This window comes from Stegostoma tigrinum, chromosome 29, assembly GCF_030684315.1.
Source record: "Stegostoma tigrinum isolate sSteTig4 chromosome 29, sSteTig4.hap1, whole genome shotgun sequence".
NCBI classification, from domain to species: Eukaryota; Metazoa; Chordata; class Chondrichthyes; order Orectolobiformes; family Stegostomatidae; genus Stegostoma; species Stegostoma tigrinum.
The window spans coordinates 16,482,679-16,553,000 of record NC_081382.1 but is presented as its reverse complement, the minus strand read 5'-3'; the positions used below and the strand labels follow the sequence as shown (position 1 = coordinate 16,553,000).

At 39.4% G+C, this 70,322-nt stretch overlaps 1 long non-coding RNA gene across 1 annotated transcript; it reads right to left on the bottom strand.

The window, feature by feature from the left end:
- Window positions 1-13,894: 13,894 nt before the first annotated feature.
- LOC132206041 (uncharacterized) lies at window positions 13,895-36,436 on the bottom strand. Its single transcript, XR_009442772.1, has 3 exons — window positions 35,878-36,436; window positions 35,702-35,768; window positions 13,895-14,029 (listed from the first exon to the last, which is right to left on the bottom strand). It is a non-coding gene; the product is annotated as an uncharacterized LOC132206041 (long non-coding RNA).
- Window positions 36,437-70,322: the final 33,886 nt, after the last annotated feature.

Genomic DNA, 70,322 nt, shown 5'->3' with positions numbered 1-70,322 from the left:
GGACTTTAGAACATACAGCAAAACAAATGACTCCGATATATGAGGCACTAATTAAACCCCTTCAAACTACAATACTGATGCACAAATTGGTCAGATGATGCTCTGTAATGTAAACTGGAGCTTACAGCAAAGTACACGCAGCTTTAGGAGCAATGCAAAATAGAACAAGGAAGTCATAAAACCTACAACACATGTTAGTGACTTCTGGGTATTCATATAGACAAGACTTTCATGGAATACCTAATGTGTGGAAGCAGGCTATTCAGCCCGGTGAGTCCACACCCACCCTCCAAAGAGCATCCCACACAGACCCATCCCTCTTACCCTATTGCTGTAACCTGGCTAATCCACCTCGCCCACACATCCTTGGGCACAATGGGCAATTTAGCATGGCCAATCCACCAAACCTGCACATCTTTGGCCCATGGGAGGAAACTGGAGCATCCAGAGGAAACCCACGCTAACACGGTGAGAATGTGCAAATTCCCCACACACAGTCTGCTGCCCAAGGGTGGGAACAAATGCAGGTCCTTGGCACTGTGAGGGAACAGTGCTAACCACTAAGCCACTGTGCTGCCCAGATATTGTTTTCCAGAAAGAACTGTGACAAAGTGGACAAAATGCGAAACCTTTATAGCATATGCAAATGCAGTAAAAATTAATGACAAAACAATTCAGCCCATCTTTCATATAGAAACGTACAGTCTTGAATGAAATGATAGACACTCTGGTTCTGTGCAAATAGGTGCTGTCTATTAGTAATTCTGGCTTGGCCTTTTACTCGTGTCTCATTGTGAATTGAGAGTTTAGAGGAAAACTGCCCTGCTTTTATTGGTAGCTAGAAATGAAGGCCAACATAACCATGAAATGATACACCATGTGTGCATGCACAGAGCTAAAGCGTTGTAGGTTTATTTTACCACATCGCAGCAGCTGCCTTAACACACAATATCTGATGATGGGAGGGGAGGGGTTTGGTTGTGTTCAGAGTGCTTCACAGTTAGGGTCAAAGAGCAAAATTAACCTCTTGGAATTCAGAGTAAAGGCCAAACAGAGGGGGACAAAATAAGTTTGGCCTGTGAATGTGCAGATGTGTTTTTGTACAAGAAAGGGTATGAAAGGGGCTTAAAGTTTCATCCAAGACAAGAGTCATTGCATCCACCCTTATCCTGAGGTTTGAGCCCCTTACGAACAGAGTGGGACACCAAGCCAAGCAGGGAGGTGATGGTATTGCAAGTAAAATAATGGAGTAAATGGCACCATATATGCACCCAGTGAAGTGGGTACAAACTTCCTGTACCAGGCATACATCAACAAGGACAGTGTCACTGGCTTTCTGCACCAGTGTTGTGGCAAGAGATACTTCATTTATCTGCAGAGTAAGACTGCCTGTTCAAAATGAATCACAAGATCCAGTCTGAACAGACATGATCTGACAAAGTCTGCCCTTGCTACGGAATTCTCTCCCTACAACTGCAGCTCTATGAATAGCCTTCCGCCATTTCTCATTTGTGACCAAGGCTGGTGCAATGCTACAGGGTCTTGGTTCGGTGCAAGCATGGCCATTCAATTGGACTTCCAATTGGCAGGCAGTTATTGGCGATTATGGCTTCTATTTCTGCCAACATTGATCATAGGGAACGTTTGCTGTGGCTCAGTTCAGTACCTGAATTGCTCTCAATCCAGTGAATGTTCCCTAAAAGAGGTGTCTCATGTTTTACAGGGCTCTTCAGTCAGGAGGCGAGGCCCGTGAGACTTCCATTAAGCATCACACACTGCGTGCACATTGGCTCCCATGATCCTTACATGGTCATATGTCATAACGTTTTCAAATATGGAAGTACTACTTTTGAATTTTACAACCAATGAATGTACTGAAAGACACAATATAATATATATAATACAATGCAAGTGCTTCTTTTAAGATTTTCTGGTTATTAATCATTGATTTTGATAAATTATGCATAGTATTCAACCCAAGCATTTGTATCCTTGGTGGAGATGGTGCTGCCATGGTTAACTCCTGAAATAGTCATAAATAAATTTTCCCTTAGAGTCGTAGAGTCATACAGCATGGAAATAGGCCTTTTGGCCCACCCAGTCTGTGCCAAACATAATCCCAAACTAAACTAGTCCCGCCTACCTTCTCGTGGCCCATATGCCTCCAATCCTTTCCTGTTTGTATATCTATCCAAATGTCTTTTAAACATTGTAATTGTATCTGCATCCACGACATCTTCAGGAAATTCATTCCAATAGGAAGCACTTTTTGTATGAAAATATTGCCTCATGTCTTTTTTAAAATCTCTCTCCTCGCACCTTAAAAATGTGCCCCCTAGACTTGAACTTCCCCACCTTAGGGAAAGGCAACTACCATCAACTCTATCCATACCTCTCATTATTTTATAAACTTCTATCAGGTCACCTCCCAACCTCCTAAACACCAGTGATAAAACTGCTGGCCTATCCAGCCTTTCTTTATATCTTAAACCTTCCATAGCAGAAAGCATCCTGGAAAATGGCTTCTGAACTCTCTCCATTTTGATGATATCTTTCCTGTAAGTGGGCAACCAGAAGTGGACACAGTATTCCAAAGGAGGCCTCACCAATGTCCTGTACAACCTCAACATAACGTCCCAATTCCTACATTCAAAAGGACTGAGCAATGAAAGTAAGTGTGTCAAACACCTTTTTAACCACCCTGTTTTTATGTGATGCAAATTTTGAAGAATAATGTATCTGCACCCCTAGGTGCCTTTGTTCTACAACACTACCCAAGGCCCTACCTTTAACTGTTTAGGCCCTACCCTTATTTGTTGTACCAAAATGCAATACCTCACATTTATCCAGATTGAACTTCTTCTGCCATTTTTCGACCTATTGACCCATTTGATCAAGATCCCTTCATAGTTTTAGAAAACGTTCTTCATTGAATACAATGGCACCAATTTTGTTGTCATCTGTAAGCTTACTAACTACTACTCTCTTTGGAGTTGAAATTGATATGGGGAGGGAGGTAGAGGTAATGACCTATGGGTGTTGTGGCATCAGCAATGAGTCAGGTACTTTTCTTTCTGCGGATGAAAGATTTCTCGTTATCCTAGTGATTCTTAAAATCAAGCAATTCACTCAAAAGTGTCCAATCATTCTCCTTTCCAATCACTAACTGTTGTTATTCCTGCTCTGCATTCATTGACTTGGCACAGAGAGTAGGTGCACGTCAGCTTGCTCCTAAAAATGTAACTAGTCATAATAACAACAGAAAAACAGACACTGATTGTTAGAATGCCTACCCGAAACATGCCATTGTTCTCAATAGAAACCAGCCTGGTCTTACACACAGTGACAAAGGCCTTTGAGGAAGAATTGATGAGAAAAACTGGAAATAGCCTCACTAATCTTGGTAAATGAGGTGAACATAGGCCTTCTGGAAACGACTTACAGAGACCAAATCCCAAGGCTGTAAAGATTTAGTCAAATTATATCTATTACTTCACTATTCAACTCATCCATATGTAGCCATGCTTCAAATAGTTTAGATGACTGGACACACAATTACTTAGCTTACATGATTAACAATTATGGTTTCCATTGTGATTCAAGCAAACAGATCAATTTATTTTAACTTATTATAAATGTCAGGGCAGCTACAAATGATTACAAAGCTTGAATGTTTTGGTTTGCAGGGCTTATTGGCAGATTTATTGCAGAAACAAGTGCTTACTCTGCATTCAAACAAGTCTCCAATGCTACTACTGATAGAACCTCAAAAAGAAAACTACCAACCATTTAAAATGAAAAGATATGACATAACTCCAATGATAAAATCTCCTTTCCCCTTAACAGTTCTTCGTCTAGCACAGTAGTTCTACATCACATTTCAAGCAAACTGCAGCATATGTTTGTGTGTAGCTAACATCATGTTAATAAGTTAGCTAGCCAAGTGCAATGCTTTCAATCTTGTTTCAATTATAAAAAGCATAATTTAAAATTAGCGGAATGAGCCCAGTTCAAATATCACACCACAACTGCATACTTAAAAGGACAAATCTTTTTCTTATGACTAATGCAAAGCTTAAATTTTTCCTACCATATGTGATTTTCCATTTCTGTAGACTAGTAATTGTTGTACTTTTAAAGGGCATTGAGGAACCATGTTTTCCTCGCCTGCCACTAACTTCAGAAAAAAATAAGGTGGAAGTGAATAAGAAGTTTTTTCTTGTTTGTAGGAAGTGCTGATAATAGAATAGAATGGATGATCCCTGCTGGCACAGAAAACGTTTTGGAAAAAATGTTATTTCGTCAATGTGATGTTGTCCTCTCACTCTGCTCACAAATATTGGATTGAGTTAATTTAAATAGACAGCGCTAATGCTATCCCCTTCTAAAGCTTGTTTCAGGGAACAAAGGTTTGGGCAGTGGAGGAAATGATGATTCCAGCATAGCAACTGTATTTCTATTGCTGGCCTTTTTCAGTTGTTACCAGTGAGTGAGAAACCGCATAGAAGAGCAAGGATCTGATAGCTGCTAAACTAACAACTCTTCAAGTGGCTTGCCTCATTTAAGAACATATTGTCTCTAAAGTAAGGCAAAATGGGCAACAACATTGGCTTCCCTGCCTCCATATTAGCAAAGATATAGTCTAGGCCCAGTGGATGTTGATGATCTGGCCAATGAGCATAAGCCAACTCCATGCTGGAAGAAAAACATTGACCTTACTAAGTTTGTAGATAGAATCTGAAGAGCCAATCACAACTTGAACCAACAGAAAATTGTAAGTATGGCTCACTTTTCTATCCATCTCCAACTTCTGTGTTAACTACTGTATATTAATTACTATCAGAATGAGCCATGAGGTAATAAGAGATCTTTACTTTACTATCATCCTATTCAAAAGTTATTTCTCTCATAGCCTAACATCAAGAATAGTTGCTAGGTCAACTGTGAATTTTGGATATGACTTTTCAAATGGGAGCATAAATAGATAGGACGAGGACATTGGCTATGCTGTCAAATTTGCATGGACACCCTACATAGCTCCTCACACTCCTCCTTACCACAGTGAAAGAGATATGTCTAAGTGGTTTCTTCTTCAATTAGAATACAAGCAGAAAATGCTGGAGAAAGTCAACAGGTCTGTCAGCCCCTGTGGCAAGAGATACAAAGACAGCATTTCAAGTCCAACAAGGGACTCTTTGGAAGCAAAGACAATCATATTGGACTGAAAATGTGAACACTGGTTCTCTGTCGTCAGAGGTTACCAGACCCATTGAAATTCTACAGTGCTGTTTTTATTTCAGGTCTCCAGCATCTGTAATAATTTGCTTGTCAATCTTTTCCTCCAGATTTCAATACCCAAAAATGCACTGTAAGCAACAGCAAGGCCAGACGTGAGAAACAGAGATTGATAAACCCAGAGCAAAATTTTACATCAAACAACTTCTAATAGGGAATTCTGAGGAGGGGTCTCTGGACCTGAAATGTTAACTGACTTTTTCTTCACAAATCATGCCAGACCTGCTCAGCTTTTCCAGCAACTTCTATTTTTATTCCTAATAGTGGCCCTAAATACCACTCCTGATACCAGCAACAAACTTCACTAGGTTGTGGGATTAAGACCCAGCCAATTGACTCAAATCATGGCCTAAGCAAGTTTTTCTATACATTACTGAGGGAGTGCTGCACTGTATAACATACTGTCTTTTGAACAAGGTATTAAACTAATTCTATCTGCACACCAGATATAAAACACCAAATTGTATCACTCAGAGAATGTATCAAGCCTCAACATTGAAACATCAGTCTGCTTCTTCTGCCATACCCTGTCACACTCAATGGGGGCTGGATACATGATTTGACCCAAACATCATGCTTAGCAATCACGCTTTCAATGTGTCATCCATTTTGATGCCTTTTTCGGGTAAGGTGATGGCCTACTGGTATTATTGCTGGATTGTTATTCCAAGACTCAGATAATGTTCTGGGGACCTGGGTTTGAATGCTGCCACAGCAGATGGTAGAATTTGAATTCAATTATTATCTGGAATTAAGAGTCTAATGATGACCGTCAATCCATTGTCAATTCTTGGAAAAACCTATCTGGTTCACTGATGTCCTTTAAGGAAGGAAACTGCCATCCTTAACTGGTCTGGCCTACATGTGGCTCCAGACCCACAGCACTTTGGTTGACTCCTAGGCAATTAGGGATGGGCAACAAATGCTGTATAGCCAGCAAACACAGTCATCTCATGAATGAAAAAAAAAGTAAATTCACCCTTCTGTTTGACTTCACTTTGAGGAATATGTTACATCAGCCCAAAGTGCAGCGCATGGAGGATGATGTAGGGACCGTTAATATTAGTGTTAATGTTGTTAAGCAGTGTGGGTGAATGAACTCTTTTGCTGTTTGGGTCATCTGATACTTTCCATTGATATTTTGTGCTATTCACATGAGCATCCAAACTGTGTTGTGCCAAATTTTACATCATTGGCACTTTTAAAAACAAGATCTTATCCTTTCTGGCCCCCATCAGTTAGCTGATTTCATTTAACTATCAGCATTTTTCTTGCAGACGTATATATCAGTAACAGGCATATTGAGGTTTGTTCAAGTGTGGGGGGTCTCCAGTTTTCAAGACTAGTACGGAGCATCATATTTGGCATATGTTCAGACGGTAACTGGATATTTTCCCAATTACCTTGCCATTTTAATTTCAACTCATCTTGGATCTTTTATAAATAAATGTATATATAAAGACTACCAGATTACCACAATAATTTTGTGCAAACTATTAAACTTGCAGGCCTCTTCTAGATCTTGGAAGTCACAGAAGCAACATACTTTCACTTGGCAACTTCATTTCCAGCAACTGACTTTTTACAAGTGATTCCTGTCAGGTTTCTCTACTTACCAGAAACACACGTCCAAACTCATCACTTGCGCTTTAAGCCTCTCCAGGGTGTGGCTTAGACAAAACAGGGCAGAAGTGCACTCTTTGCAGCTGGCTTACCATTAGATGATTCACTCCCAGATAAGTGATTCTTAAGTCATTTGAGAGGTTTGAAACAGGCAAGTCAAAATTGGCTAGGTAATCAAATCAAATGAAAAAGCAATGAAAGATTATTTTCAGTGGAAACCCCACATTCATGTGGGTTTTCTTTCATAAAAGTTTGAAAATAAATAATTCAATTTGCAATAGTTTGAATATGTAGGAAACAGGCCAATTGACTCACCTTTGTTCGTCGGACTCTGGAGTCCAGAGTAACCTACATTTTTGGAATCCAATTGTTTTCTAAGTTATTCTAGGTCTTATTTCTAAGTTTCTTTGTGAAAGCACATTCCATATACCAACAGTTATTTACATGAAAATTATCATCATATGTTTTCACTTGTCCTTAAGTGATGTGGCGTAAAGTCCCATAGTTTTATTCATAAAATTTAGTTGGAGGTACTTTTAAAACGACATCACTTTTCCATGCCGTTTAATATTTTACAGAAATCTCTCAATTACTTGCTTGGCCCCCAACCACTAAGTCAAAATGTGCTAAATTTTCAAATCTGGGGGAATTTAAAATTGGAATTCCACTATGTGGCTTCCCACTTTATTTAATTAAGAAACTGCCCCATTCACCTCACTGGACACGACAAACTGTTTCAATATCATTGAATATACTGAAACCTTTGCAAGAGAATATTGTTTTACAGATGACGCTTAAAGTTTAAAATAGTTCTTACTCATGAAAATCCTTCAATTTGGACTGGCCACATGATCATAATGGTTAAATGAGCAGGTCAGGGGCTGGGAATACTGCAGCGAGTAACTCACCTTCTGAAACTCCAAAGCTTATCCACCATCTGCAAGACCCAATTCAGCAGTGTGATCTCCACTTGCCAGGATGAGTACAACTCTCACAACATTCAAGAAGCTTGATACCATTCAGCCAGCTTAATTGGCACTGTATCAACCAGCATCCACTCCCTCTACCACCAATGGTCAGTAGCAGCAGGATGTATTATTTACAAGGTGCATTGCAGAAATTCATCAAAGATCCTCAGACAGCACCTTCCAAGCCCACAACCACTTGCATTTAGGAAGACAAGGGTAGCAAGTATATGGGAACACCACCACCTTCAACTTTCCCTCCAAGACACCCATTATCCTGACTTGGAAATATATCACCAGCGGTCCCCAGCATTACAGTTACCAGTCTCCATTCAATCAATAAATTGCTGAAAATTTACATTTTTGTACTGCTAAAGCTTTGAAAATGTTGCATACTGTAGATTGAAAAGCATGAGTGAATAGTGTGTAGAATTTATAATTAACAATAAAACAACATCACTATCCCTGACAAACCAAACATGGAAAATCAATTTTCTCCATGATAAAATGCCAATATTAAAAATATGTTCTAAAATATTTTTGCTTCTAGTTTAATCCAAACATTAACTTTTCGAATAGCATAATCAACCTTAAACTTTGATAATTGTAATCCTAACAGTCCAAAGGTGATAATGAGTGTTTTTAACTTCCTGATTTTCTGTGGGTTGGAATACTTGCATGTGATTGGCTGCTAACCCTTGCTTACTGACATGGCTTCTGCTGCATACCCAATGCTTAAATTTGCATCAGATTCGCACTGGTACCTGGAAAGGGGAATTACACCAGAGTAATTATATCTCTGAGATTTTTGTGACATCAGTGGCATGAGTATTTAAACCTTTGACAAAATCAAATATAATGGGATTCACAGGTCTCAACGCAGTTTGAGTGGAAAGGACTGGACTCTTATTTTCCATGTTATTTGTAGCAGTTTATCAGCCTCCAGTGTTTTGCGGTTAACCATTTTATTTCTACATTTGGAATATGGCTCTGCTTTATAAATAAGTATTTTAGAAAATGAATAAATCTCAAATTACACAATTTCTCAATACTTCCCATATCTTATTTTTTCATTTTTTTTGCATACAGTGAATATATTTCCCATCCACTTCCAGTTTGAAAATGTTAACCAATGTTATACTCTTAAAGCAAGTTGGAATTGAGGGATAGAATTGGTCCTTTGCGACAGTATAGGGGGTAGGATTGCTTCAGCCAAACGTTATTTGCTAGTTCCTGATAATCAGTTATGTTGCAGTCAATGCAATGGATTTTCAGGCACAGGGCATGCTGGGTGGCTGATCTAATACAGATCTTTACGCAATAACTTGAGACTGATTTCTACCCCTGGAATGTTGTTTTCTTTTGCTGTTAGTGATTATAAATTAGATGTTAAGAGAAATGTCATTTGGTTATTTGTAATGGAAACCATGTTTTTAAAGCTAATTGGAAACTTCAGGGTTCTGAGGAAACCGTCACTGGATGAAACCATATAAAATACACAGAGCCATCTGAGCTCAGGTCATCCAATGATGCAATGCAAACATTTAAAAATATAGAACGGGAAGTCTGGTTAATAGATAAAGAAAGTTTATGGCCACTGCTTTATATATTTTCTTAAATGAATCGATTGACCTGAACCAGCAATTTAGTGTATGGGATATTTATTGAGACTTCAAATAATGACATTGTTGGCAAATCCACACCATCAAAACTGTCATGAATGAAGCTTGAGGTGCTCTACAGATGACCATTTTGGTGAAAACCATATCTATAAAATGAAGTTGGTTGGTTTTTGCTACTAGCCAAGAAACTAATTTGTGAGGCTTTGAAGAAAAGGAGTTAGAAATTTTTTGATTCAGAGTTTTGAAGAACTTGGCACTATTTTTATGAATGGTCAATGTGTGGCCTATCATTTATACTGACCACACTTTGCCTGTTTATTCATATTTAATTTATGTCGATATCAGTTTGATTGTTCAAGTAAAACTCCTGAAAAAATGTCCATTAGTTTTCTTAGATGGAAAATCAAGCTATTTTGGTGTTTTTGATTTCCTTGGGCATCTTAAATTCAATAGTAACATGTTGAATAACATTGAAATTTTGCAAATTGGGATCCCAGAAGAAGCTTAAAATGAGAGCCGACAGCTAATAATGAGCAGTGTGTTCAGGTGTCTGCAATTAGATTTTTTGACAGACACTGCTATTATTACAATTAAATGCATTTTCCAGCAATTGCCCATGTAATGTCAAGCTGCAGTATTTCCATTAAATAGGTTAAATACTAAAAAGAGAACAGGAGGGAATAATATACAAATAAAATGTCCGCTCAGATACAATGGACTTTGTGTAGTGCTTTTGTGTGCCTATGGCTTATACCTTTCTATCTCAAATGGCAAATGGAGTAAAGACTATCCTGAACTGAATAATCAGAATGCACATTTTCTGAGTCTTTAAAACCTAAAGTAACCCTCCGTAATAAAGGAATCTATTAATAACAATTTACATTTATTAAACAATTCAGACTGTTCAGCAGTAGCAGTATTAAATAAAAGCAGTTTTTGACCTGAATCATAGAAGGAGAAATCAGGAAAGATGACAGACAGGAAGAGTTTTAGGAGTCTTCTGAGACAGAAGAGAGGCAGACAGGTTTAAATGGGAAATACCGAGTTAAGGCAGCAGAGAGCAAACTGATTATAATCAGGTATGCATAGCGGACCAGTCTGGGAAGAGTGCAGAGATCTTGCAGGCTCGTGGGCTGGAGGAGTGTACAGAGAGAAAGACAAGGCAATACAGGGATTTGAAAGTGAGTTTCTAAAATTGAGGTGTCGCCAGAAGTGCCTGAGAAATTAAATAAACATGTGAATGGTGTGTAGATGTGGCCTGGAGAGAGTTAAAATGGGGCATGAGAGCTAAAATTCATATTTTGTGAAAAAGCTGTGTAATATGTTGGAATTTAGATTTTTCTTGATGACATCAGGTAGAGCTGGAGCAAAATTCAGTTGTGGGAAATGGCTTGTTTTTGAAAGGTCAGAAATTCACTTGGATCAGTGAAGTTAATACATAAGTTGATGAAAGCATATGACTTCAATTAACTGCTTAGCAGAATACCTGTGGTGTTAATCAGCAAATCCTTTACCATGTGGAATTTATGACATATGGAGGAAATAGACCATGGCCATCTATGGTTTGAGCTCAGTTCAGAAGAAAAAGTAATCGTCCTAGCTGAAGAACAGTGTTTTGTTTGGTGATATTCCAGGCTGAAAGAGTTTGTGAATTATCCAAACTATGAAATTTGGTTTTGAAGACTTGAACTTTCAAGACAGAGAGGTTTTAGCTATCAGAACCGCAAAGAAGCCTAAGGAACACAAAGTCGGGCAGCAGAGGAGCAGGAAAGTTAAGGTTTCAGGTCAGGACCCTTCATCAGAATTGGGAAAGGGAAAGGAGAGCTGAGAAATAAATAGAGGGGAGGGGTGAGGCTGGAGGAAGGTAGATGGGCTGGTGATCAGTTGGTGCAGGGAGAGGGCGGTAGGGATTGGTCAGTGGGAAGGGTAGGGTGGATAGATGGGGAATAAGATGGGCAGATTGTGTAAGGTCAATAAGGTGGAGATGAAAGAAACTAGATGAAAAAAGATGAGGAAAAAATGAGCTAGGTGTCAGGATTGAGCCAGGGAATGGACACATTCGGCTGACAGTGATAATATTAGATCACATCCACCTTTGGATTTGGCCCAATGGGACTGCAATCCAGTCTGATGTATTGAAATGCCAAGTGATCTAACAGTAGACTGTAAAAGGCACAAAAATAACAAGACCAACATCTGCAGTGCAAAGATTGTAAAAACTACTGATGGTGGAGTCTGAGATAACATGCCTGATGCTGCCTGGCCTGTCGTCTTCCTCCAGCTCCACACTGTGTTAACATCTGCAGTGCCATGTCCATTTCCCCCCAATAGCCACAGCTCTGATCACTGTTTGCTGTTCAATTAAAATTTAGCAAAATGTAAACTTATCGGAAGCATTCTAAAGTCCCACACACTTGCAACTGTTCTCATTGCTGAACTTCAAGTGATAACAGGTCTAATTTTAATTCTTACCAGGTTACCGCTGTTTGAAAATGGAAGTCATATAATTTACTATGCTGCTCAGAGATGTTGCCTGTTTGAGGGCCATAACAGTAGGAGTTTTTGTAATGTTCTCCACACCATACCTGTGAACTCTTTCTTGCTATTTTTCTTTTTCCATCTTACTCAGTGCTCTCACTTCTTTTTCAAAGGAATGGCTGTTGTCCTGTGTTGTCCAACTGGATATCAGCTCCATTACATCTTAGTTTAGGGTATTGTAATCTTTGAACCCGCTATATTGCCTCATACTAATTTCATATTTAAATATGGTATTTCCAAAAATAGGAATATGTTAGCACCTTTCTAAAAAAAAAACACATGCCTTATTAAGGCTCTAATGGCAACTTCAAAGTATGAATAGGTGGGGCTGTGTGCTGTATGTGCTCCACTTACTTGTTTTTGTTACCTAGCAACTTAACTTGCAAGCTCAGAGTAAAGGGAAGCCTTACAGGGGACCAGGAGGAGCAGGCTGCAGTTGTCACTCAGCTCGGCATGGAACCCAAGTAATTTCCTTTCTTCCTAGAAATGTTGAGCTGCAAGTGAGGTCCCGGGAGCCCCCAGATGATTCAGTTTTACATTGGCATCAACATTCACCACCATTCAGTGCTTTACATCTGTTTTCAGTAGGCAGGCCCAAACTCATTAAAAGCACTTATACCACACCCTTTTCATAATCAGTTCACAAGGTCAGTTACACCTCTTCATCTTTCTTCAGGTGAAACACTTCCAAGTGCCCTAGAACCCGCTAAAAACAAGATGATGTATTTGTCGTGTGTGAAAAGGTATGAAAGATAATTTTTGTAATAGTGGAGCAATTGGGAAAAATATCAAAGAAAGGGACCAAGCAGCAAAGCTAAATAAAAAAGTGAAATGTTAAAATGATTTAGAACTTTTGGTCGAGGTGTGAAAGATATTCTAAATGCTGAGCTATACAATGATCATGGCTAAACTCAAGCAGCAAAGATAAGAAAATTATTGATTAAAATCAATCTACAACAAAACAGAAGAACTAATGGAAAGACAAGCAAGCAGAACACATGTATCAAAGGGAGGCAAGGTACATACATTCATTCCCATTCAGAGAGACTGTGGGCCCAGAATTACTTCAGGAATTACAAAGCATTGGAAATGACTACATTTCAGATTACTTTCCCCAAGTGACTGTACCCTCATTAAATTAAACTGCAAAAGCAAAATATACTGGGAAGGAATCTTGAGAAGAAAGCACAAACATCTGTATATAGTCAGCAAATTAGGAAGCAGCTGGAGAGAGAAGCTATTAATATTTCAAGGTGATGGCTTTTCAAAGGTCATTGAACTGTGGCGTTAAGTTTGCTTCAGCTCCATAGTTGCTATCTGATGTGCAGTCTTTTCAACATTTTCTACTTTAAGTTAGCCTGATGGCAGCTTCAAAGCTGAAGCTGAAATGCTTCTATTCCACTGAGATTTGTACTTTCCCTTCAGTAATGGGACACGTGCCCAGTTTGCTTTTTGTTTTCTATTTAAGCAGATGGTGTTCCAGTAGTTTGAGGGCTTGCTACTGGAACAGTTATTGTTGAGAAAGGAGATTGTGATAAACATATAGAGCTCAGTAGAGAAAATTTAGCCAGTGCAAATCAAAACATGCCAATAGCTGAAATGGAGCCCAAGCCCCATTTCTGGAGAAGGGAAGGGACAGGTGGAATGATTGATTTGATTTATTGTCACATCTACATAGTACAGTGAAAAGGTTTTTTTGCAAGCATCACAGGCAGACCATAGTAATCAACGATACACAAATCATAGAGTGAAAAAGACTTGGATATAGCGATGTTTACAGGTTACACCACACAAGACATGCACGAGACTGGAACAACATTATTCGAAGTTAGAGTCCATTCATCAGTCTATTAATGGCTGGAGATGAAGCTGTTTTTGAACCTACTGGTGCACATGTTTAAGCTTCTGTATCTTCTGCTTGATGGAAGAGGTTGTAGAAGAGCATTACCAGGGTGGGATTGGTCATTGATGATGTTGGTAGCCTTTCTGCAGAAACGAGATGTATAAATGGAGTTATGGATGGGAGGTTAGCTCCTGTGATGATCTGGGCTGTGCACATTACTTTCTGTAGTTTCTTACTGTCCTGGGAATGATTTGCAATCCCATTTCCTCACTTCACACTGAGTCACCGTAAAGTGCAGCTTTTAGGTAAACCTGCAACCCACAATCTTCTTTTGAAGCATTAAATAATACAAAAGCTCATTATATATAGAGCGCCTTGTTTTCAAATAAGAAACAATGTGGTTTTCCCTGAATTGCTAGACCAGCCTACAGTCATGCGAAGATGACATCCCATGTCTGGACCTGTCTCGTTTCAAAATAATACATCCAAACACTTTCTTTCCAGCCATTTTCTATATGCCAGCACAGTTTTCCCTGCAGATTTAAACCAATAATTGCAGGAGTTTTAAACACTGAACTTTCACAATAACCAGTGGCTATTGTCTTGCAGGCACCGAATCTCAACTGCAGAGATGGAACATTCTGTTACTTAAAAGGAAGAATGTCAGACACCATAAAAGCTTCTGAACTGCTAATAAAAAACACCTTTTACTCGGTGGGAAAAGTATTTGGAAGAGCCTCAGAATTCACCACAGATTAAATGGAAAATAGGAATATTTCTGGCCACATAAATCACTAGAGATGAGATTGTGCAAAATGAAGTTATTATTTATCAATTTCAAATCATTACAAAAAGAACTGTTAGCTGTTATATTGCTTAGTTTTTGTATAAATTGCATCATGTTCGAGACTGACTACTGCCTGAAGAGTGTGATGAAATCATTACAGTGCATTAATCTTTTGTTAGAATTGTAATTTCATTCCAGCCTGTTGGAGAATTAAAAAGTAACTTTAAAATAAATTATTTTATTTAAGAGTATGTACATTTATAAGCAGTTGTTAGCTTACCCTAGCTGCAGGTTAAGCCAATTACATCTGGATTACATTACCACTGGTAGGAACAGAATAAACAGTTCTTTTTAATATTCAGGCACTTCGATCAAATTTCATTGAATTAAACTGACTTTTTGGTCTTTGGAGTTACACAAAATCACTGAGCAGAATTTAATACTGAAGTGAACATGAAGATGCCTGATGTACCTGAAACAGATTCCTGGCAGCAGGAGAAACTGAGTTAACTTTGAATCTAATATGATTATTCTTCAGAACACTGCTTCTCTTTCACCACAGATGCTTCCAGACCTGCTGAGATTCTTTATCACTTTCTGGTTTTTATTTCAAATTTCTAACCTCTGCAGCATTTTGCTTTTATTTAATTGGGTGATGAGAAGCAGTCACCTTGGGAATCCTGATCATTGGTGGTGTAGTGATTGTAAAGAGGTCAGGCAAGTTGATGTTATAGGGCATGAGTTCCCTGATTGTACCAGATTAACAGCCCAATCAGGGAGCCCTGGCTGACAGATAGCGACAGGAGAGTCAGACATCATCTTCATTCTGAAAGCTGGCTCTGAGGGAACTGGATCAATGTCAAGGACTGTCCATGTTTCAGTTAACATATGATGGGATGCCAGGGTCTGTGGAATTATTTCAGTGGTGATGAGAGTAATGTATGTTCCTGAAGAAACAGTTGTCGTTGAGCAGTGATAAGCATTTCTAGCATCATGCCATTATTTGGGAAACTTGATTTTTCCAGGCAAATGACATTGGGGCAGATGAAAAGCAATAAGTAATGCTCCTGACAGCTTGAGGACCTGCAGCTTTCTCAGTTAAGAACCTAACTTAAGGCGCCAGATACTAAAACCTTTCAAGAGTTGGCAGATTTACTTAAGGAATATTATGATCCCAAGCTGCCTCCTAAATCGGAGAAACTGATGGGTTTTGACTAGGTTCAGATGACTGACAGAGGCATGTGACTTTGGTTTAAACCTTAACAAGATGCTGAAAGTCCGATTGATCCGTGGGATTAATGATGTGACCATGCAAAAGCATCTACTAGCTGAAGCCCAACTGGATTTCAAGCAGGCAGCACAACTGGCATTATCATTGGAAAATGTGGCAAGTGGGGAGCATGAGAGTTGCAGGGCATTCCAATGGAAGTGGATGCTCTTGCCAGACCAACTGAGCTTGAGGGACGCCATTTGAGTGAAAGCAACAGAAGGACTTGAGGTCAGCTTTCAGCAAAATCACAACACAAAGCCGAGCCTTGGCCAAATGGTTAAAATGTTCTTCAAAATCTGGGCCAGCAGGCCATTGTAGTTATTGCCAGTACATGGACCCGAGACAGCAAAGGAGTCGTACTCGGCCTAAACTCTGTAAAAGAACTCCTAGGTTGGTATCCAGGAGTGTGCACACTCTGGAAAGTCCACCTATAGCTGGCTGGGAACAGATAAGTTGATTAGTAATATTAAAATCAGAACCAAATCAAAATAAATGGCTTAAATGGCCATTTAGTTCAAATGTAGGTCGATACTGATACGAATGTTTCAGCGATTGCAGAACCAATCTTTAACAAACTTTGCACTGGACTCCAAATCTTAAGTTTGCATAAGACCTTGGCTCAACTGAGAACCTGCACCGGGGAACCTTTATAGGGCACAATTTTGATTCCAGTCTCTTGTGAGAAGCAAGTGGTTCAGTCACCACTGATTATAGTAAAAGGCTCAGGCTGAAGCTTGGTGGGGACAAATTGGTTGAGAAAGATTTACCTAAATTGGCTCAACATCTTTTGATTGTAAATGGCTGCCTGTGTGAAGTCCTAATTAAATACCCGGAAGTCTTTCAGGAAGGCGTAGGGGCTATCAAATGAGAAAAGCCGCCTTGCACATTGATCAGGAAGCAATCCCATGAAACTCAAAGTCCCACTCAGAACCATTTGTCTTATGGGCAGATGTAGGAGCAGAAATCAGGAGGCTGTAAAACGAAGGAATCATCAAACCAGTCCAGTTTGAGAATGGGCCCTACATGGGAAGGAGGCATGGTCGATGCAAAGTCAAGATCAGTGATGCATAAATTTCAAGCCAGAGCGATGAAGCAAACAAGCACGTGGACCATATGAAAGTCGCAAACAATATGGAAACAAAATGTGCCTTGCTCCTCAGAACAGTCGGGAAGGCTGTCAGAACTCATATGTTCTCACTCTCAAGTGTTGAAGATACCTCTGAATCTCAGGTGGACATGGCAAATCTCGCTGCAGCAATGCCTTTGCTGCCAGGAGAAGTGAATTTCTCCTGAGATGTGTTGGATGCTCGAGGCTAGCTCCTGTGCATTACATGCCACTGTTTGCAAAGCAGAGTTGGAAGAGCCCGATCCAGTGCTGAAACAGTTCTGAAGGCATTACAAGGAAAAGGACTGACCTGTGCCCTCTGACTCAGGAGTTGGGGGTGGTGGGGGCGGGGGGAATGTAATGATTGAAACAAGGATAGCCAGATGGACCTCAGGAGGATAAGTTCCTTGATTGGGGCCTCTAATCTAGTTCAATCAGTGAGTCCTATTTGACAGATAAGAACAGGAATGTGAGACATTTTGTTCGCTCTGAGGAATCTGGATCAGTGGCAAAGATTTTCCATGTGTAAATAAATGGTGACTTGGTGATGGGATATTGGCCTTTGGAGTTATTTCAGGTGGCACGTCAATTAGGATCAATGAACCAATTAATATGAGTCCATGGAAACTTAATGGTGTATTAAGAATTCCTGTCCTTCCCAAAGGCCACTTAGTAAACCATCTTGGTGTTTGCCATTTAGTGAAAGGACCTTGATCAAAGGAGACAGCTTCTGCCTTTCCAAAGGATGGGGAATTTTGCCCTAGTAGGGCCTTAATTAGGTGAAAAGCCTGACCAGTTGAATTGCACTCAGCTTTCCGGTAAAAATGACAAAGATTGCTGTTAGTTCTCTAAAGAGTGAGGTGGGGTAAAGATCCTCATCACTTGCACTAAATCTTGGTCATCATTTGTTTAAAATTTATTTTTAGTATTGCAGACTACAGGTATTAAACCCAATTTTAACTCGATTAAAATTTGGCATCCGAAAGCTCAAAACTTGTGGGTTTCATGAATGGGCAGATATTGCTTAGTATTATTTATGAAACAGAATGATGCTATGATCTTGGTGGGGACTGACAACGTTTCTCCAAAAATCTAAAATCCAACTTCATTACAAAAAGAATGAAGAAGTCACAAGACTGTCTGGTTTAAAAACAGATTTAATTTTTTAACTATACCAGCAAACAAAGTAAACACTAAATCCTATCTGAGCTGACTGCTAATATTCTTCAATCCATAAAAAGCTACAACATAGAATCATCAGAAGCTATGCATAAATTAACAAATTCATGTTGGTTATAAAATATTAATGTAATAATTCAATGGAATATACAAAGACAGATTGAATAAATTGGCTCAGCAGTCTATAGATCTTTAAACTCAAGTCATGAAAATGTCCTTCAGAACTCTGTTTGCAAAAGCACTTCTGCTCTTCACTTCTAGGAGTTAGCATTATACAGAATTACATACTCTCAAAAGATTTGGAAGAGATTTCACAGGTCGAGGGTGAAGAGAAGAAATCCTGGAGAAATTGAACATGAGAATTTTAAAATTTAGGTATTGTTAGACCAGGACCAATATAATTCCTGAGCACAGTTATAATAATTGAACAAGATTTGTAGAGAGAGAGGAAGGATACAAAAGTAGAATTTTAGAATTGCAGTTCATGTTGTGGTCAGGTGACCCATGACCTCCAGGATTGTTACAGAATATTGATACCTTTTCACCAACATGGATTAAAAACTTCAAGTGCGGAACTCGAGTTTAAACATTGCCGGACTCTGCAATTTGCAAAGGGTTGGAATAGATGGCTTTCATGCAACCAAGCCCAGGACAATCACCTTCCCTTTGAAACTAGACCTGGAACTGCCTGTCCAGGTGCTAAAGCCACATTATTTTACAGATCCCCTGAAACTGCTTTGGTAGAAGAATGTTACGCAGACTTGGTAGCTCCCAGTTCTGTTAGAAGCCAGAGGCAGAGAGTGACAAGGCAGCACTTGATAGTTGCAGGGTCAAAACCATATTCTGTGACCTCCAAACATGGAAAGTAGTCACTTCATTGGATCTTCTTTACCCTGCCCGATTCTGGTATTGGACACAGGTCACAGAATCTTTGAGAAGGGTGCAAAGAAACAGACAAAAGATATAACCTGGAACCCCAGCTCTCTCTGCTTTAGCACATTCTCCAACAGCATCTCCAGAGAGCACACTTGACTGGCAGCTGAGCTGCACAGTATCTCCAGGAGCTTGTATCTCAGTGAGAATTATCAGGCTGACCAGACCCAGAGACACCAGCTCATTGAGATGACCCCAAGACCAGAACTGGTCTAGACAGGAGGGGGAAGCCCCAGTCAGCAACTGCAGGTACTGAGCCATCGTCCAACCTTCAAAGACAGAAGGACAACCTGTCATATCCTTATTGAATGGGTATTACCAGAGTTTTTCAAACAAACAGTTCAAATACAGTAATGGATGGGTTGTAGCTACTCCTCAAAAGCCAGTGCCATAAGTAGATAGCTGGTGTAGAGTTGAGAGTGTTTACTGGAGAATCCTGTGAAGAGATTTAAAGAACAAAAACCAAAAGTAGCTGGAACAGCTCGGCAGGTCTGGCAACATCTGTGAAGAAAAAAATCAGAGTTAACGTTTTGGATCCAGTGACTCTTCCTCAGAACTGGACCTGAAACATTAACTCTGATTTTTCTTCATAGATGCTGCCAGACCTGCTGAGTTTTTCTAGCAACTTCTGTTTCTGTTGCAGACTGACAGCATTCACAGTTCTTTCAATTTTTATTTGATTGATACATTTTGATAGATTTTCATTAAAGTACAATTGTTAAGTTTGATAAGTACATCTTTTTTCCTTGATAGAATGTTCAATAAAGTTGTGTTGGACCTTCCCCTGACATTTGTCCATCTCTTTGTATTACATGCCCGAGTTAAAAAGAAGATCACTACAAACTGGGTGAAGATTATACTTGTCCTTGTGCCATAGAATCTCTACAGTGTGAAAACAGGCCATTTGGCCCAATGAGTCTGCACCCCATAACTAAAGAGCATCCACCCAGATCCATCCCCTATCCCTGCATTTCCCATGGCTAAAACACCTAACCTAGACATCCCTGTACAGTATGGGTAATTTAGCATAGCCAATCCACCTCACTTGCTCATCTTTGGATGAGTCAAGGTACATTTAGCCACCTTTCCACCTTACAACAATGGCGAGTGAAAGATGAAAAATGTTCAAATTGCGAAAAGAAGCCATAAATATATTGCTCCTTTCAATGACGTCTATGAATCTTTAAGAAATGACCGAGCAGAGATCTTAAGATTATAAAGGATTACAATGCTAACTGGAACTCTGATACGTAGTTGATAACATCCCTGCCTTTGAACCAAGAACTGTGTGTTAGAGACCCACTTCAAGGCCTGTTAGACAAGCATGACAGATCATTGTGGCCAGGGAGTTTGAGCATCAAACTATAAATCCTTCCAAAAGCAAGGGAGAGATTCCTCTTCAGTGAAGTGATGAAAGAGTGTTGAAGTTTCTGTCATCACTATCTATATCAATAGTGTACACATTGCCAGATTGGACTCCTTCAGCGAATTGTCACACACCAGTACAATAAGCAGAACCTAACTTACAGTAAATCTCGAAAGAAAAATGCGTAACTACATGTGCGCATTTGCGCCACCTGATTACTTTATTCAGCAATATATTAAGAGAGAGAGTTACCGAGATGGCTCCACTGATTCATGCTGACTATCTACTTGGCTGTTTGCTGATCCAGATGACATAACACCGAAATGCTCATCTCATTTTTGGACGAAGTTCAGCCCACACAGGGTAAAGTACATTTCCCACTCATGGTCAGGAAAGAAGTATTTAATAGGATTATAGACTCATAGAACTTCTTTGAGCCAGGAGTGGGAAGGGAATACATAACTTGACGTAAAATGTGAGAAATTATCAAGTGTCATCCCTAAAATATGCTCATCTTAGTTCTTAATCCTGCGACATCAGGAGAGGTCCAATTAACCATGTCTATGAGGAAAACATTCTTGTTTCGTGAGAGGTTTATGTAAAGTTCAACAACAACCACCCAAGCAATAGTTTTAACCCAATGCTCACTTTCCTCTTAGTGTAGCCATTTTAAAAGATGCAACTGCCTTTTGTTTTAAATCCAGCTGGAGCCCCACGTGTTCCAAATTTTGAGAATATCTTGATTTAAAATACTAACAGGCCCACATGAAACAGGCCAAGAGTCTTCTCAAATCAGGTTCAAATTATTTTACCAGGGCCCTGAAGCCATTTTGCTTTCTGCAGTTCTCCAGCTGCCCACAAACCATGGATGGTACGCAGGAGGAAGTGCCCTCTTCAGAGGTATTCAAAATGATCCACAGCTGCTCTGAAGTAGAAAGCTAAAAGGAGTACAGAAATATTTTTGTTAGCTCCCTAAGTTACTTGAATGTAGTTTGTGGTTACAGCAGAATAGTCTGAACCCCTAAGGGAATTCTGGAATTGCTTTTCTCCAACCAACTTTTATTGCATTCTATTCAAGATGGGGTGGGGGTAGCTGGAAGGAGAGGAAAGAGCACCCAGCTGCAGAATCATAAAAAGACAGGGGCATTCTCATTGGACTCAAACAATTAAAAAAAAAAGGCTTTTATTTCATTGAATGAACAGATAATGTCACCACGATGGTCAGGGCCATTAATTGAGACAGTTACCTCTTACCCTCATAAAATGTGTCACGGTGGCACTGTGGTTAGCAAAACTGCCCGAGAATGCTCGGGACCTGGGTTTGATTCCATCCTCGGGTGACTGTCTGTGTGGAGATTGCACACGCTCCTTGTGTCTGCATGACTTTTCTCTGCGTGCACTAGTTTTTCCCCACAGTTCAAAGACATGCAGGCTAGGCAGATTGGCCATGCTACGCTGCCCCACAGTGGCCAGGGATGTGCAGACTAGGTCGGTTAGCCATAAGAAATGCAAGCTTACAAGGATAGAGTGGGAGGTAGATCTGGATGGATGCTCTTCGGATGGTTGGTATGGAGTTGATGGGCCGAATGGCCTACTTCCACACTTTGGGATTCAATGATGCAATACAAATTAATTAAAACTTCCATCTATGGAATAAAATTAACCTTTACTCTACTCTTCTTTGCAGCCCTGAAATCAATCATGACTCCTTCCTTCATTTCAACGTCTTTTGCTGGCTTTTCTCAAAGCTTGAGTGGAAGATTGTTCCAATCCTCACCTGAAGCTTTACAGAATATCAGACGTCCATTGGGTTGTGATTATCAAGATATCCCTGAGGATTTAAACAGTTCAATAGGGAGAAAAACCTCTATGAACCATTAGTGACAACATGCCACATTAACAATTCTTTAACCTTCCCCTCCAACATTTATGAATGACTGTACTTAGCTTTGAAAAGCACATCAATAACTATTTCTGAATGCTTTCAGGTGAAACTGAATAAAACAAAATGCAATCTATCGCAGATTTCTCATCGCATCAATTTTTTTTAGCTTGAAAGTTTCATTGCTTATTGCCCAACACTTTCTAATTTCATTTAAATATTTATTATTTAATTTTATTCTTCAATTCTGAAAGAACACTTTGCTTTACATTTTAGTCAATCATTTTTCTACAGATACTCACTGACCTCTTCCATACATCCAAATTTTACTGGCTTTGGCTCATGCTTTCTGAATTTAAAGTTTGCTGCATTGTATTTTTTTTTGACAGAGGGAAGGCAGCTGACAACCTAAAAAGATGGCAAGTTAGTAGAAGAAATAGAAGAAATGATAACAAAGAAAACATTAAGCATGGTTAGCAATACTCAAATTGACTGGAACAATCTGATTAATCAGAAGTTTTCAAAGGCATGAGATAATGGGAACTGCAGATGCTGGAGAATTCCAAGATAATAAAATGTGAGGCTGGATGAACACTCGAGAATGGGAGGGGGAGTGGAAATGGTTTGCGACTGGGAGGTGCAGTTGTTTGTTGCGAACTGAGCGGAGGTGTTCTGCAAAGTGGTCTCCAAGCCTCCGCTTGGTTTTCCCAATGTAGAGGAAGCCGCACCGGGTACAATGGATGCAGTATACCACATTGGCAGATGTGTAGAGAATGGGAGGGGGAGTGGATTTATTATCTTTTCAAAGGCATGTTTTGTTCTGTTAAAACAGCATTAGTAACACAAGGGCAAAATCAAATGGCTTTCCATTTAAAGAGTACTTCTAAATAAATTCACTTTTACTCACAGTCCACAATTGCAAAGTTCTTGGGACAGAAGCAGCTATAATTCAATCCAAAGACACTTAGAATCAATACCTTTATTATCTCTTCCTAACAGGGCACCGCTACTGGGACATGAGTATAATTGTCTCAAGATGACAAAATACTTAATGCAATTTTCAATACACTACAATACACAAACAGAATGCTTATTTTTCAGTCCTGAATCATGGCTTACCTGAAATGCTAGTACATTCTTCCACACTTCAGATGTTGATCTACTGATGCATTTAAAAATTGAAACGCATTTTTCCTTAATTTATGCAGGACATTTTTGTATGTTATTCCAAAGGCATTACTTATACTTGGACCAGTCTTGGACAGCGCAAGTTACCATCTGGTTTGATTGTTTAGATCATGAGTCTTTGAGTGAATTGTGTCATTTGTTCAGGCAAAGTACACAATCACTGAAAGATAACAAAACACTTAGGACCACATTGTGTGAGGTGGCCTCTCACACAAATTGCTACTCCAACTCTTCCTTTCCTAATGAAAAAAAGGGAGCCCTGATTTCCAAGAAGAGATTGCACTCAGGTCTTCCTCAGGATCGTGTACTTCCAATCTGACAGAGCTGTCAGAAGAAGACACCCCGTTTTCACAGCAATCAGCTGCTATATTCTGAAATGTAAAAGTCCTGACAGCCACTTAGACTGCTGTTATGAAACTGTATAAAAGTGAACTGTGATCTTAAGGGGCTGAGAGGATAGGGTGTCAGTGTGCAACATGGAAAAAGGGGTGGGGGGACAGTTAAGTGTTTAGGGTAGGTTGGGCTGAATTGGAGAGATTAAATTCAGCAGGGGGTATGAGGAGGGAGGATACTATATCTGGGATGGAGGAGGATGGGGATTATCATTTCCCAGGTGTATAAGTGGCCTGGGTGTGGTATTACATGTGTGCGCATGCACTAGGGAGGCATGCATGAAGTCAGTTTATGGGTTAATCAGGGAAATTGTCTGACAATTACATGCATAACGTATGTAATAATCAAACTGTTCCTGCGTAATATTTACTTGGATTTTCACTGAGCTATTGGAGTCTTCAATTTTTATGGAAACTTTTGAAGGGTTCCAGGCAGTGGAGAATCGCTTAGAAGAAAATTCAATTTCCTGGCCAATTCTTTTGGAATGAGCTACAATGGGGATTCCACAGGGTCCCAAGAGTAACTCCCATCTACACTGGAATATTGACTGTCTGAAAATCAAAAAATCTACCCACCTGCCTGTAAAAATCTCCTTATGCAATATCAATAAATGAAATACGGTGCATGTGTTTAATAAACCCCAAGTGGATTTCCCAGTTGCTCAGCTGATAAATAGCAACTTAGTGCAGGGTTAAGCCCCAAGTTGAAGATAGATCCCAAATTTTAAAATCAATAAATTCAGTAATCTGAGTCACTTATTACAATACTCTCAACAGCCAGATTCAGACATAATTACTGTTCTGTATATTTAGGCAGAATTCTTATCCTTCAGATCTGGTTACAGAGAGTCATACAGCATTGGAACAACCCCTTTGGCCCAACTCATTCATACTGATCAGGTTTCCCAAAATAAACTAGTTCTATTTGCCTGCATCTAACCCATATCCCTCTAAAATCTTCCCTATCCATTTACCTGTTCAAATGTCTTTTACATGTTATAATTATACTCACCTCTACAACTTCCTCTGACAATTCTTTCCATATATGCACGAGTCAATGTGTGAAAAAAGTTACCCCTCAGGTCCCTTTTAAATCTTTCTCCTCTCACCTTAAACTTATGCTGTCTAGTTTTGGACTCCCCTGAGGGAAAGACCTTGACTATTCACTTTATCTATGCCCCTCATAATTTTGTGAACCTCTAAGTTACCCCTCAACCTCATGGGTGACACAGTGGCTTAGTGGTTAGCACTGCTGCCTCTCAGCACTAGGGACCCAGGTTCAATTCCATCCTCGGGTGACTGTGCAAACTCCAAACAGACATTCTCCTTGTGTCTGCATGGGTTTCCTCTGGCTGCTCTAGTTTCCTCCCACAGTCCAAAGATGTGCAGGTTAGGTGGATAAGTTGCCCATAGCATTTAGGGGGATGGTCTGGGTGGGATGCACCAAGTGTGGGTGTGGACTTGTTGGGCCAAAGGGCCTTTTCCACACTGTAGGGGTTCTAATTCTAAAAAAACCCTCCATGCCAGGGAAAATAGCCTCGGCCTCTCCCTATCACACATACCCTCCAGTCTTGTTAACGTCCTTGGAAATTTTTTTTGCATCCTGTAGCAGGGTGACCAGAAATTGTGCACAGTATTCCAAGTGTGGCAAAGTCTTGTACAGCTGTAATATGATGTCTCATCTCCTGCTCTCAATGCTCTCACCAATGAAGGCAAGCATGCCACTGTGTTCTTCACCACACTGTCCATCTATGGCGATACTTTCAAGGAAATATGTACCTGCACATCTAGGTCTCTCAGTTCGACAACATCCCCCAGGGCCCAACCATTAATTGTGTAAGTCCCTCCCTGGCCCGTCTTACCAAAATGTAAGACTGCACATTTATCTACAATAAACTTCAACTGCCACTCCTCAGCCCACAGATCAAGGTCTTCTTGTATTCTTAGATAGCCTTGTTAACTGTCCACTATACTAGCAGTTTTGGTATCAACCACAACCTTATTAACTATGCTTCCTGTATTCTCATTTATAGCATATATATCAAAGATTTGGATATGTAAATTGTATTTGAGGGATTATATTCCATTATGACAAATATCACAAGTAAGACCTTAATGTGTGGCTATTTGGGCTGAATATGTCATGTATTGGCAAACTGTCAGTTTCTTCAAGTGTCATGGAGGGTTTCCTAGAATTTCTCAAAGAGTTTTCTTGTGCTGTCTTAGCAAATTTGCTTCTTTAACTACCTACCCCACAACTATGGCACACATCTCGTCTGATGTTATCCAGGTTCTACCACCTGCTGTAGCCAGAAGAACTTGTCACTGCCGGATATTCCCGAGTAGACTGGCATCCATGTCACAGGGTCATCTTTAAAAAGGGCCATCATGCATCTAGGTAGGCACACAGTCAGTCAGTTTGAAGGTGCTACTGTCTCCTTTTACGAGGAAAGGACCTGAGGGGTTAGCAGGCTCTGTCCAAGCCTCTGGGCTGGTACCAGAGGCGACCCCTGACTTACTGCACCAGGACTGTGCCTTGACTGAAGGATGTTTCCCTTGAGTTCACTGATAACTACTGACAATGATGACAATCTTGCCGGCTTTGCAACTTGCTCACTGACAAGGCAAGGGTGAAGGAACATGAGCCCGGTAGCTCTGGCTGAAGAGGCATAGCACAGACGGGCAAGGCAAGGCAAGTCAGAAATGCTGACAGCAACAAGGGAGGCTCAAAGTGAGTGAGGGGTAAGAGCTCAAACCAGCAGTCCCAAGGTGCAGGCTGGTACAATCCAATGGTTAGCAGTGAAACCTGTGAGAGCATTTGCTATTTGTTGTGTACCACAGGGTGTTTGATCACAGTATATTAACCATGATTACTACTTGTTAATTCTGGGTATTAGAAATAAACTGTGCACGTATTGTGTTTTGTATTATGTTTACAACTCTTAAAATATTGCGAATTGTTCAAACCTGTGGGATCTTGTGGTCTATTCATTTATAAAGTCTCCTGGATCTCAATTTTCTTGCAATATTAAAAAAAGTCACGTTCTTAATGACAATTTAACATAATTTTGTGATTTTGTCAAAAGTCACTCGATAACATTGGTGATCATGTCCAAGATATTAACGTATACAATTTAGTAGATGGTAAGGAAATATTAATCAAACAAGTAGGGAAAGGATACATGTTCAAAGTAGCAATAGGCTAAATTTAGATCTGATTAATACAAAGCCTAATCGATATATGAATGCTCTCCCATAGAAAGTAGTGGAAGCTAAAGTGCAAAGCTGTTTACAAAAACAACTGGATCTTATCTTGAGACATGCTGCTTCACCATTGAGGAATAGTCAGAATCCTAACACCTAGGCAAAAATGTAGCTGTCAAATTGTGTGAAGTCCAACTGTTAAACTGTGAATACTGTTGAAGGCTATAAAAAGGAATATTATTGGCATAATGTTTTCATTCACAAGTACAGTAGATCTAATTCTGAGACAGGGACTGGATTATGGAACAATCTGGTCTGGATTACTGGTCTACTCTGCCTCATGCATCTCACTTCATTTTTCTGGACGTCAGTATGGTGAGATGATACCCCCGCAAAGAAAAATGGCCTAGTTCCCTCAGTATTCGTGAGCTACATCATACAATACTATTGTACATCAGAAGATAATGTTCTTGTCACTTCTGATTGGAATCAGATGAATTTGAACCTGCTTTGATTTACTCAACATGGGTGAATCAGATCAAAATACCTTGGATTAAACAGAACCAGCTGTTACACGCTGAATGCAAATGAACAAGCAATCCACAAACAGCAAAGTTTGAACTCCGTCAAGTCTATTCAACAATAAGAAATATACATTTTCCAAATCTGGTTCCCATGTAAAAATGATTGATAAAGACAAATGTAAATTCCAAAGAGAACATGCTTCTTGTATTCCCGTACGGACAGAAACCTCACATTTACATTTTGATATCTGATTTAGCCAGACCAGACTTTTCTCTCTGAGACAGTGTCCAATTTCTCTTGAACAATTCATCTTTAGCCTGAATATCTATTTTGTCAAATGAACATACAAGATTTAGGTGCTAAATTCATATTTCTCTTCAAACAATCCTTGTCAGTTAAGTAGCTAGTCCATGCATATAATAGTAATCATGTTGGAATGGAATAGCTGGGCTTAGAATGGACGTGCATTCATAAATATGACCACTTACATACAAACATTTAGGTGGAATGCAAGTCGATTTATATGCAAAGCAAGTCAATGTTTAGCTTGCAGTCGTGACGATTAATACCAAGTAAAGAATGAAGAAATCTCTTGGTCTATGGATTAAGTTAGAATCATAGAATTTTGACAGTATGGAAGCAGGCCATTTGGCCCATCGAGTTCACACCGTACATCCAGAGATCATCTCACCCAGACCCAACCCCCTACCCTTTTCCAATAACCCTGCATTTCCCATCACTAATCCACCTAGACTGCACATGTATTAAAGTAAATCTCACTCAATTCTTTTTCCTTGGTTTCCAAAATTAATTTAGCAGTGATGCCACTCTGCAATTTTGAATATAGAATACAATTCTGGAGAAACACATTATTGAAGATATCCCTGAAAGTGAAACACAAGGTAAAATCTAACCAATATTTAACATTCATACTGTAGACAGATATACTGTAAAAATACATACATAGAGATGTGGGAAAGTGACATGGACACATTAAGAAAGCCAACAAAACTATGGAAGAAGTAGTTGTGGGCTAGTGTGAAGTAGTTCATTCCAGACCAAGGATGGATAGATCTGGTATTATTTTAAAAATAATTGAAAAGCTTCAATATTTCACTCCAATAGAAAATTTTCTGGGCCCAACATGTCTTTTCATGTAAGAACAGAATCAATGGTAGTATGATGTATGTTGGAAGCCTAAACCTTAATAGAAACCAATGCTCTGGGTTACTTTTTTAAAAAAATGTAATGTAACAGACAATACATAGTACAGCAGCTAAGCGCCAGTAAATGCCCGAAGAATGCTCATCAGATTCAAAGCGTCTGTTCCTCATTGATGACCAAAGTAAAGAGCATTTGGTAACTTTCAGAGCTGGATGATACAGAGGAGATGCTGGGTGTCTTGCCCACCCTGTGAAAACATTTCAGAGCCCTGCAATATCTCTTTTAAGAAAGTTTCATTGAATTAAATGTGACTCAGACTCAGGCCATTCTCAGGATGAAGGAGGAGACATCCCACCTGCTGAGAGCTGCCGGCACCACTGGGAGCCTGTGGCTAGTGTCAGTACTACACTGGCCCAAGGGTCTGTATCGTTGTTGGATCGCGGGTGAGTGATGGCAGGGGGAGGGCTCACAGGGCAGGGATTGGCAGAAAGTACAGGGAGTGGGGTTCTCAGCAGGCTCTCTCTTCCTCCTGCTACTGGCTCTCTCAATCACGGTATTGAGAACAAGGCACACCAATCCCTCACTGGCAACTCTGCACAAGTTCGCTCGTCATGCTCCCTGGATGAGAGGTGATGGTGGCAATATCCCTGGGAGACACTACATTCAAATCCCACCGCAGTTGCTTGGAGAATCTAAATCCAACTAACAAATCTGGAATTAAAGACTAGTCAAATGTTGATTACTGGTTCATATTAGCCCTTGAAATTTCTCAGCAACCAACTTCAAGGGCAATTAGAGAAGGGTAGCACATGCTGGTTGGACCAATAATGCTCACATCTTATGAAATAAAGTACAAAAATCTCAAAGTGCTGCTGGGTTAATACCAACAACAGCAGGATGCAGACATTACTGGACATCAGTTGCTCTCTGTATGGACTAGGAATTCCATTCATAGGGCTAACACAGATTAAATTGACAGTGACAGAGGGGAAACAGATGGATCCTCACCAGTTACCCGCTGACTAAATAAAATGTCCCTTCCTCACCAAATTCACTGCTTGGACAAGCATTAAATTCTGCCTCAATCTCAAGGGAAGAAAGATTTCTACAAACATGTTTATCGGACTGAATTAATTGCCCTGATAAAAATGCACAGAGGATAGTAAAAGAAGGCAACTTAAGCAGAAAAGTGCAAGTTGATAAATTTTGAGGGTTTAAGAACAGTTACAGGACCAATGGAATGACATCAAACAGGGGACAGAGAAACCTAGCAGTTCAAATACATAAATTCTTGAAAGCACGAGTGCTCATTGAAAGACAGATAATATTTGTTAGTTTTAGAAAGAGCACAGAGAAGAGAAGCAAGAAGTTAGTGATAAGTTTGAGAGACACTTGAGGTATAAGATTATTTCCACTGAAGCAAAGAGGATTATAAAGAGATTAACAACTATTCCAGGATGACTTAGAAAAACTGTTTTCTTTATTGGAGCCGATGATGAAGGCCACCAATTTGAGAAAAGAGAATTTTCTTTTACAAAGTGAATTGTTAAACCTTGAAATATTTTGCCTTTCTATGTCAGAAGATTCTCTTTGAATCCAACCTGTAAACGTTTAATACTACGAGTTCCAGCGGCAATTACACTTACCCAAAAGCAAACAAAAAACTCATTCAAAACTGCATTGTTTGCAAACTGTGATTAATATGTAGAGAGGAAAAATAGAGGTGACCTTAGATTCAACTACATGCAGTCAATCATGGAGTATTTCATTATGTTACAGGATGGGGAGATGATAAAAAAGTTGTTGAAGCCAAGGTGGAAGATGGACAGACCTAGAAAGAAATAGTGCAAGGCTAAAGACAATTTGCAAAATAGATGAATTGTTTGACAGATGCAAGGAATGTTTGGCACTCCAAATAATGAGAGCACCCAAAGGAGCAAAAACGTCTACTCTTGGACAAAGGAACGGAAAGTGAGCACAGATGTAAATATTCTCTGCAGTGAACATAAAGAATACAAAGAAATCTGAAACTTAGGAACAATAAATGTCAAAAAAAGGACAGGAACCTAAGCTGATTACAGTGAAGACGAATTCACTTAACTGGACTTGATTAGCTAAAAATGTATAATATCTGGACAATTAAACTTTTTACGAAGGATTAATCCATGGGATGTGGGCATTGCTGGCTGAGCCAGCATTTATTATTAATTCCTAGTTGTCTTTAAGGTGATGGTGTTAGTGAGATGCCTTCTTGAACGTTAGCAGTCTATTTGGTGTAGGTAGACACATGATGCCATTGGGGAGGGAGTTCTAGAATTTTGACTCAGCAGCAGTGAAGGAGTTATATATTTCCCAAGTTAGGATGTTGAGTGGCTTTCAGGGGAGCTTTACAATATGTTTCCATAATTCTGCTGCATGTCCTTCTTAGGTGGAAGTAATTGTGAATTTTGAAGGCACTGTTTAGGAGCTTTGGGTGAATTTCTGCAAAACATCTTGCTGCTGGTGCACACCGCTGTCAAGGAGCATTTGTAGCAGAGGGACTGAATGTTTATGGATATGGTGCTAGTCAGGATGTTATCAACCATTCTAAGTATTGTTGGAGCTGCATACATCCAGTAAATGTAAAACAAACATTCTATCATATCCGTAACTTGAGCCTTGGAGATGATGGATAAGCTTCTGGGACTCAGAAGGCAAGTTGCTCGTTACAGGGTTCCCAACCTCTCACATGGTCTGACAGCCACAATATTTATAAGGTTAGTTCATTTCAGTTACTGGTCAATGGTTACCCCCAGGACGCTGATAATGGAGGATGTAGACATGAATATCAAGAGACAATGATCAGATTCTCTCTTGTGTTAGAAGGTCCTTGCCTGGCACAAATGTTATTTGCCCTTTATAAGCTCAAACCAAGAGATACCCAGATATTTCTATAGGCAGACGAAGGATGTTTCAGTGTCTGAAGAGTCAAACAGTGCTGTAAATTGTGTAATCAAACATCCCACTTCTGATCTGCCAATGGAAGGAAGGTCAATGAAGCAACAGAAGATGGTTGGGACTAAGACAGCTACCTGGAGGAACTAAGGACCCATTTACTACATTACACAACTGAAAATCTATTAGGGTTCACAACAGCTCACGCAATTTGGAAGATTTCCAAACTGGGGGGAATGACAGCCATGAGATACTGACAGTAAGATCTGGATTTAACCATGCATGTGAAAATGTCAGAAGCTTCTGTCACTTTTGCCACTAAAATAACCGCAAACAATATAGAGGAGTAGCATTTTTAAAATGTGCAGAAACTTTGACAAGAAACAGCCCACCTGGCTAGCACCAGATCCACAAACATTCCTGAACAACCACACTGAGAAACTAATTATTTAACTACGAAGCTGCAAGCTTACCATTCTAAAACTTCCATAGCTGTTTTTTCAATTTAAATATTTATGATATTCACTTATCTTAACCCCATGCACACAGCAAAATACTTATTTCCGTCTCTCAAATAATTAGAAAAGGATTCATTTTATTTCCTGTTAGAATTATACAATGCAATTGGCTGCTTCCTCTGATGGCACCACCATTGCTGAACTCTCCTATGTCTGATGCTGCAATTAAATTGTCAGGAGGTATGAAGTCAGTACAACTCAATATCATGTGCGGCTTTCTCCAAAATCAGCACTGAATTCTGTCACTCAAACATTTAATGAGCGGCTTTAGAAAATATATGTTTCAAATAGTAACTTGAAAGTACAGAATTTGACAATCGCTGGAAAAAAAAAGACATTTTGCCAAAAATTTTCATCTTTTACTCATCAGGAATTATGCTGACAACGAATTTAGAATTGTCAGTCAGTTTCACTGTGTGGCACACTTCTATGTACTGGAAGGCATATACACTAATACACAGAACCCAGAATTTGATGGCAGAGAGAACTAATACATGCACAGTGCTAGTCTCAACACAACAAAACAGGCGTCAGACATTCACCGGTTCAGTTATTAGTGCAATGCCCCAATATTCCCAGTTTTAAATTTAAAAAGAAACTCTGTTAGCAGACGGTCATCATTATTGGATGTTTTCTCCAGGGTAAGTCCTAATTCAGTTCACCAATTAACGACCTTCACTCATGCGGTATAAATATTGGTTTTCCCCTTAATTTGGTATTTTTGCAAAATGTCTTGATGAGTGTATGATAAAAAAATTTCACCATAATCTTCAATATGATAAAATATGAGCACATTCATGCTTACGTTAAATGAGCATATAAAATTACTAGAGATAATGGGGACTGCAGATGCTGGAGAATTCCAAGATAATAAAATGTGAGGCTGGATGAACACAGCAGGCCAAGCAGCATCTCAGGAGCACAAAAGCTGACGTTTCGGGCCTAGACCCTTCATCAGAGGGTGAAGGGTCTAGGCCCGAAACGTCAGCTTTTGTGCTCCTGAGATGCTGCTTGGCCTGCTGTGTTCATCCAGCCTCACATTTTACTATATAAAATTACTAGTCCAGTCTCAGTAAAAGACATTTAACATTTATTTACATAAAGAACCCAATTCCAAATGGATTTAAAGTAGGTTTTGAGTTCATTTGGTTGTGAATATTGGAAGTATGTTTAGCAAGTTTGCAGATGACACTAAAATTGGTGTTGCAGTGGACAAACAAGTTTACCGCCGAATACAACCAGGACCTTGATCAGATGGGCAAATATGTTTATAAAATCATGAGAAGCAGGAATAGGGTGAATAGTCAAGGTCTTTTTTCCAGGTGAGTCCAAAACTGGAGGGCATAGGTTTAAGGTGAGAGGGGGAAGATTTAAAAGGGACTGAAGTGGCAACTTTGTCACACAAAAGATAGTGCACGTATGGAATGACCTGCCAGAGGAAGTGGTGGAGCCTGGTACCTTTGCAGCTTTTAAAAGGCATCTGCATGGGTACGGGAAAGAGAAGGATTTAGAGTGATGAAGGCCAAATGCTGGCAAAAGGGACAAGATTAATTGCAGAAATCTGGTTGGCATGAATGGGTTGGTGGGAAGGGTCTGCTTCTATGATGTACATCTCCATGACTCTACCAAACAAACATTCACATTCAGAAAATATAGACGTACTGTCTATATTTGCAATTGTACCACCTTCATTTGTTTGGTCAACATCTAATATAACCAATTGGAAAATGTTGCAATGTAAAGAAAGATGGGCATAGACATTTTGTACTGTATCATAGGAATAGGTGGGAGGAAACCACTGCAAATGCTGGAATCTGTACTGAAAACAACAAATGCTAAAAATCACAGTCAGGCAGCATCAGCTCTTATGATGAAGAGTAATCTAGACTCAAAATGTTAGCTTGTTGTCTCACAACAGATGCTGCTTGATCCCCTGTGATTTCCAGCATTTTTGTTTTCAGTTCATCATGGGAACAGGAACCATTCTAGCCTTAGAGTGTGTTCCGCCATTTAATGAGCTCATGACTGATTTGTGGCATGATAGCTGGTGATCTTCAAATCTTCTGATATGATACGGTATGTCATGCTGCAAGAGGACTCAGTAAGATGGAGGCTAACATTTTATACTATTAGGTCATGTGTGATAGTGCAATGATTACATCATTAATATCCTTTAAAAGATAGGATTGTTCACTTACTGTGAGGCATAACAAATTGCATCTTAACCGCAGCTTTCTGACTTGATTGGGTAACCCTCAATACTTTGCATGGCAGAAGTCTATCAATCTTACTTTTGAATTAATAACTTTGGGGAAGCAAATCCCAAGATTTTCTTTACCTTTTGAAAAATAATGCTTTGCAACATCAAGCCTGAATGGCCTATGAAGTACTTTAACATTCTAATTCTTTTCATTTGGATTCTCTCAACAAAATAAATATATTCTGGTCATTAACTCTTCAATATTCTGAAAGGCTTTTTGGAAATATGTTGAGTTGGTGAAAAGGAATAGATACGATATGCATTAGCTAACACAAAAATAATTTAACACATGTTTAAACATTATATGTATTGCACAGGCTACATTATATTGACTCACCATATACATCCCAGACCAATGTTAGGTTCTTTCACCATTTACATGTTGAAATAACAGTATGAAATAAAAGCAAATCTACTTCACACAAATCCCTTTCAATATTGAAAGCAAGATGAGTAATTTTCTGCTTCCAACTCTGTTGTGACAGTACTAAGTACAATGTTCAGAAAGGAAAGTAAGCTGAAATTAAATCTACTGCGTAACACTAGTGACATTGAGTGTAATTTGCAAGCTATATTTTTAACAGGCAGGCAACATTAACATACTGTTAAGAGCAAAAGTCTAATTTATAAATACTCATATTTTCACTTTCCCTGGCAGAATTGTGCTTGTAACACATTTAGCAGATTTGACAGGAGATCTACAGTAATCAGTCAATTGGTTAATTTGGTAGTTGTAAGTCCATACCTTAGAGAGCCAATAGAAATGGAATAGATGAGCTCTTCAAGGTTTCTGTCCCCCCAGGGAAAGCTGATTAATTAAGTATTGCAGGGTCTCCACTGAAAATAGATTTTAAAGGATCTGACTGAAGTCAAAAATAACATCAATATTTTACTTTCCACTTTAACTTAAGCATTCGACTCTCTAATGGCATTCTTAATAAAGTTCCCAGTATTGAAAGTGATTCTTGCATTATCAAGGCTCGAAATTTATCTTGGCAGCTAATTAGTGCTAGATTGGTGGCAATATGACAGTCTATTGTAAAATTACTGCATAGGTGGTCACAGACTGCCAGGTCTCTTTAAATGCAAACATTTTACAATCACTCACCATCAATAAATGTCTTGCTTGTTTTTTTTCTACTAAGCTGGACAACTTGACATTTTGTCACATTACTCTGAGGAAATAAGAGATAGCTAGATGAAATTATGCAGTGCTTTAACACTACAATTGAAATGACTGCAACTGATTTTTCTACAAAGTTAAATGGCCTGCTTAATACATACCAAATTATTCCAGAGCTGGCTCAAGTTGTCATCTTGTTTTGTCTACGGAGAATCTATTGATATGTTGCCCTTTTTCCACAATCTCTGCCACCTGGAAGCTGTTACTTCAACATTTGCACATGGGGTGAGAACTCTCTCAGCTGATCAGTGTAGGTGATGAAGCCGTTGGGGCTGAGTGGATAACAGTTTTAGCTCAAAAGAGGAAACAATTTCCTTGAAGCACTTAGAACATAATTATAAATATTCCATCAATTCAGAGAAAGCTCTTGGTATTGCCAGACCATTTAAAGATGACTGAGCTAAGAATCCGCAGAGGTGCAATACATAGTTCCAAAGTTGTCATTCTTCAGGATTAATATTTGAAACACCATGTGGGCTCATCAACATTAGGTGATTGTTTTTTCCAGATTTTTAAGTGTCCTGTATTTTTTAAAATGTTAGTGATATTTGCCCAGTCCGTGTGCTTCTGACTTGAATTAATTACTCATACCTTCTCAGATGTAGAAGATGTAAGAAGTCTGATGTGCTTCACACACAATAAAAAAACAAGCTGCAAATACGCGCTGTTATCTCAATTCCACACCCTGTGATTAGTAAGATGTAACTTTTCAAATTCAGAGATGAATTTTTGAAGATAAAGCATGGAAAATGGAAACATGCTGTGAGGTCATCCACCAGTAGCCAATCAAGTTCAATGTTGACCATTTAAAAACTTGCAAACTCACAGCCAGTTTCTTCCAACAGCAAAATTTAGATCTATCCATTGGGTGGAAAACATTGCTCACAATAACAACAGAGAACAATTTTGCTTCATTAAATACCTGTTTCCAAAACTATTTAAATGCAGCTGCATTCATTGGTCTTTCAAGTGATCACTTCTATTAAAGGAAGTACTGCTCATTAGTGAGGAATGTCATGGTATAATTACAGTGATTGACCAAATCTAGATGTCCTTTTCCCTGATTAGAATCAAACCCAACCCCAGGATGTATATTTTTAAACAATCTCTTGATCTCAAGCTTTGCTTTATGATACTGAAAAAGATAATGTTAATTGCAATCTTTTCACAGTTATTACTCCAATAAAATATTCATTAATTACTTGCAGATTGATTATTAACTGATCAAATGCAATCCACTGACAAAATGCAGGTAAGTTATTTATGTTTTGTGAGAAAGCTGACATTCAAATTTACATGGTTGACCACACTAGCCATGAAGATACTAAATTATCAGTTTCCCTTTTGTACATAAACAGCCTGCCTAAAATCAGATAATAGAAATTTGTCCACAGTGGTGACAGTGCCTTTACTACTCAAGACTGCGACTTTTTCACCTTTGGAGAATTTTTGCCGGTCAAATCATCTGGAAGGCGAAGATGACCACTCTGTTGTAAAATGCTTAAATGTTGTCACTTTGGTTCTTAACATTTTATGTCATGATTCTTGAAAATCAAACTGGAAATTAACAATCCAATGCAGAAAAAAGTCCAGTATTGCTCTATGGAATATAATTATGGACCAGACCATATCCCCTCAATATGTTTTGAGGAGGTAGCTTCGACCCTATCCTTGTCTTATATTAAAGGTAGATGTGAAGAAGTGCTGTGTTCCAGATGCAATGTGTTGGTCACAATGACTCAACATTAAACAAAGCACAATTTATTTAAGCACTAAAGTACCATTAAAAGAAAGACAAATTTGTAACAACTACTGGAAAAACGTAACCGAATAGTAGATTTGGTACCTATCACTAATTAGCTGTTCCAATGTAGTAACATCCCATAAAAACATATCTTGGCAGAACGACAAACTCAGACAGAGATTCTGACATACATTTTGCCAATACGGAGGAAAGAACATTAGGAAAAGATTCATGGAGAATAGCAGCAAGGAGACATTCATTGAAGCTTCCAAATCTTTTGAGACTCCGAGGTTTCTGCCTAAAAGTAAACCTAAAAACTTCAACAACCTGAAAGGTTGGTCTTTGAGAGCTGGTCCCGCCCAGACTGTTTCCATTGTTCCAACTTAAAAAAAACAAGGTCTCACAAATTGTTTACTTTCTTCAAGACAACTCAGTACCTCTGCCTTACAACCCTTTTTCAAAATTAAACTAGGACAAAATATCCTCTTAAATTGACAGCATCATCATAATAATATTGCTGTCTGTATTTGTTCTGTCTATCTTTACCATCTGAGAAGACTTGGGAATATTCACTACCACCCATGTGAATTATTGATATTAGTCTAAACTTCTGATACCACATAGGAAAGGATACCCACATGAAGTCTTTACCCAAGTAACACTCAATAAACAGAGTAGGTATAGTCAACAGTAACTAATAGGGAGCTTTATTTCATCTGAGTAACAGAGTCTCATGTGAGACCTCTGGCTAAAATTGAGAATGTGTGTACATCACTGTTTAACTGTACATTTCTAAAGATTCAACTGGAATAGGTGTTTGCAACTCATTTGTTCCTCCCGAGACATCCTTTATATCCTGATGAGTGGAGCTTAACTGAAAATGTCAGGTAAACATTTCAGATAATAAATGTTATGTAACATCTACTACAATTTATTTTCCTGGCTTTTAAGTTCTTTAGACAACTGTTTCAAATAGGTAAATTCAGTTTACCAAATTGATTTATTACACTCCCATCTTTCCCTGCTGAATTTATAAATTCAGTCAATCAACATAAGTTGAAATGGGAAGATTGATTTTTTTGAGAGAAGTTGATTTGACTATGGGTCTTGTATTGGACCTGATTGTGCCTGATCAGGCTGTCTGTGTCATTGGTAATGTTCATTTTCTTGAGGTAGTGATAGTTTTAAAATTTCTTAAGTTGTCTGCTTCAGATGCACTGTTCCTTTGATTGTTAGTGAGGTATGAGCTTTATTGATTTGGTACTCATTATATGGCAGAGCCATTACTGTTGAGGTCCCTGAACCACATCATCTAATCTGGTTCCGGATTTAGCAACAGTTTGATGCAAAATCATGTGTTGTAGTTCTATAGCTGTTGCTGATTAAATTTCTGTTCCTACTGGCAAAAAATGTTTAATTCAGTAATATTGCAGTTTCCCATCTTGTTGACAGTATGAAAGAAGTTTCTTTTGTTAACAGTGGATTCTGCTTTTTTGTTTAAGTTCCACCGTGAACTGAAGGAACTGGATGAAATGTTCTATCGACTTTTCTTTTACAAGTTTTTCCTTATTTGGCTAATCTTTGACTACTTGTTCCTTGTCTGGCTATTCCTTAGTTTTGTCAAGATTAACTCCTTCTGCCATTTGAGTAAAATAAAATCAAGAAATGAATTCCTTCTTAAGAGTGAGAATTGTTGATTGAGAAGTATGTGCAAGCTTTTGACCAGTTGGTGCCCTCTGCGTTAAAGAGCTGCTGTTAGAATATTTTAAACTTTGATTGCTTGCCTCAACAAACATGCAGGTGCACTATTGTTAGCAGTAAACAGCGTTTTCTTGACTATGGCTGGCCATCTGATAGTATAGTGACACTCACCTCAGTTTATAATTGGAAATTCATGAGATGACCATTGAAATATGTATCAGGATGCCAAAATATAACATCTGGACCACCTATTTCTACTAGGAACACTTTAGTGTTTATTTCTATTACAAACTTTCCTTCTTTATTAATGTCTTTATCTTGGTAGCTATTAGATTTATTACCTTTCTGGATCAGTGAACCCTTTATGCACATTGTCTGAAATTGACATATTGTCCGAAAGATTAACATTTTATTTTTAATAGCTGGAGAGTGTGAAGGCTGTTTGCACCAAAGTAGAATTATAGAATCCCAACAGTGCAGAAAGAAGCCATTCAACCCAATCAGTCTGTGCTGAACCTCAAGAGTATTTCACCCAGAGCAATTGCCATGGGCTTTCAGTACCTCCCTCGGACAAAGTTACGCAACAAATAGTCTCTATGCGTATTTATTTGTTCAGCTTCGGGGTTATTTTGAAGCTATTCTGTATCCCACAAACTGTTTTCTCCATGATGTCAAATTCTGTGTTCTACTTAGCACATTCCTCAAATTCAGTCCTGTTGGAGAGATTATTTTTGATGCCCACTTTCCTAATTTGATTATATATTTTTGTTTCCGTAATAAACTTTTGTTTTACAGTAACAGCAGTGTTAAAGTAGTCATGGTACTGTTTGTTTCTGAGCTGAGGGGTTTTCTTATGCTTTGCAGCTAAAATATGGAATTCCCAGTTTGAACAGCTGAAGTGAAATAATCCTACCTCTTTTTACAGTTTCATTGTATGAATCCCATGATTCTCGGCTTTAATAACCATTGCCATGTTAATTACAATTTTATGACATGACTCCCACTTCTCGTAGTTTGTGTAAGGAATTCCTGCCTTTATTGTGGTTCTTATGAAGAATTTCCCATCCTTTTTTATAGCCTGAATAAAATATCTGAAACTCATTTCTCCATTTGATTAGGTCTGCTTAGGCTTTTAATGAGCAAGCAACATCAATTCAAGTCTGTAGATTTCACACCACTGTGCACTATGTGTTTCATGTGCAGTGAAATCAAATTCATCCAAGCACCTATCAGGTTGCATAAATGTGGAGCTCACTGTGGTGTAGACGCTATTGTTCATGTTGAAGGTTGCAGCTCCCACTCTTTGTAAGTGTAGGAAACTGGTGTAATGATTTAATGTACTGAAGGAATAGTATTTCCTGGTCTGACTAGAAGAGTCACTGTTAGTGAACAAGATATTGTGCATTCAATATTAGCAACTAATTACAGGCAATATTAATATGATGGCTATTGTTACAGATGCTTTGAGGTAACCACGTGATAGGCCTCAGTCCTTGGAGATCCTGTTCTCCCCATAAGTCTACGTAATATTGTGGTATATACAGCACTCTTTAGTATTAACTCTTTCAGACCCATATACAACAGTTCCTTTCTAGACTCAGAATATGATGGGTAATCTCTACACTTCTGATCTGTTTTCAATCTGTAGGCCTTTCAACATAACCTTCATTATAAATACTTGGATACGGCAGCTTTTGTGCTCCTAAGATGCTGCTTGGCCTGCTGCGTCCATCCAGCTCCACACTTTGTTATCTTGGATTCTCCAGCATCTGCAGTTCCCATTATCTTGGATACTTTGCAGTTCATTTTTAATGAATTGAATCATTTACATGTATTTGAATATCTTAAACTTTTATCTGGTTCTAGCAAAACATAAATTGAATGAACTATGTAATAAAGTAACTCTACCTTCATTCAATAACAATTGAACAAAAGATTGAGTCAGATTTTCAAGTAATCATTTGGCTATTTTACACTAACCATCCATAACACCAGATGGTACATTACTCAGTTGAACATTTTTATAGGCTGTGGTAACGTCTGTTGTTCAATCAATCTTTGGGGATTGAAATGGACAGTCAGCAGAGAGCTGTTACTTTGCTGTCCTTTTCATGTTAGACTTTCCGACAAATTTCAATATATCACAGGGACAAATTGACGTAGTTCTTTGATTTGTCCTTCCAAATCTACTTACTGTCTTATGAAATACATTGGATGATGTTTCAGCCTCGTTTGCTTTTGGTGTAGATTTAACACTTTAGTCTGAACTGAGAAGCCCACCAATTTGAAAAACAATGACCTCACTGACTTGGAAGGAGTGCATTCATTACGGGAATTACAAACATGCAGATGTTTAAATCATTAGCAGTAACATTATGAATTGAAGGACTGAACATATATTTGACATTTAAAGCCAAGAGATGCAAGTGGGCTGTATCTCATATTATCTGGATGTAACCGATGGCTTCCTATTCACAGAGGTGCCAATGATGGGAGAAGTGTCAAAAGGAAAGAATGCATTTCCTTATGTAGGAAGAGAGAGGGAAAATTGGAAGGATGGCAATTACAATCTAGCACAGGAGCATTCCATGGATTCATACATTGTGTGCAATAGGAGACGCAATTCAACACAAATGGCCCAGTGTGCTCATTTCAGCTGATTGAAATTAACTAAGTAATGTTTCTCTTATATTTTAGAAATGAGTTGTTAAAGCAACAAACCCTGGTTAGTTCAAATGATAACAGGTTTTCACTAGAGGGTTTAAAACCTCTGCTTAACTCTTAAGCACACAACTTGCTGGGTCTGATCAACAATGGTATTTTACTGACAGCAGGCTGTCTTTGCAGCTGATACATTCAGAGTTAAAAGAAAACTGACCCAAAACTGTCAGATGTTTCATACATGATATTTTTCAACAAATATATTTCTATAATAACCCAATCCATTGGAAAGATTGTACAAGATCACAACGTCAGATATTTCATACAATAGCGTAGTGATGATATTTCTAGACTAGTAACTTTGAGGTCTGCACAAGAGATTTACAGGAATGGAGCAGAATCTTCTTGACCTGAAGGTGGTGGGCCCAGAAAACACACACAAACACCCTCTCTCTCACACACACAAACACCCTCTCTCACACACACACACCATGCATATAATTCCATGGGGTGAATTTACATTTGCAAATTTTTATTTGCAGATATGATCTATTTTGTTCAAAAAGTACACAATATGTAGACAGCCAGTCAATGGGGCATTTTAGAAATTCCTGCTTTTGAAATAAAACCAGTCTGACTCCATGTTAAATGCATTTCATGAAATTAAATCCAGGTAATTCAAGTAAATCTGACAGTTAATAAAAAGTTGTTTTTAGGAATTGTAGTTATGAAACTTTTAGATGATCATAAAAACTAACGTGCTCACGACTGTTCTATAGTGAAGGAAACTTTACCTGATGTAGCTTGTAAATAATTTTAGATGCACAGTAATCAGATCTGCCCTTTGAAATGGCCTAACCTGCCAGTTGTTTTCAAAAATGTGGCTGACTACCAAAGTGTAATTAAGGATAAGTAATAAATGTAACCAACACTAGCAATGTCCAACTCCCACAACTGATTAAAAACACCTCTGAAAAATCATAAATGTTATCCTTTTCAAGTAGCTGTGCCTTAAATCAGCAGCCATCGGCTCTACTATTTACACCAAGAAATACAGCCACTTCTTACATTTAAACCTAATAATTTCAGGGCTCTTGAAATAGCTGAAAGATTATTTCATTTGAATTGGCTTTGAACTTTTAACTTTCCCACCCGAGAAACCAAAGTAGCAAATCTTCCTGGTTTACATGTTTAAGATATTGATTTAACTTCCATCTTCTTTCAGCACTTTTTCCAAAGAGACAGAGAGTGTGTGTTTGTGTGTCTGTGTTTGTATATGTTTGTGTTTGTATGTGTGTGTATATGTGTGTGTGTGTATATATGTATTTGGTGTGTGTGTGTGTGTATGTGTGTGTGTGTGTGTATGTATTTGGTGTGTGTGTGTATGTGTATGTGTGTGTATATGTGTGTGTGTGTGTGTGTATGTATTTGGTGTGTGTGTGTGTGTATATATGTATTTGGTGTGTGTGTGTGTGTGTGTGTGTGTGTGTATATATGTATTTGGTGTGTGTGTGTGTGTGTGTGTGTATTTGGTGTGTGTGTGTGTGTATATATGTATTTGGTGTGTGTGTGTGTGTGTGTGTGTGTATTTGGTGTGTGTGTGTGTGTGTGTGTGTATTTGGTGTGTGTGTGTGTGTGTGTGTGTGTATTTGGTGTGTGTGTGTATATATGTATTTGTGTGTGTGTGTATATATGTATTTGGTGTGTGTGTGTGTGTGTGTGTGTGTGTATGTATTTGGTGTGTGTGTGTGTGTGTGTGTGTGTATTTGGTGTGTGTGTGTGTGTATATATGTATTTGGTGTGTGTGTGTGTGTGTGTGTGTATTTGGTGTGTGTGTGTGTGTATTTGGTGTGTGTGTGTGTATATATGTATTTGGTGTGTGTGTGTGTGTATGTATTTGGTGTGTGTGTGTGTATGTATTTGGTGTGTGTGTGTGTGTGTATTTGGTGTGTATGTGTGTGTGTGTGTGTATGTGTGTGTGTGTGTATTTGGTGTGTGTGTGTATTTGGTGTGTGTGTGTGTATGTGTGTGTATGTATTTGGTGTGTGTGTGTGTATACATGTATTTGGTGTGTGTGTGTGTATATATGTATTTGGTGTGTGTGTGTGTGTGTGTGTGTGTGTGTGTGTATGTATTTGGTGTGTGTGTGTGTGTGTGTGTGTGTGTGTGTGTATTTGGTGTGTGTGTGTGTGTGTGTGTGTATGTAGCAGATTTTGGGTAATAACTTGATTGTGATCGATTATGACATCCCAACATTCTACCAAGACCTATTTTCCAGTTTCACAGTACATAACGATATACCCAGAGGAGGTCTACTGCCCACAAATACTTAGCCCAACAAATATAACAGTTTGAAGTAGGGACAGAATAAATGGGAGAAAAAAGTAGAGGTTTTCAGAGTTTGGTGAAAGAGAATTAAGGATGGTGGGTGAGACGCAATGGAAGAATTTATAAAAATGATCTAAATAATTTAGATTAACCTAATATTAACACCGACTATATGTTAAATAAACTCAGCATTTTATTGTGAAATAGTTTGCAATTGCGGTTTTGATCTAAACAAAGAATTCCAGGAATTTTAGCCAATAACTAAGAAGCCATGAAGCTCGACATAGGAAAGTTTCTGGTGGTGCTTTGGAGAATTGTTACAGCTCTGTACACAGTTTAATGAACAAGATTCCTTATTTCTAAAATAATTAACGATCACAAGCTTTTCTTCACAAAGTTGCCACAAAACCACTTGAGCACTTGTGTTTTAAAAGGATCCATCCTTTGAGTTCCTCCTTTAGCCTAATTAGATCATCAAGTTCAATTGTTTCCTTATGTTTAGTTTCATTTCTTTTTCCCTCAAAATGTTGACTTGTGCTGGGATATTCCATGGGGGATTGGTCATGCTGCAGACTTCAGAAGACTTAGATGATAATGCGTGTAAGCAAGCTGTTTAACTCTGCTTGTAGGGTGGAGAACAGACAGGATTATCCATTACAGTCAAGGTCTCATCTGATATCCATACGTGCAAACTTTTCAGAGGTCGATGGAGAAGTAACAGGAAACTGGTTTGCACCTGCCATAGCCTGTGGGCACTAGGTCTACTAGGGATCAGCTAGCTTAGTTGACCACAGAATTAAATTGCGATTTTTCCTTATTTGCATTGTAAAATGCCATACTGGCTGAAATTAAGCCAATATTTTTTTTACATCTTTCACAGGATGTGGGCATTACTGGTTAGGCCAACATGTTATTCTCAAGACAGCATCAGGAGGAAACGGTGAGCAGTAGCATCAATGGCAGCAAATCCTGAGGCTGCACGTTGCGGCCTGGCCTGCACAGAGATAATATTGGATGTTTCTCATTCCTTTTGGCTTTGTTTCCTTTATTTACGCTTTTTAAAAATTTTGGTTTTATAATCAAGTGTGTAACTAAGACGGCACCAGAGAATGGAAACTTTGAACATTTTTCATTGTAGCCCTGTATTCCTGTACTTAAGTACATGTGACACTAAAATCCAATCCTAATGTTAGCTGTCCATGAAAAGATAATGGATACTGGAATGCACCCACAGTGCTGTTAGGAAGATGCTGAAATTTGACCCAGTGACAGTGAAGTAACGGTGATATTGCTCCATGTCAGGATGTTGTCTGCTATAGAGGTAGAGAAGGTTAATCAGACTAACACTCAGAATGAAAATATGAGGAAAAGTTGGACAGGCTTGAATCTGCTGCAAATTAGAACAGTAAGAGGTAACAGGGTGTTGAGCTGTATGACCACAGCGGGCCAGGCAGTATCAGAGGAGCAGGAAAGCTGATGTTTTGGGTCTGAACCCTTCTTTGGAATTGGAGGTGGGGGGAAGGTGATTCTGAAATAAATAGAGACGGGGGGAGGCGATGATGGAAGGGGATAAAGGAGCAGATAGATGGACATCTCCATCCTGGGCCTCCTCCAGTGCCACAACGATGCCACCTGAAGGTTGCAGGAACAATACCTCATATTTCGCTTGGGAACCCTGCAGCCCAATGGTCTCAATGTGAACTTCACAGCTTCAAAGTCTCCCCACACCGACTTCATCCTAAAACCAGCCCAGCTCCTCCTCGCCTCCTTAACCTGTCTATCTTTTCTCACACTAAACTGCTTCTCCCACCTCACTGACCAACTCCCACACCCACCTCTTACCTACCAGCCTCATCCCCGCCTCTTTGACTTGCCTGTCTTCCCTCAACTGACCAACCCCTATATCAGCTCCCTACCTACACTCACCTTTACCGGCTCCATACTCGCCTCCTCGACCTGTCCGTCTTCTATCCACCTATCTGCTCCTTTATCCACCTTCTATCACTGCCTCCCCTGCTCTCTCTTTACTTCAAAGTCCACTTCCTCTCCCCCATTTCTGAAGAAGGCTCCAGACTGGAAATGTCAGCTTTCTTGCTCCTCTGATGCTGCTTGGCCTGCTTTGTTCATCCAGCTCTACGCCTCGTTATCTCAGATTCTCCAGCATTGGCAGTTCCTACTATCTCAGAACAGTAAGAGGTGACTTGACAGAAACATATGAGATCCTGAGGGGTTTTATAAGGATAGATATGGAGAGGACGTTTCCTTCTTTGGGAAATCTAGAAGTTGGTGTCATTGTTTGAAACTCATTTAAAAGAGAGACAAATAACATTTCTGATAAGGATTCATAAATCTTTGGAAATGTCTTCTGTAAAAAAATAGCAAAGCCAGAGCACTTGAGTATTTTTTGAAGGCCGAAGAAGACAGATTCTTATTAAGTAAAGAGTTGAAAAGTTATCAAGGGTGACAGGGATATGGATTTGAAGTTACAGTTTTATCAGCCAATCTTTTTGAATGGCGAAGCAGGCTCATGATCTGACTGGTTTACTGCTGCTCCTTATTCATATGGAAACATTACACATTGTCCAAAAAGATGTCCTGGCTTTTCCAGTTCTTTGTTAATGACCTCGAGCTTGATGTACAGAGGATAACTTCAAAATTTGAGGATGGTACCAAGCTTGGAAGCATGGTGAGCCACGAGGATTGTGAGAATCTCAGAAGGACATAGCAAAGTTGTTGGAATTGGTAGACAAGCAGCAGATGACATTCAATCCAGAGAAGTTTTTTTAAAAACTTTTTCATGGCCAGTCTTTGTTACCCATTTCTAAAGGTCTTTGAAATGAGCTACCTGTTAGAGTCATTTCAGAGGCAAATAATGACTCAATCACACTGTTGCAGATCTGGAGCCACATGTAGGCCAGACTTGATGATGACAGCAGATTTCATTCCATAAAGAACATTCGTAAGGGCTGAAAGAGCTGAGTGTACAAATGCAAAAATCATTGAAAGTGGCAGGGAAGGTTGGGAGAGCAGTTAAATAGGTAGAGAGTAGGTTTATTAATAAAGGCATAGAGTACAAGAGAGGGGAGGCCATTTTGGATTTGGTGCTCGGCAATGAGCCAGGACAGGTGTCAGATATGGTGGTGGGAGAACACTTTGGCGACAGTGACCACAACAGCCTCGCATTTACCATAGCCATGGAAAGGGGAAGGAGCAGTTACCAGGGGAAGATACTTAACTGGGGTAAAGGAAACTATCACGCTATCAGACTGGAGTTGGAAATACAGATGGGAGCAATTGTTCCACAGAAAGGGCACAGCAGACATGTGGAGGCTGTTTAAGGAGCAGTTGTTGTGCGTGATGTATAAATTTGTTCCTCAGACAGGTAAGAAGGGGTAAGGTTAAGGAGCCTTGGATGACAGGAACAAAGGTGCTTCTTGTCAAAAAGAAAAAGGCAGCGTACGTAAGGTGGGGGAAGCAAGGGTCTAGCACAGCTTTAGAGGATTACAGGCTTGCTTGGAAGGAGCTCAAAAGTAGACTGAGGAGGGCCAGGAGGGGGCACGAGAAAGGCTTGGCAGGAAGGATTAGGGAGAACCCGAAGGCATTTTACTCACGTGAGGAATAAGAGAATGATCAGGGAGAAGGTAGGGCCAATCAGGGATAGCGTAGGGAACTTGTTCGTGGAGTCTGAGCAGATAGGGGAAGCCCTAAATGAGTTTTTTGCTTCGGTTTTCACTAAGGAAAGGGACCTTGTTGTGAATGAGAACTTTGAGGAGCAGGAAAACAGGCTTGAACAGATCAAGATTGAGGAAGTTGATGTGCTGGAAATTTTGGCAAACATTAAGATTGATAAGTCCCCAGGGCCAGACCAGATTTATCCTAGGTTGCTCCGGGAAGCGAGAAAGGAGGTTGCTAAGGCACTGGTGAAGATCTTTGCTTCCTCACTCTCCACGGGAGTCGTACCGGAAGATTGGAGGGAGGCAAATGTTGTTCCTCTTTTCAAGAAAGGGAATGGGGAAATCCCTGGAAATTACAGACCAGTCAGTCTTACTTCTGTGGTCAGCAAGGTTTTGGAAAGAATTCTGAGGGATAGGATTTATGACTATTTGGAAAAGCATAGTGTGATGAAAGGGAGTCAGCATGGTTTTGTGAGGGGCAGGTCATGCCTTACAAATCTTATTGAGCTCTTTGAGGAAGTCACAAGACAGGATTACGAGGGTCGAGCAGTGGATGTGGTGTACATGGTCTTCAGCAAGGCATTTGATAAGGTTCCCTACAGCAGACTCATTCATAAAGTCAGGAGGTATAGGATACAGGGTGATTTGGCTGTCTGGATTCAGAACTGGTTGGCTGACAGGAGGCAGAGAGTGGTTGTAGATGGTAAGTATTCTGCCTGGAGGTCAGTGCTGAGTGGTGTCCCACAGGGCTCTGTTCTTGGGCCTCTGCTCTTTGTGGTTTTTATAAATGACTTGGACGAGGAGGTTGAGGGGTGGGTTAGTATGTTTGTTGATGACACAAAGGTTGGAGGTGCCGTTGATGGTATCGAGGGCTATTGCAGGCTTCAGCGAGACATTGACAGAATGCAGAGCTGGGCGGAGAAATGGTAGATGGAGTTCAACCTTGATAAATGCAAAGTGATGCATTCTGGAAGCTCAAACTTAAATGCTGAATATAGGATTAAAGGCAGGATTCTCGGCAGTGTGGAGGAACAGTGGGATCTTGGTGTTCAAGTGGATAGCTCCTTCAAAGTTGCCACCCAGGTGGATAAGGTTATTAAGAAAGCATATGGTGTTTTGGCTTTCATTAACAGGGGGATCGAGTTTAAGAGCCGTGAGGTTATGCTGCAGCTCGACAAAACCCTGGTGAGACCACACTTGGAATATTGTGTCCAGCTCTGGTTGCCCTATTATAGGAAAGATGTGGGGGCTTTGGAGAGGGTGCAAAGGAGGTTTACCAGGATGCTGCCTGGACTGGAGGGCTTGTCATATGAGGAGAGGTTGTCTGAGCTCGGACTTTTCTCTCTGGAGAGAAGGAGGAAGAGAGGTGACCTGATCGAGGTGTACAAGGTAATGAGAGGCATGGATAGAGCCGATAGCCAGAGACTTTTCCCCAGGACAGGATTGACTGCCACAAGGGGTCATAGTTCTAAGGAGTTAGGAGGTAGGTATAGAGGAGACATCAGAGGGAGGTTCTTCACCCAGAGAGTTGTGAGCGCATGGAATAGTTTACCAGTGGTAGTCGTGGAAGCGGAGTCATTAGTGACATTTAAGCGACTGCTGGACATGCACATGGACAGCAGTGAATTGAGGGGAATGTAAATTAGGTTATTTTATGTTTGGATTAGGATTATTCCACGGCACAACACCGTGGACAGAAGGGCCTGTACTGTGCTGTACTTTTCTATGTTCTATGTTCCAAGGAGATAATGTTGAACTTGCTTCAAAAAGGAATGATTCAGCCTCAAATGGAGTACAGCATCTAGTTCTGGGTGCTGCACGTTATAAAAGATGCGAATGCATTAGAGACAGTGCAGAAACGTCTAATGAGAGTGATCCTGCGGATGAGGAACTTCAGTCACCTAATTAGATTGGAGAAGTGGTCACCATCTAAGAATACAGAATAAACTATTTAAATCTGGGATGAGGAGAAATTTCTTCATGCAGTGAGAGGTGAACCAGTGTGATTCTCTGCCACAGAAAGTGGTTGAGACCAAAACATGGCATCGTTTCAAGAAGGAATTACATGTAGATTTTAATGTTCAAGGGATCTAAGGGTGTGGGGTGAAAGTGGGAACAGGTACTGTGTTGAATGATCAGCCATGATCATATTGAATAGCAGAGCAGGTTCAGAGGGTTGAAGTTAGGATTATTTTCCTTCAGAAAAGAGAAGGATGTGAGGAGATTTAATAGAGGCATCCAAATTCATGACTAGTATGGATGAACAGATAAGGAGTTCCCACTAGTGGAAGGATAAAAAATGGGAGGACACAGATTTAAGAAAACTGGCAAAAGAAGTGACAGAGACAGGAGAACATCCTTTTCATGCAGCGTGTAGTTATAGTCTGGAATGCATTGCCTGAAAGATGTTGGAGGCAAGATCAGTTGCAGCATTCAAAGGGAGTTAGATGATTATCTAAAAAGAAAGAATTTGCAGGGTTACAGGGAGAAAGTGGGGGGAAAGGCACGAGTTGCATTGCTCATTTGGCAGCCAGCACATCCCAAAAACTGAAAGGTCTCCTGCAATGATATCATCACATATTGGATCCCGAAACAGATTTTGTCAGCAAACTCAAACTTTTGAAAGGGAATCTGATAAGTGCTCAAAGGAAAATTACTCACAGGGCCATAAGGGATAGAACAGGAAAGCAATGCCTATCACGTTCATCATGTTAAGAACATTCCAATTATCACTACCATGGCTCACTTTCTAAGTTAATTAAGAAAACTACACAGAAAAAGTAACAATGAAAATATTGAGGTGGATTGAAAACATTGCTGCAAACATTCATAAAGAAATAAAAGTTTATGAAACAAATTTTATTTAAAAACATTAGCCCTTTCACACTTGTCAGAGATCTACATTACCTGTCAATTTGATATAGGTTTCTATGTTTATCTCAGAAAATCCCAGCAGTCAACTATCTGAAAATGGCTAAACATGAGTCTGAGTACTTCAAAGCAAAACTGCAAAAAATGTCTTCTGAAGGTCAAACTGTCTCCACAACTAATTAGGCTTTGACTGAGTGGTTGAAGATAATTAAAATCAAAGTTCTCCTCTTGAAATGTCAGTTAGAATTCAGAAAATATTTACCTGAAACAGAAGCAGCCCATAGGTTACATAATGAACAGTGGTAGACCCAATTAATGTTACTTAAAAAGGTTCTTCTAACATAAATGTCAAAGTGGCAACTGTGGAAATAGTCACGGCAAAATAAAATCAAGGTTAAAAACTTTAACTTTCATGTTCGCCATGATCATATTGAACAGCGGAGCAGGTTCATTGGGCAGAATGGACTATTCCTCTTCTTTTTTCCAATGTTTTTGCTTTCTAAAACCTTTTCTAAAGGCCTATGTGATTACTGTCTGTTATGGTGAGCTGAGAACTGCTCTCCAATCATCAATACAGTCCACTTACCAGTGTTAGTTTGTTATAGCAATATGGACAGTGGCTCTGAGATGGAGTGTGAAGTTAAACTTAATGTTAATGTGTAGCTATAAACCACAAATACAGTAGCAAAGAATGTAACACATTACATTATGAAATAATTTTTCCAGTAGTAATGCCATTTCTGGGCTTTGGAGTCGTTCAGTAATTCCACATGACCTATTCCCTTTTATCATCTTGCATTGAAATTATTAGAACTATTCTTAAAAATGTTTTGAATTAGAATGTGTGAACTTTGCTATTGGCAATAATGGGCTTGCAGATGTTTCCTATTAGACAGTTTAGGCTGCTTTGTAAAAATAAGCAGCTTGTAGCAGCAGGAGAATCAAACCCCTGTGTCAACTGCAGCAGACAGAAACAGCAGGTGTGACTTCCTGTTTGAACAAAGACAAAGTCAATGACTTCAATGTCAATTGAAAGGATCAAATCCAAGAGGAAATGCAGAGTTCATCAAGGACACCCAAATGTGTGTTGAATCTTACTGGCTAAGCGCCAGCTGTGTTGAGTTCTTTTTGCAATAATTTTTCAGTGTGATTCCTGAGTCTTCCCATCATATATTCCCAAACTTGCTGTATTAGACACCTATCACATCTCCTCCAATTCTACCTCCATTTTACCTGCACCATTCCCAGAACAATTCAAAATTGCCAGGATACCCTAGAGTGGTCTGACATCTTTAAAAGGCCTTTTGTGTGTCCCAACATTAGTATTGGCACAGTTCTTGATATTTGACTTGGCCACCGCAGACAAGGGAAATTTGGCACTTCCTTTTGCAGGCAGGAGTTCAGAGGAGCTGCTGGGCAGGGTGGTGCAGAGGACAATTGTCCTTTCCCAACCACAACCAGCAGAGGAGACCAGCCTGGTCTGAGGATGCCACCCGGCCAGTGCAGTCTTGGTTACTTGGAGGAATGCACAGCCATATAGGAAAAAGTTCAATGATCTCCTCCACTCTGCCAACCTAAGTGCCACCACCTTCTCTCTGGCATATACTCTGTCTCTGCTTTTGAACCCATCTCCCACTAAGGATCATCCTTTACCAACAGTAGAATAAGAAGGAGGAAGGAAAGTATCTGCCTTGCTGCACCTGTTTTGCTAATCATTAAACTTTGCCCAACTCTGGTTAACAGACCTGCAGATTGGCACTCAGTGCCAGTTTTATTTTAACAAAAACGATATGGGACAGAAACGGACGGATGGAATTAACACGCGGATCAGCCATGACCTAACTGAATGGTGGAACTGACTCAAGGAGCCAAATCGCCTTTTGGTTTGTGTATATAGTTGTGACACAGTAGCATTTCCCAGTGCAACTGGTAGGCAGACATCCAGCAGTTATTCCACGCTTCAGCTCAATTTCCTTCACCTATCTTTACTGAAAATCTGTTCACTTGAGAGGAACGGACCTGGGATGCACACAGAACAATCCTAATATGGAAAAAAAATTATGTTGGTCTAAGATACGATCAACCAGCTTGCCAGTCAAGAATGTACAGCAGTCCACTTGTTACTCAGAACATACCTATTTAAGCCTCTTTGTTAAGTAGGGATACCAGAGCAGTTGAAGACTCATATTTTTAATTGGCAGGAATGCTTACATGATCATTGATTCATACAGTGTAGAAGAGGCCCTTCAGTCCATCAAGTCTGTAATGCCAAAACTACACTAAATCTATACCAGTTCCACTGGTCTACAAAAGAAAGATTTGTCACATAAAACACTGATGAATGTGTAGCCAGTTCATCAACGCTATGTATGGTACTAATTATGCTTTATCTACCATACTGCAACAGTGAAGGATACATTTTAGCCCAGAGCCACTTAGAACCAGCTTAATATATAAGATTTTAATGGTCAGAAAAATCAAATAGCTCATTACTTTTCAAACATAGTGGGCTTCCTTGCAAAATTAAATGTCTTTAGAACATGCTTTGTTAATTGAAACATTTTCTTAAGTGAAATTCACATTACTTTGAATTATAGTTACATTGTATAGTTTGTTCATTATTCTTGTTCAAACTTCATTTATCTGAAAATTATTAAACACTATTCCCAGGAACCCTCAGTATCAATGTATACACACAATTCCAGATCATAAGGAACCTGTGGTTCATCCAGACTGTCCCACACAAATGTGGACTGTGAACTGTACATTTCACCCTACTTAAAAGCTATCCTTGTTTAAAAGGTATATTCTTATGATACTGATTTCTGTCTGTCTTGCTACCCCAGGTGGAGTAAGTTCCATATTCTCAAAACTCTCTGCATCAACTTATTGTGTAACTGTGTTATAGAGATCAGAAAGGCACTTGCTTTGATTCCCGATTTGTGTTTTGCTCAGAGTGCTGGGCCTGGTTTTCTCTAATATGTCAAACATTAATACATTCTATGTTCTCTAAATATCCTTTTCCTAACAGTGTATTTGAATTTTTAATATTGACCTAAACCAGTACTCTAGTGATCAGAACTTTAACATCTCATATCAAGCATCATATTCATTGAGTGTTTTCCTAGACTATCAGCCCAACTTTCATTTTCAAGCGCTGGAGTGAGACTCAAATCCACCACTTTCTCAACTGGAATGAGAGTGCTACCAATCGAGTCAAGCTGACCACTTCATTCATCTTTAATACAGTTAAGACATACACACAGTGATTAAGTTCTGCACTGAGTGTTACAGAATATGAAATTCTTCTCTGTTTGTCACGCTCATTCAGCTGTAATGTCTCCAGTGACCAAACAGCAGTAGGAAGCTTTTAGGCCAAAGCTTGCAAGAGATGAAGAAAAAGTCTCCTTTTTGAACTTGTAACATCTATCTAAAAGGAAGTAACAGATATTAGAGCATACTTCCCACATGGCTTTTTGTCACCTTGTGCAAACAATCTTATAACTATGAGCAGAACGGGCCTAGATTCCCAACATCTCATTTCTGCTGGCAAAGTTTCCATCAGTTTGCAATGTTGAAAAATGTTCTTACATCATTGAAGATTCAAGTAAATGAGAAAAGCCTCTAAAAGAACAACTGCACATATAGTGTAAATAAATAGAAGAAATTGAACAAAGTGCAAAGCGAAATGGGGAATATCTATGTACACACAAATTTTCATCCTATATGATATCCGAAAATACAAAGCTGCAATAACATCTAAATATGGTTGGTGACAAAAATAAGCAAGTTCATGTGAAAGTACGTTTATGTTATCAGACTTGTAGTTTGGTACCTTTCACTACTTTCAGTAGATTGTGTTATTTATACACAATACTAATGGATGTAGTTACAGAGAAGAAGAAAAACACTTCATTGATTTGTTGATAAATTATCATTAATGATGTGTGACCTGAGAATGCAAAGTGCCTCTGTATTTATTTTAAACATACACATTGGTTCATATTGCCTTGTCAACATACTAGCAGTACTAGTTAAATGCCAGATGTTGAATTAAAGTTCTTGTATTTCTTATTGCAACATACATTCTTACAAATGGGACTTCTCAGAAGATTATTTGCTGAAGTTAACATAAAAGAGAATAAAAAGACACATTGAGCACAAGGAGAAAGTTTGAAAATTTCTGGTTGATAGCAATAAAAAGGGATTGTTACCTTTACAAAACAGAAAGGAAATCAGTGTGGCTGAGGCTGTGGGGTTATAAATTTAGCACTGAACTTTGTTTTATGCTCATGTGTAAGCAATGAAAAGATTATCAGTCAATCTATTTCATTAGACACAGAAGACAATGAGCAATATTTACCTTTCATTAAACAAACTTTGAACATGTTTCAGTAATCTAATGCAATCCCTTTCAAAGGAAAGCAAACTATGGATGGACCAAAACCAAAGGGTGGAAATCCTAAATTGTATCACTGGAACCTGAAATTAATTGCAAAAAATGATCTATTATTTTGTGCTCAGAGTTCCTTGAGAATGAAAGAGAACCTTTTGGAAGAGATTGGGGTATCAAAATCTGGTAAAACATTGACACAGAAATGTAAGTAAAATATGCTTGAAATGTCTAAAATATGCTCTATTCAAAACAGGGAAGATTATCTTGGTCTAACTGATTCTACTGAGAATGTAAATACAGAAACACTAGGAGGAATATTATAGGGGCCTTTGCAATGTGGGCTATGCTGCGATTTGTAGTGGAATCACACAATGGTCCAATGAAGTTTATTTCAACACTGGGATCAACCCAATGCATTTATTATGTGCCTACTCTGTGGCAAAGTGGGTTTCTCACGAGGCAGTTGCAAGTTATCAAGTCAGGAGGCCTTATTAGGCTATTTAAAACCAGAAATTGCCTCATTAATACTCAGCTCCATATCTTAATAAATGTGCCAAACAGACTGAATGTTAAGAGCTCTTGAGATGGAAGTCAAATTGGACATTTGGTGAATTCAGCTCACCAATTACTCTCAAGGAGCTTCATGTCAGACACTGGGCTTTTCATCCCAGTACAAAATTTGTGGGCACCACCAACGTTGGCATCTGACATGTGCCAGGTCTAATAGCCCTCATGGCACATCTCGGAATCCACTTATAAGTCACTTCTGCACTTCGATGCTGTACCTCCACCTACACTGGCAACTATCATTGTAATGCTACACCAAGGACTCAAAGGCACACACCAAGGAGCTGATGCATTATTACTGCTGCCATTCACCCACTCTATTATGCTCCTTATCACACGGCCCCCTTGTAGCATCACACACCTGTGGCCAAGGATAGAGGGACAGTCCCAGGCTTTGGGTGAGTTTTTTTTTCAATTCATTCATGGGATTTGACTTCACTGGCCAGGCCAATATTTATTGCCTATCATATTGCCTATCCATAATTGGTCAGAGGGAAGTTGAGAATTAAGCACACTGGTGAGGGCCTGGGGTCACATGTAGGCCAGACTGGTGAAGAATGACAGATTTCCTTCCCTAAAGTACATTAGTGAATGAGATGGGTTTTTCCGACAATCAGAAATGGCTTCATGGTCATCGCTAGACTCTTAATCCCAATTTTTTTAATGTATTCAAATTCCAACAACTGTTCCAGTGTGATTTGAAGTTGGACCACTAGGATATGAGCTGCATCTCTGGATTAATAGTCTAGTGATAATACCACTAGGCCATCACTTCCACTCCCAGAGGCAGTGGCTCTGCTATTCCACAGAACGTTCACTCTGATTGACTGAATTCTGCCCTTATGTCATTATCCCTGCGGAAGAACAGTGGCTACCATGTTCAGTGTATGAGTAGCACCATGTGTCAAGCCTCCCTGAAAAGGCTGAGTGATTCTGGGCTCTCCATCACACAGAGAATAATTTTCTCAACTTTATGCTGCCCATGTTATTTTTGTTTGGCAACTGATACTGCACATTTTGGATCTACTGGTGAAGATCAAAAGCTCTTTTTAACCAGTTACATGTGGGATTTCAAAGTCTAGTTCTAAATAAAGGTACATTTTAAACGCAAAGCTCAGAAAAACCATTTACTCATCAATCAGCGGAAACACTATCAGCCCATTACAAGATTGAACACATTCTGAGACAACTGTCTGTTATTATCGGCCTATACTCTAATGGATAAAGTTCAAAAAGAACCAGACCACAGAAGCACACTGCTGAGCTGTGAATGACTCAGAGATCCTGTCTGCAGACTCCTAGACAAATTACCCGAGTCATAATTGAGCATTAGACTTGGAGATCTGAATAATATTCAGTGGTTTTCAAAATAATCTCTGGAAGAAAAACAGGTAATGAAATAATTTTAACTGTAATAATACTTGTGGTCAGGCCCTGCAGTGATGAAGAAGCAGGACCATTTTTTTTAAATTCCCCAGACAACTAGCTATTAGAATGTCCATACTTTTTAATAATATATTTTGACTCAGAATAAAATATGAATGAGAAGAGTGTCGATGGTCAATTTTATATTGACACGATTAGTTTAACTGAATGAAGCACGAGGTGACAGCTTTTCCAAGTCAAATATTGTTTTATTTATGACAAGAAGTTTTTTTTAAAATACAAATTTTGGCAGACAGCAGTTTAAGAAGTTGCATTTTACACGTAACAGTGGTTGGTGCTCAGAGCGCAACATAACACTGTCTACCCATTTGGCACTATAAAACAACCTTGTGATATGTTGTAGGTCACTCAGGGAGTCCAAGTTGCTGTGGTAATGGGCACTTTTAATGTACATGATGTGGTTTAGAACAATGGAAAATGATCCTTGAGGTCCTAACATTCTTTCCATAACATGGCAGGCCAGGAACCTGTCCTTTTCTTACCATCTGTTATTGGTGTGTGTTGGAAAGTTGATATTCAAGCTGTTCAACCATGTAGTGAATGTAGCTTTCTTGACTATCAAATTCTGGGGTGGGACTCACGCCAGGAATTTCTGGCTGAGATACCAAGAAGCTGCAATGATTGTCACAAGGTCAGTCAGGTGGACCTTACAGAATATGAGTTCTCTGATTGGGGCTATTAATCTGATCCAATCAGGGAGCCCTGGATGACAGATATAAACAGGAGCGTCAGATGTTCTGTCTACTCTGAGGTAGCTGGACCAGTGTCAATTACTATACCACATTCTAAAACCTTTCAGGTGTTGATGGATTTAGTTAAGATATATTATAGCCAAAGCATCCTTTAATTCTGAGATGCTATCAGTTTCACTGGATATTTGAGAATTGGGGAATCTGTGTTGGTTTTTTTTTTGACTAGGTTAAGGTAGAATGACTTGAAATCAGCTCACAGCAAAACCCAAAAACCAAGCCAAACCTTGGCTAAATGGTCAACATTTTCTTCTTGATCCAGACCAGCAAGCCATTGAAGTTGCTGCTGATATGTAGACTCAAAACAGCAAAATGGTCCCACAAGGCCTGAATTGACCAAGGGAACTCACAGTCCAGTAACCAGGAGAGTGCACATCCTGGAAAGTTCACCTACACCTATTTTGAAATATTTAAGGTGCTTAGCAACATCAAAATTAGAACTAATCAAAATAAATGCCTAGTTAAATGGTCACCCATCTTCTAATGAAGATTGATTGCAGCATAGCCATTTTGCTGATTTGCAAAACCAGTTTTTAACAAAATTCACTCTGGGCTCGAACCTCGAACGCTTATGTTCACATAAGATCTCAGCTAGACTGAGAACCTACACTGGGGAACTTTTACATGTTAAGGGTGCAACTTCATTTCCAGTCTTGCATAAGAAGCAGCTGGTTCAGTTACCACTGGCTGTAGCCTGATGGGGCAAAATTGGTTGGGAAAGATTCACCTTGATTGGCTCAACACTCCTCGATTAGAAAATAGCTGCCTCACCGAAGTCGTAATTAAATACCTGCAAGTTTCCAGAAAGGTCTAAACATGAACAAATGAGCCAAGCCACCTTGCATATTGACCAAGAAGCAATTCCATGAATTATTTCAGAAGCTGTCCTTTATGTCACAAGATTGCCATTAAACAACACATATATTGTTTATTTGTAATGATTTGCTTTTGTTGCTGAGGTAATTCTCAATGAATCCATGTATTAAGTTTCTAAATTGTCACAATTGTGACCACAGGTGAGTTCATTCTGTACAGATAATATTCTTCACCACTCAAGTTAGCAGAGCATGGAACAAATTAAGGAAAAGACTCACCAATCTTAGATTAAGAGATAGCAGCTGCCAATTCCAGCTAACATTTTCAAAGTCTCCAATGGCCCTCCGGCAGGTGCAACTAAATTCATTCCAACCATTGCATGACCTGCATATATCATCGGACACAACACTAATGGAGCAGCTTCCCAGGTTTAGACAGTGGGGCTTCACATTACACTGCCTCAAAGTAAACTGCTCAGGATCTATGATAATAATTATTGCCACGAAAACCGATCAGAAAAGGGTATTGAACTTTGAAAGAGAAATCTGTTATTTGTACAGTGTCTCTCATGACCTCATGATTGTCTCAAAGTTAATTTAAACAAATAATAGACAAACACCTGTGCACATATAAAGTATGGATTTGATTAGGTTTTGTAAAACATCCAAATAACCAGAAATTTTAATTTTGCCATAGCTTCCCCCTTACATCTTGTGAAAATTAGTCATTTAGATGGGCTCTTGGTACATTTTCTAACAAATCAAGAAATCTAGCCAGATAGATTCATGTAATCATCTCAAGGAACTTGAAACTGTACAGAAACTGACAGATGAGTTTTTATTGGAGCCTCGGCCCTTTCACAAGGGAGAATGGTCAATACCATAACTGTTCTTGCAGCTTTGTAACATTTTCATTTTCTTTTTTGAATGATTTTTGTGAAAATTAATTTTTGTCAAGCTTTTGAATCCAATACAAGCTTTTAGTGTTGGTAATTATTCTCACCAGATTTTATGTAATTTCTAAAATGTGTGATCTAACCTTCAATCTTTCTTAGCATTCAAAGACACACACTGTAAGTAGTTCAGATCTCAGTTGTATAAACACTGAAATCTGAGTTAAAAGCAGAAGCAAGATATTTGGTCCCTTAGCCTGGTCCACTATTCAATAGAATCACAACTGATCTGTTTGTGTTTTGAATTCCACATTCCTATTTATCGTGATAGTCTTTAGTTTCCCTACCTAACAAGAATCTACCATCACTGACTTAAAAGTATTCACTGGTCCTTCTGAGGCAGTGAGTTGTCAAGTTACACAACAATGAAATTAAAAAAAAACTCATCATCTCTGTAGTGAAGGGTGACCTTACAGCGCAGTGCAGGCCCTTTGGCCCTCGATACCCTAAACTTAAAATGGTGACGCCTAGTTCTGGGCTCACTCATAAGAGGAAGCATCCTTGTTATGTCCATCATGCCAAGATTGTTCAGAATCTTAGATAATGGGAACTGCAGATGCTGGAGAATTCCAAGATAATAAAATGTGAGGCTGGATGAACACAGCAGGCCAAGCAGCATCTCAGGAGCACATGCTGCTTGGCCTGCTGTGTTCATCCAGCCTCACATTTTATTATCTTGTTCAGAATCTTGTTTCTTTTAATAAAGTCACACATCAACTTCTGAACCCCACTGAAAACCAACTCAGTTTGTCCAGAAAACAGCAAATGCTAGAGATTACAGCAGGTCAGACAACATCGATTGAGAGACAACAAGCTTTTCATGTATAGATTACTCTTCTTCAGAACTGAAGTGAAATGTCAAGGGGACCATTTATGTTATAGTTTGGGGGGGCTGGGGTGTAAAGTGTGTGTGGAGAAAAGATGTTGATAGTTCAGGTTAAGAGATCGGAATGTGAAAATCTGACTCTGTCTAGCCGTTCCTCATAAGATGATTTGCTCATTCCAGGCATCAATCTAGTAAACCTCCTCTGAACTGCCTCCTACACATTTACATCTATCCAAAACTGTGCACGATATTTGAGATGTGGTCTCACCAATGGCTATATAACTGAAACAAGCACCCTTTCTTATCTGTTCAATTGCTCTCCTAATCAAGAATAGAATTCGGTTGGCCTTCTTAATTACTTGCTGCAGTTGAATTTTAATGTTTTATGACTCATAAGCTAGCCTAGTGGTATTATTGCTGGACTGTTAATCCAGAGACCCAGATGACTTTCTAGGATCCAGGCTTAAACCCCACCACAGCAGATTATGTTATTGAATTCTATAAAAATCTGGAATTAAGAATCTAGTTATGACCATGGCCCCATTGTTGGAAAAACCCACCTGGTTCACTTAAATCTTTTTGGGAAGGAAACTGCCATCCTTACCTGATCTGGCCTAAATGTGACTCTAGACCTACAGCAATGTGGTTGACTCTAAATTCCCCTCTGGGCAATTAGGGCTGGGCAGTAAATGCTGCCTGGTCAGCAATGCCTTCATCACATGAATGAATAAAAGAAGTCATTGGTATAAATTGTGAACAGTTGAGACTTGTGCAGGATCCTGTCACCATATCCTGTCAATCAGTAAAAAGGGTCCATTTATCCAAAAGCTCTGTTTTCTGCCAGTCAAACAACTTCCTATCCATGTTAATATGCTACTCGCTACACCATGAACTCTTTATTAACACAAACTTTTTATGTGACAATTTGCCAAATTCTGGAAATCCAAGTACAGTATGCCAACAAGCTCCCTTTTATCCATAGTGTTTAAATAATTCCACTAAATTTGTTTTAAAAAGTTTTCCCTTTTACAAAACCTTTCTTGATGACTTTGATATTTCTTTAACTGTGCAGTTATAACCTCTTTAATGCTCAATTCTAATACCATCCGTGTGGCAGATGTCAAGTTAACTAGTTCTCCCGTTTCCTGTTTTCTCCTTTGCCTCTTCTTGAGTGGAGACGTTCTGTTTATATTACTATTTTCAAATTAAAGAGCAATTACAATCTCTTAATAATACCATTTTACTTCTACTACTTACTCAATTTACAAAATGTTGTTGGTTTCATGATTTTACACCTACTTTAGATGCCTGAGCTTACAGCTCTCTTTATTTGACATTAGCCTGTTTAGGTCTTCACTTCATTCAACAGTGTAAGCTTGGTGTTTCCAAATTGCCAGGGTGTTTTATGTCAGCTCTGAAACCTTAATTGCATTGACTTCAATGAAAAACAAAATCAAGAGAGATATAAAATATGCTGACAACTTGCTAGCACTCATTTTACATAAAACTCTGACTTATACAATTGTCACAAAGACTTCCTTAGCTAGAAAAATGAGTCATTTTCACCGCTCTTTAATATCTAGGTACTAGTATTTGCATTTGAGAATCAATGGCTTTGAGCATCTCGGCAAAAATGTGTGAAATATAAGACTCAACTCAATGATGATCAAATATACTTCCAACTGAGATGGGGGAACCAATCATGAAATGTGAATCCATCTTCTCATGATGAACACAGTGCACAAATCAGAAGAAACCCCTTCACCGAGAGTGAAAACAAAATGCTCTGATTGTTGTAGATCTGAAATTCTAGCGGATCTGGTAGCATCTGTGGAGAGAGAAACAGAGTTCTATGAAGAAAAGTCATATTGGATTTGAAGATGCTGGAGCAGTACCGTCATAGCTGTACACGCAAGATCCTGAAAATCTGCTGTGAAGAAAGACGCACCAACAACAGCATCCTCAATCAGGCCAACATTCCTGACATCAAGGCACTGACCATTCAACATTGGCTATGATGGTCTGCAATGTCATCTACATGACTAACCTGAGACTTCAAGCAGGATCTCTACTCCCAGCTCCGAACTGGCAGGTGAGCCCCAGAGGGACTGAGGAAGTGCTTCAAGTGATACTTTCAAGGCCTCACTGGTGATGTGCGCATTTCCCACAGACACTTGGGAATCACTGGCTGAAGACCATCCAAAGTGGAGGAAGAGCATCCAGGAAAGCGTTGAGCACCTTGAGACTTGCCATTAGGAAAAAGCAGAAGACAGGCAAAAACAGCGAAAGGGACATGATGCCACACCAAAGCCCAACCCACCCATTCTCCAAGGATCATCTTCTTCCCCAAGTGTAACAAAGCCTACAGAAGCCTCATTGGTCTATATAACCACCTACAACTCATTCTGGGAGTGGAAAAGTGTCATATTCATCTGCAAGGAGCCACTAATGATGATATTAATGATGATGGTAATTCTGATACTCTCTGTACAGATGTTTCCAGGCCTGCTCAGTTTTGTTTTCAGGACTTTTTCACTTTATCCAGAGGTTGGTTAGTATCTGAAACTACACAGAATAATTGACATGACTAGAATGAATGTATTTAAGCATAAGCTGGGTAAACATGGTAGAGGAAAAAAGGTTTACATTGATGGGATCAGATGAAAAAGAGAGGAACATTGTTTGGATTATATGGCCTGTTATGGTCCTGTTGGGAAATGTGGTCTGCTTCTCTTCTGAGAATATTACATAACCCTATGTAGCATCGTTCTGCTGCAAGAGATTTTCTTTTAATTTTAGGCATCAGTTTGGGATAACAGTCTGTGGAGAGAAAGAGAAAACTATAATATTTCCATAGTTGGCTAATTTGGATCTCTCCACCAAGCAAGCGATGGAATGTGCTGCAGCAAAGAAGTAAAAGCAGATTGATTATTCAAAGCTGTATGACTGAATCTTTCCCTAGGTGTAAGATGTTTACAGTTGCATTCGTAGACTACCAGGACACAATTCTGCTTTTGGAATAGAATTTCCTGCAGGTTGTCTAGGTGTGAAGGAAAGATCTGTGTTCAACATGCAGTCCAATGGTAGTAGGGAACAATCCCAAAGCTCAACAGAATGCAAGTTTTGTTTCACACGTGAAATGTTAAGTTGAGATCCATACACAAAAATTATTGGAACAAAATGATTTCATGTTAGAAAGCCAGCTACTAATTTGATAATTCAAAACACATATTCTGAAAAAAAAACGTCTCTTGCCACATTAGGCCCAGGTTTACAGAATAATGTATCTTATCCTGTTGCTGTTATGTGCTGTGCATGAAACTGATTTTGGGTCTTTCCTCCAGAAGGGTATCTTTACCTGATATGACAAGACTGTCATTATGCATTATATCATAAGAAATTAGTTAAATAAATGTATATGCTTTTGCTTGATGGCCAAAGACATTTACACTTGATGTCTGAATAGAAGTTGTGCTGGGATTGATAATCCCTTCTCCACTTGTGCTGCACAAAAGTATAGAATGCCATATGCATATTTTTGATTTGTTGCTCGATACTTGATGATGCTTGATTTGACAGTACATACAGTACAGCTCTGGAACAGGCTGACTGTGATTCCATTCGAAACTACTCCCATCTGCCTGCATATGGTCCATATTCCTCTATTCCTTGCCTGTTCATTGTCTGTCTTAATTAATAGAACATAGAACATAGAACAATACAGCACAGAACAGGCCCTTCAGCCCACGATGTTGTGCCGACCATTGATCCTCATGTATGCACCCTCAAATTTCTGTGACCATATTCATGCCCAGCAGTCTCTTAAATGTCCCCAATGACCTTGCTTCCACAACTGCTGCTGGCAACGCATTCCATGCTCTCACAACTCTCTGTGAAAAGAACCCACCTCTGACATCCCCTCTATACTTTCCTCCAACCAGCTTAAAACTATGACCCCTCGTGTTAGCCTTTTCTGCCCTGGGAAATAGTCTCTGGCTATCAACTCTATCTATGCCTCTCATTATCTTGTATACCTCAATTAGGTCCCCTCTCCTCCTCCTTTTCTCCAATGAAAAGAGTCCGAGCTCAGTCAACCTCTCTTCATAAGATAAGCCCTCCAGTCCAGGCAGCATCCTGGTAAACCTCCTCTGAACCCTCTCCAAAGCATCCACATCTTTCCTATAATAGGGCAACCAGAACTGGACGCAGTATTCCAAGTGCGGTCTAACCAAAGTTTTACAGAGCTGCAACAAGATCTCGCGACTCTTAAACTCAATCCCCCTGTTAATGAAAGCCAAAACACCATATGCTTTCTTAACAACCCTGCCCACTTGGGTGGCCATTTTAAGGGATCTATGTATCTGCACACCAAGATCCCTCTGTTCCTCCACACTGCCAAGAATCCTATCCTTAATCCTGTACTCAGCTTTCAAATTCGACCTTCCAAAATGCATCACCTCGCATTTATCCAGGTTGAACTCCATCTGCCACCTCTCAGCCCATCTCTGCATCCTGTCAATGTCCCGCTGCAGCCTACAACAGCCCTCTATACTGTCAACGACACCTCCAACCTTCGTGTCGTCTGCAAACTTGCTGACCCATCCTTCAATTCCCTCATCCAAGTCATTAATAAAAATTACAAACAGTAGAGGCCCAAGGACAGAGCCCTGTGGAACACCACTCACCACTGACTTCCAGGCAGAATATTTTCCTTCTACTACCACTCGCTGTCTTCTGTTGGCCAGTCAATTCTGTATCCAGACAGCTAAGTTCCCCTGTATCCCATTCCTCCTGGCCTTCTGAATGAGCCTACCATGGGGAACCTTATCAAATGCCTTACTGAAGTCCATATACACCACATCCACAGCTCGACCCTCATCAACTTTTCTAGTCACATCCTCAAAGAACTCGATAAGGTTTGTGAGGCATGGCCTGCCACTCACAAAACCGTGTTGACTGCATTTAATCAAGCCATGCTGTTCCAGATGGTCATAAATCCTATCCCTCAGAATCCTTTCTAACACCTTGCAGACGACAGACGTGAGACTTATTGGTCTGGAATTGCCGGGGATTTCCCTATTTCCTTTCTTGAAGAGAGGAATTATATTTGCCTCTCTCCAGTCCTCAGGTACGACTCCAGTGGAGAGTGAGGATGCAAAGATCTTCACAAGTGGCGAAGCAATTGCATTTCTCGTTTCCCAAAGCAGCCGAGGACAAATCTGGTCCAGGCCTGGCGACTTGTCAATCTTTATGTTTGACAAAATTTTCAGCACATCAGCTTCCTCTATCTCTATCCATATGCATGCACACCTGCTCTTCAAAGGTTTCATTCACTCCAAAGTTCGTTTCTTTCGTAAAGACAGAAGCAAAAACTCATTTAGGGCTTCCCCTACCTCCTCAGACTCCACACACAAGTTCCCTAATGCTATCCCTGATCGGCCCTACTCTTTCTTTGACCATTCTCTTATTCCTCACATAAGTGTAATGTTGCTAACTTATCTGTTTCTAATACCTTCCCTTGGAACATGTTCCAGGCACACACCATCCTCTGTGTTTCAAAAAAAGCCTTCCCCTCACTTCTACTTTAAACCTTCCCTCCTTTCTTACCTTAAACCAAGAAGCCTCAATCCCTCAAATACTTGATGTTCCATGCTTGGAAAAGATTCAGATTTTTCAACCTATTTGTGCCTCCCATAATTGTGTATACTTCTGCCAGGTCATCTGCTCAGCCTCCGATGTTAAGCAAAAACAATCCAAGTTTGTCCAGCCACTCCTCATAGCTAATAAACTCCAAACAAGTCAACATCCTGCAAAATCTCTTCCACACTGCCTCCAAAACCCCTATGTCCTTCCTATAGTATGACAAACAGAACTTCACCCAATACTCCAAATATAGCCTAACTAAAGTTTTATACAGCCGCAACATGACTTGCCAATTTCTCTACTCAATGCCTTGAGTGATGAAGGCAAACACACTGTAGGCTTTCTTTATGATCTTATCCACTTGTGTTGCTACTTTCAAGGAGATTTGGATTTGCCCCCAAGATCACTCTGTGTATCCCTCTGTAATCTCCTAAGGGTACTGCCATTTACTGTGAGGGTCTTGCCATTGTGTTGCTAAGTCATCAAACAATGAGAAATTTGAAGAAGTGATCTTTGAAAGCAATGTATTCTTTCCCATACTGCCAGGCCATGCCGGAATAATGATCTTCTGCCACTTGTATAGTTATTCAATTTCAGAAATTACTGATTGCAACTGTTCACACTGACTCTCTCTACTGTGCAAGAGGCCCACTCTAGGAATATCTGCAACTTTAACAGATTCATTTGTCTCACATGTGTTCTATTCTATCACAGTGGAACAAGGTGGTGTGCCTTGAATCTCATGAATTGTGACTGTATCAATATCCTTGCACACCGTTTGTCCTGTCACTGCTGGCCCATTTGTAACTGCCAGGTAGAAAATTTCAGGAAGCCTAGATTAGTCTGTATAGTGGCATTGCAGTATGATTCTATGAATGCATGAAATTGGTGAACGGTACTACACTGGGATGGTCTCTCAGAGGCCCATGAAGCACCATTTGATTAAGCACATATTTTTCTGTATAGATAATGGTAATAGTAATAGCTTCTGTGTCAATTATAACTTTAAATGTGTGTTATCCTGCATTTTCAGGATATATAACAGTAATGGTAATAAGAGTTTCTGAACACCTTGTCGTGTCCAAATGATGTGCATGGTTCTCAATCTGGAAGCCTTGATCATCTTGAAAAAAATTCTCTTTTGCTTGGTTTACCCTGAACTTTATTAATGTTTCAGCTTAAACACCTTCTTAACACTTTCCTGCAGCCAATATTGTGGGTTTGTACGGTGATGTTGGTAACCTGCATTTTGTTTTAGGATCTGGCTTGGTCTTTGAAACCAAACTTCCTGCACATGCATGCCCAATGCCCCTTGGTGGCACATACATCATGAATGCAAAGAAAAGTTTGAATATGAAGATCTTGGAAAGATGTATTAAAACCCATCTGGTACAAATCTTATGGTTTTGAGTGCTTTGCTGACTATACTGTAGATTGAATAAATAACTTAACAGTGTTGAGTATTGAAATCAAGTGATTTATTTAAAGTGTATGGGGCAGTCAAGTCTCCAGTCAGCTCATGCTGAGCTTTCTGTACTCACTTTCTCCAAACGGTGATGGATACTAGGTTTACATATATTTACTCGGGGCAGTTGGCTGGCTTGTTGCAGGTAATCAGCGTACTATGGTTGGATACGCAAGGTTGATGTAGACTCCGGATGAACTCTAAACTTATTTCCTCAGTTTTAGTGCTAGTATGGATGGTTCTAACTTCTGAATGTTTGTTTAATTTCATTGAACTGTTACCTCAAGATGCATCCCGCTCTGTGTGGGTGACTATATTCAGTTGTTTGTGACAACATTAACACCATGTGTACATGTATTGTTTTTGATAGCAACAGCCACCAGACAGAATAACCTATGGGCTTTTAGACTCACATAGACCCTCTATTGCCTTGATCCTTGACTGTTTAGTGTGACTCACTCACTTGATCTGTAAGATAAAACTGCAACTGTTGTTTGAAAGTTGCATTTCAAAACAACATAGGTTCTTAGTGAGGAAAACCACTTCTTAGTATTTTTTAAACTATGTTTTCTTTTTGGAGAGCTTTTGTAGCTATGTTATCAGAAGCATTTAACTGGTGTTTATTTTAACGTTGGAATTGTAGGCATTTGGATCTTTGTAAAAGACAAACATACCTCTAACTTGAAAAAAGACTTAAATTTTAAACAGCGAGAAAGAGTTTTTTTTTGTTTTCTTGCAGCTGAATGTCCATCTGCAGATCTATATTCTCAGTAGCTGATGCTTCTGGTTGTCAAAATTCTGGAGGTCCAAGGCTGTTATTTAGCTGATTTTCTAAATATCTGCTACTGAGTTCTTGGTTTTTGTGTTTACAGACAAGTATCACTGTGTCCTCTTTGCCTCCATCTTTATCTGATGCAACAATGCTTGTGTTATCTCTCGTAACATAAGAAACCGGAATGTTGGTAATGTGCCATTGAAAACTCCAAAAGATGTTATTACACTTCACTAAGACAAAAGACTTTTTAACTAACCAGCACCTATGGGACCAGGTGTGTGCTGGCTGATCAAATATTCTGGTTGATCAAGAGCTCCACATTATCAATGTGAAAATGCACACTAAGTAATAGAAACATAATCCAGGGGATATGAACATCACTGTTATACTTTATTTCCAGCATAAATCACAGAAATAATAATGCACTTTGTCTTAAATAAAACTTCCTGGCAAACAGCCTTCTCACTCTCACCCTCAACTGACCATTCAAATATTACATAGATCACGAAAATACAGTAAACCTCTAGTATTTGAGTATACAATTTTTGCTGGTTTATCAAGAGTGTTGATTCATATGGTGTTGGTTAGAACAAAATTCACTGTATATACAAACTTTACATTCATGGGAATGTCCATGTCAGGGTTAAGATATTGTGTTACTGTGAGTTGAAACTTGCCAGAAATTGACAAAGTGTCATTTTCATCAAGTTTCATAGAAGTTATCTCTGCATGAGGCTTAATGTGTTTTCTCCTGCTATCATCCCAAACTGACCTCACTAACCAGTCACATCACCCATATGGAACCCTGGTAATCTAATGCTAACCTGAACCTCACACTTTCTATAGCTGTTGGACATCTTGGGATCACTGTCATGAGCACCACATTTAAAAGGCAGTTTTGCTTTTTTCATAAGCGCCGGCAGTTAGAGCTGGTTACATGTCTCAACTAACTTGCCCTGGACATGGTACACCTCCTGCAAGTGTCGGGTCTTGGCTCCCAATGGCAAGGAATGCATCATCCTGTTTAGATGCAAAAAATTTGATACCTTGGTAATCAAATAAGAAGCATTGTCCCTTCCAATTGTTGTACTACTTACTACTGCCCTGTCACCTGCATTGTGAATGTATTCATTTTGACTTGTTGCTTTTGAAACATTTGCTCTTTTGTCCCCTGAAGGTACAAATGGCATTACCAAAGTGTCTGGGTCCAGAGTATACCACCATAATACAACGCTCTCCCCCATGTCTGAGGAAGGCAGCAAGGGTGCTTCAGACAATGCACCATTAAGGCTTTTTAGCTTCAGAACTCCCCATCATCTGAGATACTGACAAGTCAGTGGGTATTTGAGCTGGATTAGAGTCAGGAGCATCTACTGATGAGCACTTCACTGCCACATCTTCGCAGCTTCTTGAGGAAGAAATCACTCAGGTCACTGCCACTCGTAGGACTGCCAGAGACCAGGCACCACCTCAGCCACAGGCAGCAGAGGACCCCATGGAGGCAGAATCAGGAATATCATTGACCATTATAAACAGACACAGGATCAACAAAGGGGTTTGTTCAAGGGTCCTGGGCAACCTGACAATAAGTCTACAGCACTGAAGTGTCATGGTTGAGACCTGCTGCATCCATGGGCATGTTGGCAGCTGCCATGTGACTTTAACTGTTCATGGATTGAAAGGATCAGCAATAACTCTTTCTGGAATAAACTGTTAAATTGGATAATATCCAAGTTGGGTTATGAGGTTTAACTTGCTTACTTCAAGGGTCTTATTTTGATTGCCACATGCAATAAAAGTTAAAGAATTGTTTTAATATTTAATTGTCTGTAAGATGTCTTAATATATAGCTGAATTAAAGGTAGCTTGTGGTAATTTACTCAAAATATGACTCTCATGCAATGACAAAGCAACAGAGGAACATAGGAGCTT